The 72,089-nt window shown below is 33.5% G+C and overlaps 2 protein-coding genes across 2 annotated transcripts in view; one reads left to right on the top strand and one right to left on the bottom strand.

Annotated features, from left to right (window-relative positions):
• DSCAM (DS cell adhesion molecule) overlaps positions 1 to 7,915 on the top strand; it is an 818,605-nt gene extending 810,690 nt beyond the window's left edge. The window contains exon 33 of the mRNA XM_051990574.1: positions 6,922 to 7,915. Coding sequence (XP_051846534.1) covers positions 6,922 to 7,265 — 344 coding nt within the window. The 3' untranslated portion in view covers positions 7,266 to 7,915. The remainder of the gene's footprint in view (positions 1 to 6,921) is intronic.
• Positions 7,916 to 32,657: 24,742 nt separating this feature from the next.
• PCP4 (Purkinje cell protein 4) lies at positions 32,658 to 56,398 on the bottom strand. Its single transcript, XM_051991138.1, has 3 exons — positions 56,288 to 56,398; positions 47,551 to 47,602; positions 32,658 to 33,068 (listed from the first exon to the last, which is right to left on the bottom strand). The coding sequence occupies exons 1-3, from the start codon at positions 56,294 to 56,296 to the stop codon at positions 32,941 to 32,943; spliced, it is 189 nt and encodes a 62-aa protein (XP_051847098.1). The 5' UTR covers positions 56,297 to 56,398; the 3' UTR covers positions 32,658 to 32,940.
• Positions 56,399 to 72,089: the final 15,691 nt, after the last annotated feature.

Genomic DNA, 72,089 nt, shown 5'->3' on the forward strand with positions numbered 1-72,089 from the left:
TAGTTTTGGGCCAGTTTTTTATGATATATTTCATATCCTATGTTTTCATTGTTTTCATTTTTTGTTGTTTCTTGGTGGCTTGTAGACTTTATTGCCCAATTCTAACTTTTCAAGAATTTTTTTTTAGTAAGCTTTTATACCGTCTTTCCCATTTGACTAATTCTGCTTCTTAAGATTTTATTCTCTTTAGTGGATTTTATTTTGCCTCTTTTACTATTCTATTCTGTTTTCTAGAGTGTTATTTCCTTCAATATTTATTGTGCCTCTCTTATGAAGCTATTGTTATCTTTTTGTAGTTTTTCTTGCATCATTTTCATTTGCTTACTCAATTTCCCCTTTATATTTTTTATTTGATTTTTTTAACTCTTTCAGGAGTTCTTATTGGGCTTGTATTCAATTTACATTTTTCTTTAAGACTTTTACTGTAGTTTGAAATTAATATTTTCTTGACAGTCTCTTTCTTGACTTTTAACTTCATGATAAACTTGGTCTTTGCTCTCATGGTCCAGTCCATGTACTGTCCTAAGTTTCAGGACTTTCTTGCTGTTTTCAGAGCTACCTATGGGAGTATATTGGTTTGTAGTGAAGAGGATTTGGGGAGAACTCAGATGATTCCTTCTCAATCCACCGTCTAGGGGTTTTACTTCTCGAAGTTCCTTCTTGCCTTTCTTATGTCCTAGACAGCTAACTTTAATGCAGTCATTTCAAGCTATCCTTCTAATTCCAGTCAAGACCTTTTTTTTTTCATTCCTCATAAATTTGTAAAAATTGAAAAAAAGTTTTTTTGGACTTCATTTAACAAATTACCAACTTAACACCTCTGTTACCTGTCTCTTCCTACCTCTTCAAAAGGCAGGGGGAGAGGAAGGAGGAATAATGGCTTAGGTATAGCTGAAGACTTCCCACAAGATATTGATTCATATAGAAAACCTGAAACCACTTCACAAAACAGAATTTCTCTTAAGTATATATATATATGGGGGGTTGTATACATATACACTTAGTTTAAGTCAGTATCACTTTATTTTTTGTAAACCTATGTTTTCCCCCCCAGTGTGGCTTCTACATAAATGAGAAGTTAAAGAAACTCCAAGAATTAATTTTGAGAACCTGTCTACTGGTGAAACAAAAAAAATGTCACTTGTTAGTTTTATGCATAATTGTTTTCCTTCATATGTGTCACAAATAAAGGTTTAAAGTTTTCAGCAAAAGGTGACAAACAATGATGACAGAACAGATGTTAAGACTTCCTTCGAGTTGGAAAGATCATCATGTCTTTGTACTTTAAAAATATATAAATCATCTCATATAACAAGCCAGGAATAGAAATACGATTCTTGTACACAAATCCACCTCTATCAAGTTCTTATTACTTATTTAGGATGTTTTGAAGTTGAAGTTTGAGAGTGAAGAATGAAATAGCAAAAAAGGTTTGTTACTACACTACAACATTAATATTAAATTAGAAAAATGCTAAATCTAATTCCAACTTGAAATTATATACATACTATTAACTAAGCTTTAATAATTAAATTTTAGTGGATTTTGCTTCCTATTTCTGCTTCTCTGTCTGTTTTTCTGTTTCTTTCTTTCTCTTAATATAATGGGAAAATATTTATCTGTTCATATACATAAACATGCATGTTCAGGAAGCCCCATCTGTTTACAGATATCACCTTCATTAGACATGTATATTTTGACCCCCCAAAAAAGTGACTCCCACACACATACCAAGAGTTACAACTATTCATTCCACTGTCTTGTAAAAGCACATGACAAGTGTTCTGATCAAGATTTAACTAAATTTGGTTTGCCTTTGCTATCTGGCAAAAGTAATACTCCAAATGACTTTTTGAACTCACAATTTTTAAAAATGGAAAAAAATGAAACTTCAAAAGAAAAATTCCATAGGAAAAAAGCAGATGGATTTTCTTAAATTAATGTATATTGATGTCTTTTATAGTTTAACTATATATGCAATTTTATGCCCATAGTCCCAGTGGTATTCTAGGGCCAACTTAAACCATCTCTTAAGAGCCTATTATTAAATTGTCACATAAGAAATTGGAAGACATTTTAATTCAGGTCTTAATTTACTATATTACTGATTTCTGGACTTAAAATAGTGATAGAGAAAAAGTCAATAATATAAAATAATCTTAAAGGTCTGTCATATAAAAAAAAATTTTAGAAGAGTCAATTGTTGAATATTTATCTTCACACCATTGCATAATTCCCAATCTCTATAAGAGAGGAAAAGGAGATGGCTTCCTATAATTTCCTTTATGAGACTATTTGCTTATTATAATATTTCAACATTAAGTTTTAATTTTGACCTGTGATTTGATTTATGGTTCTTTCTATTTACATTGTTATATTCATCATGTATATTATTTTCCTGACTTATTGCTTTTAATAATTTTTATCTTAATTCAGGTTTGTTGTTGGGGCAAAATAAGGTACTTTGAAGACATTGAACAATTAACAAAAAGAGATTTATTTTACCCTAACACCAGAATGTTATTCAATAAGGATATAGTGGAAGTCCAACTTCTCTGTAGTTAGAGAAGTTGCCTATCTATGAAAACATGTCTAGTCATCAGGGTAGGCTATAGTAAAAGACAGGATGATTCCCAAGGTCTTCAAGAATCCAGCAAGTCTACTATATTCCACATAGTTGGAACTTTTTGTACTTTAGATGGCCATGAAACTATATCAGAGAAAAACAGTAAAACGGACCCAGAAATTAGTGTAGACAAAAATCTTCTCTGCTTTATCTTTGTCAAATGCCAAACATGTAGCCTGGAGCTAAGTCTATTGGAAGAAACCCTTTTTAGGAAAAAAAAAAAAAGGCCCTCCTGAGAGCACCCCCATTCCCTATAATATACTCTATTATCCAATAAGTACCAATTAAATTAGAAAAAAAAATAGTGGTCCTCAGGAGCCTATTGGCCTCAGGACCCACCCAATGAAGAGGAAAGTTCTAAACTGTGAACTAGGGTCAAGTATCAACTATTTGCACAAGTACTAATTTAACATCAGAGCTACCTAAGAAAGCACAATATTGAATGTACCATTTCCATCTATCAATAGAAGGCAAGACAATGTGACTAACACTTATTAAGCACTTACAACATGTGAGGAGATAGACTATGTGTTAGGGATACAGTGCAAGAGAGAACTTTCTGTCCATCATAATGTGACAATATGAACAAAAACTTAAATTAACCTAGAGAAGGACAAGAAAAGTATATTAGACTCCTTTCTAGGTAGAAACAAACTGTTTCTCATTAATATCAGTTGATAAATAAAGGGCAAGGAGCATTAGAAAGGTTCATAATTCATATTATTCATTTGGGGCCTAAAAGAAGACAAAATTGTCCCTGAGACCTGGTGACCTGGTTTCCTTGATGTATATGCATAGCTAATCTCTCAGGTATCCAAGAAGAGGAAAGATTTCTTCTCTAGTGATGGAGATAAAGGAAAAGGAAACTGAAATATTTCATTATATTAAATCACTTCACAATAACTCCTTACAATAAGATAGATGCCATCTAAATGTGTACAGTGGACTACAAGGACCTTAACAAATCCTATCATCATGTCTACCTCTATAGCTGCTTTGTCTTCTTTTAGGGAAAACTAATCCATATTCAGAGAGGGAAGGAGGAGGAACATGAGTCTGTTCAATGTTGGGAATGGAGAAAAAGAAGTTGAATCAGGGTATCATTTGGAACATATTTGTCCTATCACCAGTTTTGCATCAGTCCATGAATATGTTTCTCTGCTTCCTTGTTTTCATCATGCTCATCTGTTAAAGCAGAATAGCATTGCAATATAGCACACAGCATTAATGTACCATCACTTATTTCATAATTCTTCAAATAATTGGCATTTATTTTGTTCTTTATTATCACAACAAAATATTATTCTAAATATTTTGATATATTTTGAAAGAAGGGAATTTTAAATTTTTTATACTTTATCTCTAGCAACTAGTAATGCCCAGCAACTAGTAAGCATGTAAATATGTTTATTAAAGTGAATGACTATCTTGGGGAGATATGCCAAGCAGTGGAATATTGAGGTCACAAGATATGAACATTTTAGACACTTGGTTTATTTCAAATTGTTTTCTGAGATTGTTGTACCAATTTGTAACTTTACCAACAACATATTACTGTGACTGTCTTTCCACAGTCCCTCTAAAATTAACTATTCTGGAGTAATTAAATGGCACAGTAGATAGAGCACTGGCCCTAGAATCAGGAAGATCTGAATTCAAATCCAGTCGACATTTAACTTTTCCTAGCTGTATGACCCTGGGCAAGTTACTTAACCCAAATTGCCTCAGAAAAAAATAATGATTCCCGTCTTTTATCATCTTTTCCAATATTCTGGTTATGCAATGAAACTTCAGAGTTATTTTAATTTACAATTTCTTTAATAGATAACATTTATATAGTGTTTACTTTGTGCCAAATATTGTGCTAAGCATTTTGCAAATATTTTCTCATTTGATCATCACAATAATTCTGAGAGATAGGTGCTATTACTATTATTTCATTTTGGACTAGCTACTGTGCCACTAGTTGCTAGCAGCAGCAGCAGCAGCAGCAGTAGTAATAGTAGTAGTTGTTGTTGTTGTTGTAGTTATTGTTGTATAGTTGTAGTAGTAATTGTTATTGTAGAAGAAGAAAAAGAAGAAGAAAGAGGAGGAGGAGGAGGAGGAGGAGGAGGAGGAGGAGGAGGAGAAGAAGAAGAAGAAGAAAAAGAAGAAGAAGAAGAAGAAAAAAAGAAGAAGAAGAAGAAGAACAAGAAGAACAAGAAGAACAAGAAGAAGAAATGTGAAACATTTTTTCATGTGGTTCTTGATAGTTTTCTATTATGTGGAATTCTTTTCACAACTGTTTGTTCATATCCCTTTTTCACATATCTCTTGAGAAATGACTTTAAGGTTTATGCATTTCTATTAATTATATATTTTTGTGTATGAGGGGTGATTCTAAAAAATTGAGTAGGAAAAGGTAAAAGAGTAATTATATTATAAAATGGTGTGTGGAAAGAACTAATAGAAGAAGCAGGAGGTGGAAGGCTAGTAACATTGGGATCTTTTTCTCATCCAAATGAAAGAGGAAGCAACGTGTGCTTTTGGAAGAGAGTAGAGGTTTTCTGACTATATGGAGAGGTAAGAAAACTGAATAATAGGGTGGGGGTACTTTTCAAGAGGGTGTGTGAATTGGCATTTTTTCGGGGTAGAAATAGAGGAAAAGGGGAATTTGAGGGAATGTGGGGATATACCACATTTGTAATTTTATTCCATAGAGGGTAGAATTGCCTCCATTTTTATCCTTCCTTTTTCTCTACTCTTCAGTCTTACCCTATCTACTGATTCTTTCCCTGCTATCTATAAACACAACCAAGTTTACCCCATCCTTTTAAAAAAATCCTCATAGTTTCCACCATCCCTACAAATAATTATTCAAAAGGGTTCAGGATCTGTTTTGGCACATACTTTTTATCTAAATCACGCAATCTCTCCCTGCCCCAGGTGTACGTATCTTCATTGGTAGGGAAAATTTCAAAGAACCTAGAGCTGGAAGAGACATTAGAGAACCTTGGGTGCAAATTTCTCATTTTATAAGTGAGGAAAGTGAGTCACAAAGAGTTAAAGTAACTTAAACATTGAGATTGTAAACATCAAAGGGAATGCTTTGATGTAAGAAACTATGGCTAAATTTTGTGAATAGATGGTTTGTTGTGAGGGAGGAGAGAAATTCAAAGAAGGAATAATCAACCCAATTCCTTTCTCCTTCTTTCTCCCTACCTTTAATTACTATTCATGCCCAATTGGTTCTTCTGAAGTCTAAGACAGACAAGTTATCATCATCATCATCATCATTTGTAGTCAGATTCATAGGGGCAATATTTTTATATCACAATTTTTTTATCCATTTACTAATCAGTAAGCATCTATTTTATTTCCAGGGTTTTTGTATTTATTTGGGATTTTTTTCCTGCTACAAAAAGGGATGCCATTAATATTTTGATATGAATGAGATTTATCATTTTTTATTTCCTCTATAGAATGTGCCCAGTGCTAGAATCTGTAATCAGAGATTATGAACACTATCACTGATATTTCTCACATAATTCTAAATTGTTTTCCAGAACAGTTGGAACAAATCATAGCTTAGTGCACTTGCTTTCTACAATCCTATTAGTATTAAGTTCAAGTCCCAAGACCTGGTACTTACTATGTGACCACTGGGTCTCAATCTCCACATCTGAAGAATATGTGTGATATCTGAAATATAGTAGGGTTACTGTGAGACTCAAAATACCTTTTGAGGTATTCACACATGTATACATTCACATATGTATATATTTACATAAATATATACATATGATCCCTTCATAGACATATATATATGACATATATATAAAATCCACTATTGTACCATTTTCGCCATTTCATTATCATTACCCTCAACTTTGTAGTAGAAAATAAAATAGCTGCAAAATGAGACTTTGCCATTCTTCAAGGAAAGTATGAGAAATATGGCTTCTTGTCTATTCATCATTCCCAACCCTGGGTTCCTTTTTTGTTTCACTCAAATTTTAATAGTTTTGATTGTTATATTAGGCAGGTTTTTGAATTTTTAGGGTGAATCCCGTTTTCTTCTCTGCTATGATGGATGACTGCCTCCATTTTCCTGGTTAAATTACAAGACTTGAGAGATTAAACAGTAACAAAAAGGCATCTATTATTAACATGTATAGTGGAGAAATATAGTTCTATCACTTGATCTGTGCAGATGGGATTCATGCCATCCAACTTTGTGAGGAAACTGATATTCTGTCTGGGAACTGTAATTATGCCCTGAGCTAACAGCTTGTTTATTCTGTTTTTGCTTTTAGGTGACCTCATTCATTTGCCTCCTTATCTTCGAATGGATTTTTTGTTAAATCGAGGGGCCCCAGGCATCAGCAGAGACCAGAATTTAGGACAGGCTTGCTTGGAACCTCAGAAAAGTCGAACCTTGAAGTGTTCCACAGTCCTGGAGCCTATTCCAATGGAGGCATCCTCATCCACAAGAGAAGGACAGTCATGGCAAGCTGGTGCTGTGGCCCCATTACCTCAGAGAGAAGGAGTAGAACTGGGACAGGCAGCTAAAATGAGCAGCTCTCAAGAATCACTACTGGACTCTCGAGGCCACTTAAAAGGCAACAACCCCTATGCCAAATCCTACACCTTGGTATAACAAGCAGAGTATGGCTGGACAGTGGCTGTAAATACAATTAAAAACAAATTCAATTAAAGCTACTTTTTTAAGAAAAAACTGGATTCTGATATTTATAATTAAAGAAAATTGTCAAAATATTTTAAAAAAAGGTAAAAAACAAACAAAAAAAAAAGAAACCACAGATACTTCAAAGACTCCCCTGCTTTTTTTCTGTCTGAGTGTGATCTTCATCTGACTGGGCATCTGATGTTTTTGGGTAAAAGAAGTCCGGTTTTCTGATCTTCACAGGATGTTGAATTTTTACTGATTTTTCTACAAAGTGCATGGGGGACAAACAAAACATTCTGGCTGGAAGTCAATCACACAAGATTAAAGAAAAACAGGGGGTAATCACCTTATTTGTGGATTTTAAGGGACATTGATTTTAGGGGAAGGAAAAGTCTTTAATCATGTTTGCACACTTTTTTTTTTCCAATTAGAAAATGGGTCCTCAATTGAGCTTTTTGTTGCTGTTGTTGTTGTTGTTACCGTTAATTAGAATGAGTCTTGTCTGTGAAGGGGGGAGGGGAGTGTTAATTTGTTTTTTTTTTTCCTTTTTGTTTGTTTTTTAGTTTAACCAGAAACTTTGCATTTTGTCTAAATGAAATAAACAAAAAAAGTTGTCTGTTTCTGATGTATTCTGGCATTTCCTAGTTAGACAAATGATTAAGACTAAACCTAGCACCTTATTTAGTGATGCAAAATGAAAAGCACCACTACTTATACTGTCTCTGGGTGCCACTGAGATTTATAAGCAACACAGAAAAAATGAAGTCCCTGACATCAAGTAATTTGCATCAAGCCAAAGGGCCCCATATTAAACTCCTGTCACAATTGAAAATTAGAAGAGCCAAGACAAGACAGTTGGGCACCACGGGTAAAGTACAGATCTGCCCATAAGAGTAACTACAAACTATGCTCCCTCTGAGTATGCACACCAGAGACTTTGAGTATTTTTGTAACAAATGTAAAGTGATTTATCACAAAATGAATCATGCTGTGGTGAGCAGAATATCCCAGAATTAATAAAATGTCTATTTATACAAATATTTTAAATTATCCTTCATTGATCTCTTTTTTTCCCAGTCACAATCCCACATTGCTGTTTAGGCACATGATTGTCTTTGTTACCATTGATTCTAACAATAATGATTAAGTATTATGAAGCCTCAACCTCGGATGCTTACCAATTGTGTGACCCTGGGCAAGTCATTGTTTGCCCCAGCTTCGTAATTTGTAAAATGGACTGAAGAAAGAAATGGAAAACTACTCCATTATCTTTATCTGGAAAACCTTATAATGGGGTCATGAAGGGTCAGACAATTGAAATGCCTGAACAATAACATTTTGATGCCTTATTATTAACTATATTCCTTCCCCTTCTCCTCATGCCCATATTCCAGTCCTAGCCACCAGTTAACGGCTGAGGAATCAATAACATTTAGCTTCCAATAATCTAGCCTATTCTATAATGAAGTCCACATTTACCTCATTTTCTTCAGTAGTAGCCCTAGTAAATAGAACCAGAGTCTCAAATAAACCAAATGCTATTTTTTATTTGTATATTGGGTCAAAATTGGGCCATGTTGTGCCCAGAGAAAAAACTGATCACAATAAATATTGTTTATCTGAAGACTAGGTTTGTTTATATTGTTAATCTTTTCAAACCTAAAAGGGTACACTTATGGTTATTTAAAAATCAATACTTCTTCTTTCTTGGTTCTTTAGTATTTAACATTCAGAGTGCTTTGCAGCAAGCTCCCTAGGTTAGGAACAGAATTAATTGTTTCCTTTCACAAATTTCATTTCATTTCACATTTCACCTATAATCTTTAGAAGCATCACTGAAATCTTTTTGTCTGCAACCAAAATGTAACTACTTAACAAAATTAATATTAGAAACACTGTCAGATTGTTACAGTATCATTATGGAACACTGTCAATGAAGTGAGTTTCTTGTGTAGGCATAGATTTGGGATTTCTCACAAGCCTTATACTTCTTATTTCTCCTAGGATTTCATAATTAGTCAGTAGAGAAATATGACCATTCCAAATGCGCAACCCATTTTATTGACAAAGGCATATAAATGGCACTACTCTGTGTGTGTTTTTTTTTAATTTCCTTTTTTCAGTTCAAGAAAAAGTGTTTTGTCCCAGTTCAGTAAACTAAAGCTGAACAAAACGAGGATGCAAATTTACATGATGCTCTTCAGTCATGTCCAATTCTTTGTAAACTTATTGGGGATTTTCTTGGTAAAGACATTGGAGTCATTTATCATTTTCTTCTCCAGCTCATTTACAGATGAGGAACTTAGGTAAACTGGATTAAGTGACTTGTCCAGGGTCACACAGATGGCAAGTATCTGAGTCTAGATTTGAACTCAGGAAGATTAGTCTTCCAGACTCCAGAGCTGGCACTCTATCCACTGTGATCCTATCTGCCTAACTTGGGACCAAAATGAATTACTTTCAAAAGACTCCTACCTCCAGAAAAGTAGTTCATTAAAATGAGCTCATCATCCAAAATTTCATACAGAATGATACATTTTTCTATTTTTTGAAGGACTAGAAGAAGCTGTAAATAGCTGCAGAGTGCTCTCATCCCTTGAAAAAATAATATAAAGTGAAATATATTTTTAAGGATGATAATCACCAATGACAACAAACATTTATTAAACTGGTTATTCCTTGGCCCATTAAAATAGACATTTGTATGCCTCACCTCATTTGCATCTGGATATTTCATTTCATTTTAATGCTCAAATTTTAAAATGAATGTCTTTTTCCCAAAGGGACACTTAGAGAAATTTTTAATATTCACAGATTATTACAAGGCTAAGAAAATGCATTCCCTCACTTCTTTTTGAATACATACCAATATGAAAAAAAAGTTCTTTACAACATGTGAGTTGTGTATCCAATACATGAATTTTTGCTCAGCTACACAGAAAAAATTTTACTCAATGTAAGTAAAAGAGTAAAAACTCTATGCATGATCCCTTATTCAGATGAATTCATAATCTTATCCAATATTCTAACTTCTCATCCTCTTCCTTGTAGAGATCCCCTCTATACAATACTAAAACTCACATTCACAATGTAAGTTCTCTATGAAACAACTATCTAAGATTCAAGGCACTTTGTGAGTCTGCATTCCTAAAATTGTGTCTCACAAGATCCAACCAGTGTAATTACCTGAATCATGGTCAATCAGGTGGTATATTTAGCTGAAAGCAAAGCATTTACTGAAACAACATAGTCAAGACAGCAACTTCTGTCCTTAAACCTGGGACATATTTTCCCACAGATTTACATGTCATCTTTCAAGGCAACGTGACCAATAAGATAGAATACTAGACATTTTTTCTCATACATACAACCTCTCCAAAATATACAAGAGATAAAACAATTTCTACTGTTTCCACAGTCTAGACCACAAAGGTTAACAAATTAATGAAAAGCAAAGAAGGCTAACTCATAACATATTCACTCAATTCTCTACCCAACTGACCATTATATTCTTTAACTATGCAAATACAACCTTGCAACAGAACTCAATAGGAGCATGATAGTAAAAATTCCAGGGAAAATAAATCGGCAGTTCATCTGGAAAAGAAAAAAAAACACATACTTGAGCTGAATTTCCCCCTTAAAGTGAAGCTTCCTAGAGGAACCAGTCAATAAAAGTCTGCAGACAAACTATACTTCAAATGTGTAAAGTAGCAGATTGAGGGGTACTGTAAGTTTCCTAAATTAGAGAAGTTTCTATGGCATGTTAGACAGTTTTAGGGAAATATGTCAGCAATGCAGTCTGAAGAAGAACTCTGGCTCCTCCATTCTTGCACTACGGAAAACCAAAGCAAGAAAATTATTCAAGTTGGAACAGAATCATGACCATGTTCTTTACTACAACAGCTCTCTGCCAAAGTATTGAGGAAACTACAACAGCTCTCTGCCAAAGTATTGAGGAACAGAGAGAACTTGGGGGGAGGAAGGGGAATATTCATGTCTATGGGACTCTACCAGGCCTAAAGCAAAGGGAACCAGCACTCAGTTAAGGTGAGTTCTATCCCACCAGAAGTCACTTGGAGCAAAAACAGAAACCAGGAAAGAGACAAACGCTGGGAACCATTAATTGTCCAACATTGGAAGAGGCCAAGATATCCTCTTACTTTTTTTAAAATTCTATTTTACTTTATTGTCAGGTTCACTTTCTTTCCCTCCAACCTTCTCCACCCCATACACACATAACACATATATATATTACATATACATGTGTTATATGTATATACACAAATACATACACAATTGCATGCATATATGCAATACACACATACATATAACTAAATCTACATGCCGAATTCATAACGTTTCCATCAGAAGTTGAACAGTATGTTTCATCATGAGTTCTCTAGGATCCAGTTTCTTAAACTATGATTTGCAACCCATATGGGGTTGCGTAACTGAATGTGAGGGGTTGTGAAATTATGATTAATTTAGGTAAATGCTTAATTTGTATCCATATTTTATACACCTATATACCTGGGATCATGTAAAAAAAATTCATGAGTAAAAAGGAGTCACAAGTGGAAAAAGTTTAAGAAACTGATTTAGAATAGTGATTTGTCCTTTATGTTGATCAGAGTTCTTTCAAATTTCTTTAAAATGCTGTTGTTAATGGGGGAAATTTTTGTTCTAATTTTATTTATTTCCCTTTGTAAGAGTTCACATAATTTTTTCTAGGTTTTTCTGAAAACATCCTTTTCATTGCTTTTTTATAACACAATAGTAATTCCATCACTTTCGTATGACAAAGCTTGTTCAGTCATTTTCCAATTGATGAGCATTCCTCAGTTTCCACCACGCAAAAAGAGCTAATTAAACAGATGGGTCCTGTTAATCTTTCTTTAATCTTTTGGGGCATTTTCTGGGTCAAAGAAAATATACAGTTTTGTAGTTTTGGAACATAATTCAAAATTATTTTCCAGAAGAGCTGAACCAATTCACAGTTCTACCATAGAGCATTAATGAGTTGGTTTTCTTTAGCTCCTCTAGTATTTGTTATTTTACTTTTTGTTAACTTTGTCAGTTTGGTGGTTGGTAAAAGGAACTTCAGAACTGTTTTAATTAAACTCTCTAATGCTTCATGATTTAGAGCATTTTTAATATAGCTAATGACAGCTTGGATTTCTTCTCAGAAAATGGCATATTTATATTTTTTAACCATTTACCAAATGGGGAATGGTTTATTTTCACATAAATGTGAAACAATTCCCTATATATCTTAGAAATGAGAACTTGATCAGAGAAATGTATTTCAAAGATTTTTGTAGTTTCCTAGTTTTCTTTAATTTTAACTGCATTGTTTTTGTTTGCTTGCAAACAATTGTAAACAAATAGTGCATTTCACCCCCAGCCACCTCTTTACTTCTTGTCTGGTCACGAATCAAGTCTTCTACTAATAGAATTGACAGGTAATTTCTTCCTCATTCATATAACATGTTTATGATGTCACAATTTTTAAATCATGTATACATTTGGATACAATTTACAGTATATAGTATTAAGTATGCAATGTGAGATGCCAGCTTATACTTATTTCTGCCAGATTGTTCTACGGTTTTCCAGTCATATTTTGTCAAATAATGAATTCATGCCCCAATAGTTAGAATCCTATCAAACACTAGGCTGCTGTTTTGTTTAGAGTATATTTAATATGTTCCACTGATCAGCTACTACATTTCTTATCTAATACCAAATTCATTTGATAATTATGAGGGTTTTGTAGGCTTTGAGATCTAATATTGCTAGAACTCCTTCCTTCCTACTTTTAAAAAAAATTAATTCCCTTGAGATTCTTCAAATTCATTGCTCCAAGTGAATTTGATTGTTTTTCATTCTATAAGATTATACTTTGATAGTTTGATTAGTATGGAATTGAATGTATAAATTAGTTTAGTTAATATTGTCATTTTTACTATATTGATTTATCCTAAGTATAAGCAATAAATATTTCTCCAATTACATATGTTTTTATTGTTAAAAAAAATTTTGTAACTATAGTTCTTACATGTGTCCTGGCAGATAGCCTCCCCAAGTACTTTATACCATCTGTCATTATTTTATGTGGAATCTATTTTTCTGCCTCTTCCTGAGGTATTCAGAAATGTTAATGATTTTAGGTATTACAACTATGCTAAACTTACTATATCAGTCAATTTTTTAGTTGACTCTCCAGAGTTCTCTAAGTAAAACCTCATATCATCAGTCAAAAATAATCATTTGGTTTCCTCTTTTACTCTTCTCGTTCTCACAATTTCTTTTTATTGCTCTAATACTATAGCATTTCTAGAATTCCTACTGTATTAAAATGTACTAGTAATAGGAAACAACCTTGCTTTACTCCTCTTCTTAACAGAAAAGCCCACAGTTTAATAAGAGAGCATTATCTGAAATTGGTATAGTTATATTAAGGAAAGTTCTATTTGTTTTTTATGCTTTCTAATGTTTTTATAAAAATGTATGCTATATTTTGTCCCAAAAAGGCATCTATTTGTAGAATCATATGATTTTGATGTTTCTTATCATTAATATGGTCAATTGTATTTTTAGTGTTCCTGATATTGAAGAGACTCTGCATTCTTGGTATAAATCATGATAAAATGCTTGTAATATGTTGCTGTTGTTTCCTTGCTAATAATTTATTTAAAATTTTTGCATCAATAGTCATTGGTCTATAGTTTCCTTTATTTTGACCTGTTCAGATTTGTATCATAAAATTTGATAGAATCCCTCCTTTTCCTATTTTGTTCCAAACAGTTTATGTCATATTTGAATTAATTGTTCTATAATGTTGGTTAGAATTTGCTTGTAAATTTATCTGGTGCTAAGATTTTAATTTGGGGACATTCATTTATGGCTTCTTCAATTTCTTTTTTTAGAGATAATTGATTTAAATATTTGGCCTCTGGTCCTGTTAATCTGGGTAATTTATATTGTTATATGTTTCATGGTGGTTTTCAGTTTTATTGATATTTTGTTTGGTGGAGATAATACCTAATAATTCACTTCATTTCTTAATCAGAGGTAGTAAAATTTGTCTTTTTCATTTTTAATACCTGTAATATGGTTTCTTTAAATATATATATATACTAATAACATCTATTTTATTGTTTTTTAAAAAGTTGTTAGTTTGCCATATTTTTTCCTATTTTGCCATGTTTTCATTTAGTTAATCTCTCTTTTGGTTTTTAAGAAATTTTAATTTTAATTTTCAATTTTAAGAAATTCTCTTTTGGGAAGCTTTTAATTTATTATTTTCTGAGGGTTTTTTTTTATTCCATGCAGTTCAGTGATTTGTTTTTTTCTTTTTTGTTGATGAAAATATTTAGAGATACAAATTTCCCCCTAAATACTATTTTTGGCTAAATCTTTACTATGTCAGTGTACTGTCTTGTTCCAATTAACTTTTATGAAATTATTGATAGTTTTTATGATTGATTTTTGGCTCATCTATTCATTAGGATTTAGTTTCCCAATTTAATCTTTATTTCAAAAGTTCCATGTTAAATATCATTTTGTAATATTATCATCTATAAAAGATATGTTTACTATATCCCATATGCTATATTTGTTGGAATTTTATGCTCTTATACATGGTTAATTTTTGTGAAAGTGCCATGAACATTTGAGATATATCTCTACTCTTTTCAATATTATTCATGTATATGACACCTAAATTGTTTAAAATTCTATTCCTCTTTCATTTATTTTTTTATTTGCTTGTTTGTTTTCAATTTAGTCTGAGAATGATAAATTGAGGACCTTTTTTCTTATTCCATAATTGTCTACTTTGTAACTCATGTAACTCTTGTAACTTTTCCTTTAAAAACTTATAAAGAATTGATTCAGTATCAATGGTACCTTTCAACAAAATATAATTTTCCTATTTATTTCATTTATCTGATCTTGTGTGTGTGTGTGTGTGTGTGTGTGTGTGTGTGCTGATCTCAGGATCATGATTGTCACTTTTTTGTTGTTTTGATTTCTTTTTCTTACTTCAGCTGAAGAATAAAAGATTTTACTTTAACTCCTTACTTGAAATGTGTCTTTTTCTTTCTCTTTTATTTCAGATGAGGAACAAAAGATTCTGTTCCAGCCAGCCCCTTATTTGAGCTATCTGTATTTGTTTCAATTGTCTTTCTTGTAAACAACATTGCTGAATTCTACTTTCTGATCCAAATTGCTATCCTCTTCCATTTCATGGATGATTTTATTCCATTCACATTAACAATTAGTATTATTATTGTGTGTTTCCCATATTTTATTCTCTTACACTTTTCTTTTTTCCTTCCCATTCTTTAAGAATTAATTTTGACATTTACTAATCCCTTCCTTAATTTGCTTTGTTTTTCCTCCGATTCTATCCACCTTTCTTTTAACTATTTTTTCTCTTGTTAAATAATTAGAGAAAATATATTATTTTCCTCAACTATATGCATATTCTACCCTCCTTTGATTAGTTTAGATAGTAGTAAAGTTCAAATGTTGTCAACTTGTCCCTCAACTCCAAATACTGAAAATCTAGGACCTGTACCAAGCCAGAGAGAAATCTTGCTTCATCCACTGGATGTCTTATGAATATGCTATCGAAACAACTAATTTCACTCCAGATGGAGTCAGACTCCTGACCACATACCAGTAGTATACTTGGCATCCCACTGGATGTATATCCAGGATTCTATTTTTACTTTCATTGCCCGTTTCAGCACATCACACACATCAAGGCAGTCTGGCATTGTCCTTTTAACTTCATGATAAGTTGCTATCCAGCCCCAGTTTTGTACACTTTACTCCTCATGAGCCATGAATGATTGCTTTACTGGTAACTCAGGAAATATGCAATGTCAATATTATGATCCAGATTCTTCTGACAACCTTTAGCTAAATAAGTTTATTTCTCTTTATGCAGAGCAATTATATGAAATAATTTTCATCATCCTTGTCCTTCCTTATTCCAAACACCCACCGTATTTCCCTTCTTTTTTTGTATTTCTCTTCTTTCTTTCCTTTCTTCTTTTAAGTTCATCAAGACATAACAGAATCACTTCTCTCACCTCTGTCTTCTTAGATTCTAGATTTGCTCCTGATGATGATAGGGTCCTGGGGGAATGTGTGTGTCATTACCCCATATTCAAATATAAACAGTTTATCCTCGCTTAGTGCTTTATGAGTATTTGCTTATTTTTCCTTTTTTGTTTCTCTTGATTTTCATGTTTGTCAAATTTTCTATGCATTTCTGGTCTTAAGAACTGTTTTAAAGTTTTCTATATCATTAAAGATTCATCTTTTAATATTATACTCATTTTGACTGGGAATGTTATTTTTAGATATGACTAGATATGCTTTCTGGAATTTAATATTCCAAGCTCTCTGATACTTTATATGTATGTGAGCTGTCTGTAGTTCCTCAATACTTGAATTCTTTTTTTTTCCCTGTAGTATTTTTTGATTAGTCTAGAGTTGGTTAAAATATTCTTAGGAGTCTTCATTCTAGGGTTCCTTTAAGTTTATAATAAACAGAATCTTTCTATTTATATTTTTCCCTCTAGTTCAAAAGAGTTTTACTTTTAAGACTTTTTCCCCCTGAGGAAATCATGGTCAAGTGACTTGCCTAGGTTCACACAGCTAGGAAGGTAAGTATCTGAGGTCACATTTGAACTCAGATCCTCCTGATTTCAGGGCTGGTACTCTATCTACTGCGCCATCTAGCTGCCTCACTTTTAAGATTTTTTAAGAGATAATGTCTAGGCACCCTTTTTTGGCCTTATTTCATTAATGATTCTTAAATTATGTCTCCTGTTGGCTAGATTCATTTTTACTATGGTAATAGCTAAATTTTATATAACATAAGCACAAGAGTATTATGTAACCCCAAAAGGGAATAAATTGATATTTTTGGAAGTACAAAGCATCTCAGCAACTTTAAGAACAACATTGGGCAAATATGTTATATTGACTATTACAAATATCCCAATTAATTATAAAGGACATATGAAGAAAGACACTTTCTGTATTCAAAGAAAGAACTTATAATTATAAGTATGTACAGAATAATTGTATATATGTGTGTGTGTATATACATTATATATATATATATGTATATATATATATATATATATATATATATACATATATATATATATATATATATATATAAAACTATTTGTGTCTAATGGTAGCCATGTCTAGGGCAGAAGGGGGAGGAAAGAACAAAAAAGGAATATGATAAATTTGTTGTTATATTTGAAAGGAATAGCAAATTGTGCATAGTAGATTTGCAGTTTCATGTGAAATCATCTTTTTATTGTACTATTATGAAAATGCTTGTTCTATTCCGTAAATTAAAAGTAATTTTTTTTAAAAGCATCATCAGTTGCAACTAAAGTAGCTGCAAAAAAAAAGCAATTAAGCAATTAGGAAAAATGGTAGATTAAATTAAAAGTTATTTACGGAATAGATAAATTATAGTGACTGAATAACATATTAATATGCTATCAGAAATAATGACAACTATATAAATGATGAATATAGAGAAGTATGAAATAGTGAACTAATTCAGAATAAAATGAACAACCACAAAACAATCAAAAATGAATGTTGCAAAATTACATGGAAAAAAGCATGGCTCTGAAGAATATACTTTATATAATATATATAATACACACAGCAGAGTATTATACGTACTGTCAGACTTTTTGATATGTTGATCAGTTTTGTTGATTTTTCCTCTTTTTAAAAAAATATTATTTGTTATATTATGGACCCTCTAGGAAAGAGAGGGATACAGGGAAAATGTTGACAGTTTTAGAAAGCAAAACAAAAAAAAAAAACTTTCTTTAAAAATTTTTCTCTAGTGTTATGCCTTCCTGGAAATGCTGAACATGTCATCAGAGAAATAATTTATCTAATTTGTCAAAAACCAAATGTAGAAAAGATTCTGGCACATGCGTGAAGTGAAACAGTGTCCTGAATGGCAGCTGGGTGGCACAGTGGACAGTACTAAGCTAGAAATCTTGTTCAATTCTGGCCTCAGACTACTCATGTGACCCTGGGCAAGTTACTTCTCCCTGTTTGCCTCAGTTCCTCTTCTGTAAAATGAACAGCTGAAAGAAACAGCAAACTATGCCTTTATCTTTGCTAAGAAAATATGGTTACAAAGAGACATGCCATGACAGAAATGACTGAACAATGATATGTTTGGCTGATGGATGCAAATTTTCTTGTGAGCAGATATTTTAACCTTTCCAGGTGGAAAATTTGTATAAAAATTTGCATCAGTCAAGCTTACTAAAGAATTCTCCTAATGCTGCAGTCACTGTTACAGAATCATATACTGCCCATAGGAAGATATATATTTTGAGATCACTCTATTAAATTTTGTTTTTTGGCTTTTTAAGCTAAGATTGTTTCCAGGTCTCAATTTGTCCAAGGCAACACCAATTCAGTAATTAAAAGAAAACTTCAAATGCAATCATAAAGATATAATTGAACAACAAGTATATTTAAAGCTAGAGATAATTGAAAAAAAGTTGATTACTTCAGTTATATTTTAATTTGTTCAGTTCACTGGTCTCAAAAGGACAGCATTGAACAGAATCTGATCTTCCACACAGACAATCCTTTCTTCCCCCAAGACAGCTCTGAGGCTTTAACTTCATTGTTGAATGGCTGATTATTGTTTCTAGGTCAGAGAAATAATGATCTAGCATTCATTTCAGTAATCCATTTTCACATGCGTATATTATGATGATATGAGAATATGAAAACGTAAAAGAAAGAAAAAAATCTTATGAACAGTAATCCTTGGTTGAACATAACAAAACCCCACATTTAAGGGAATATTTTCTGTGCTGCATTTAGTTTCCTCATGAAAAAGACCTATTACTATCCTAACTTAAAATATGTAGGTAGGTATGTGAAAGGAAAGTAGGATTCACTTAATTTAATTCCTTTTCTATATCTTACATAACTATTACTCCATTGAGTCCACAAAAGTTTAGGGCACTCTATTCTCCCTGTTCTATATCAAACTATTGTATGGTTTCTTTGGAGTTTTGGTGTATTTTGCTGGATTCCATCATAGTAAAGCCTAACCTCTTATTAAGTGCATTAGGTTCCCCATTTTCAAACTTATAGACTAGTTAACAAACCCTTTCCCCAGACCTCAGGAAATGATGTTAATTTATTTTAATGATTTAATAATTATGTCTTAGAAGTCTAAGAGATTACCTAAGGAGAAAAAAATATATATGCTCACTGTACACTACAAAGAAGGTATAAGACAATTATTTTATACAGACATATTAAACTTAATTGCAGATGCATCATAGCATTTATTAATAGAATTAACAGGAATAACAGAATTAAGTATAAACTTATTTCTAAATTTATAATCAGTTGGGACATAACTGTTCACAGAACTACTAGTTAGTCATTTTACATTCCACCTTGCCTTGGCACTGTCTAATTAAGCAACCAGATTTAGGTCAGTCTTTTTTCCAGTGGCCAACTTCTCTGATACAGAAGCTTTCCTTGCCATCAATTATTATCACTTTAGAGATTCTACAGTCTCTGTTTCACAGGCTTCATGCTCTTTCTGCATCTTTCAAAACTTATAAGATTAACAAAAGCCAGGTCCAACATGGATTACTTGTTGAGATCAGAAAATAAAAAAGAAAAAAAGGCAGTCTTGGGTCCTTTGTGCAAACCCAACTGAGTTTGAGAGTCCATGTGGCAGTGGATGTACCATGTTATCAAGAAAGAGAAAGTATATTCTCCACACATTCACTAGCATAATGATACAATCTGGAGAGTGCCCGGTAAGAACTTATCTTCTATTTTTAACAGATGAAAAATAAAGTGAAATCACAGCAGAGAGAAAACAACAATTATCAGTCTACTATACACAATTCTATGCCAGCAAAATTAAGATTTTTTTTAAAAGAAGTTCATTTCCTCCTGATGGTTCACATTATTCACATGAATAAAAATGTTTATAAGAAATCTGAGGAGTTCAGAGTAGTCTGTCTTTAATTGGAGCTAATCGGTTTAATTAACTGGTCATATAATATTTATTCATAGTTATTTTTTTTCAAGGTTTAAATCAGCCTTTGATGTTCTCTGTTGATTACACAACACAATTGTTGTTTGTTACACAAATTGTAGTTTGGTTTTATATGTAAGCTTTTTTTCTTGAATGTTTGGAGTTTCAGTTGTATTTCCTTTTTCTTGCCTTTGAGCACCCTCCTCACTCTTTAAATCCTTATAGCTGCACAGTGTTGGGGGATATGGAGATAATTGGAGTCTGGCTCTCTGACCTATGTAATCTCTAAGAAAGATGGGCTGATGCCAACTGGTTTTCCATTTTCCTTTCCCTAAGGCCTAATGTTCTTATCTATTCTAACCCTATATTTATCATTATTTTCATTCTCTCTATTTACCCCATTCAATTCTACAATATCTTCTACTCTCAAAGACCTTTGTTTTTCTGAATATAATTGGCACAATGCCATCATTTAACCATTCCAATTATTTGATTCTATCCATTGAATGGCAAAAGCCATGGAAATTGTGTTGTTTGGATCTTCTTTAAGAATTTGACTCGTTCCCTTTTTCCTCTCTGCCCTTGGGAACATCTCAATTTGGTGCCTATATAAGGAACTTTACTTTCCCTTTATAGAGGACATGGAACTAGCATCTGGGGGCAGGCAAGGACTGGGAAAGTTCTACCAATGAAAGTATTTGAGCTGAATTTTTAAGTAGGTCAAGATAGCTAAAACCTATTCAAACAGTCATTTTTCTTTTTTCTTCTTTCTTTTCTTTGGAATTTTTGTTGCTGCCTCCTGCACAATATTGGAAACCTCCATCCATAATTCTTTAGGTGCTCTATGTACCAGATCTAATCATTTAAATCTAATCACTTATATCTATTCATCAGCTTTTGTTCATATTCATAAGGGATGTTATTTAGGTTATATTTACATGGCTTTCCCTATTTTCTTCAATTAATGTTTGAATTTTTCAAGAAGTTCATTATCTAAGCCACAGTCAGTTCCAGGTCTTTTTTTATCTGACTCTGTAGAGCTTCTCCATCTTTGACGTCAATGTATTTAATAAATATAATTTCTATATTGACCATCTGGCAAAGCTCATATATAGAGTAACTTTGGGCATTATTGAAAAAAATGTTAGTTATGCTTAATAAGTTATCTTGACCAAACTCTTTTAGTCTTTGCCCTACTGTAGTATTCTAAGGCCAAACTTCTAATTCTAAATATCTTTTGATTTCCTGCTTTAACATTCCAATCCCCTATGAGGAATGTAACATTTTTTGGTATTATTTCTAGAATATATTGTAGGTCTTCATAGAACTGATTAACTTTGCTCTTTTCAGTATCAGTGGTTAGAGCTTAGATTTTTGCCAATGGTGAACAGTTTGCCTTGTATTCTAACAAATCATTTTTTTAATTTTATCCCAAATCTGCTTTTCCCATCCTTTTTAATTCCAAAGGTTATTGCATTACATACAAAGGATTCTTACCTACAGCAGTAAAGATAAATATGATTCTATCACCTAAAAAAATAAAGAATAAACCAAGAAAAAGAACTACAATCGTACATCATTAATGAATATACAAGGAAATTGTTAAGTAAAATTATAATTATAATTTCTTGGTTTAGTCTTAAATAAATTAATTATTCTCAAATTCTCAAAAGATTTATGGTTTCATTCATTCAGATGTTCATTCTAATCATGTAGAAAATAATTAGCTTTCTTCTCCAACTTTAAAGACTGTAATATGCTATTTCTAGATATTCTTTCTTTATTTCCACTTTTTCAAGGTCTGGCTTTCTCTGAGGCTTAGTTCATGTGACACTAATAATAACAATAACAACAACAACAACAACAACAACAATAATAATAGCTAATTAAGTTAAGCAATGAGGTGGATAGAACACTGGCCTTGGAATCCAGCCTCAGACACTTGGCACTTTATTAACTGTGTATACACTGGGCAAGTCACTTAACTCTGTCTCATAAAGAATTAAATAATAACTAGTGTTTGTGTAGTTTCCACGATGTTCAAAGCACTGTACTAAGTGCTTAACCAATTCTGCAAGGTAGGAGCTATTATTGTCCCTATTTTATTTTTGAGAAAACTGAGGCAAATGGGTTTGTCATTTACCTAGAATGATATAGTTAGTAAGGTATGATTTTGTAATCATAGAATCATTTTTGTATTCATTACAATATCATTGATTCTTAGTTTTTCATAATGATATTTACCATTTTCAACAAAGGTCAATTTATTTTTATGCTGTCAAGTTGGGTTTTTTGAAAGAAAATTGTTTTTTGTCAAAAAAAATTTTCTTCATTTATTGATATGATGATGTGACTTGATGTTTCATTGTAGTAGATACTTTACATTCCTAGTATAAATTCAATTTGATTATAGAGATAAAACTTTTTAATACATCATTGTTTCCTAATATTTTTTCATCAACATTCATTACAAATATACTAGTATAAAGTTTTCTTTCTCCTATTTGATCTAGAAAAAAGTCACAAGAAGCTATCTTTTTTTTAAGTAATTCATGTTTTGTAAGATTTTTGTTCTTTAAATGTTTAATACAATCCATTTATAAATATCTCTGCTTGAATGTTCTGTTTTTCACCTCTGAGAGCTCATTTATGTTGCTCAAATTCTTATTTCATAGATTAAATAGATATACTTGACTTTGTTTTGCCACTGGACTTTTATTTCTCTGGAAGGGATAGTAAGACTTATGACTTTGCACATTTGTCTCTTCAAGCAGAGATGGTAATGCTTCAGAATGCAGTGAGTAACCTTGACATCATTGATGTCATGGCTGTTGGAACAAAGTGTTTTCATTCATCCATTCTTCTGGGGTAAGTCTTCACATATTTGCTTTGTAATTCTTTGTAATTCACTGATTGAATTACAGAAGAAAAGCAGGAAACAGGAAAAATGTTTGCAGCAAACTTCTCTAATAAAAGTCTTATTTCTCAAAGATAGAGAACAGAGTCAATAAGAAAAATATTTATTTACTAATTGATAAATAGTCACAGCTATGAACAGTTAGATTTTTTCCCTCTTTTTATTTTTTTTTGTTAATTTTTAAATTTTTTTATTTTCCCCAGTACACACAGAACCTTTTTTGTTATCTGTGTACAATCAATTATTTTGCATTTTTTCCTTATGAATCATGTTGAGAAAAAAAATCAGAACAAAAGGGAAAAACCACAGGAGGAAAAAAAAACAGAAGAAAAAGGGGGAAAAGGTGAACATAGCATGGGTTGATTTACATTCAGTCTCCATAAGTCTCTATGTATTTCTCTGGCATTTTCCATCCAAAGTTTGATGGGATTATCTTGACTACTGAATCACTGAGAAGAAGCAAGTCCATCACAATTAGTCATCACACAATCTTACTGTTGCTATATATAATGTTTTGCTAATTCTGCTTGTTTCAGTCAGCATTAGTTCATGTAAATCTTTCCAGGCCTTTCTGTGTGTCATTTTTTATAGAACATTAATATTCCATTACTTTCATATATCATAATTTCCCCATTCCTTAACTGATGGGCATCTACTAATTTTCCAATTCTCTCCCACCACAAAGAGAACTGCTACAAATATTTTTGTACACATGGATCCTTTTCCTTCTTTTATGATTTCTGTGGGATACAGACCCAATAGTGGCACTGCTGGATAAAAGGGAATGCATAGTTTGGAGGGGTTTTTGTTGTTGTTTTGTTTTTTGCTGAGGCAATTGGGGTTAAGTGACTTGCCCAGAGTCATACAGCTAGGAAGTGTTAAGTGACTGAGAACAAATTTGAACTCAGGTCCTCCTGACATCAGGGCTCTTGCTCAATCCACTGCACCACCAACCTGCTCCTATGCACAGTTTTATAGTTGTTTAGGCATCATTCCAAATTGCTTTCCAGAAGAGTTGGATCATTTCACAATTCTACCTTAATAAAGCATTAGTGTGCCAATTTTCCCACAACCTCTCCAACATTTATCATTATCTTTTTCTATCATCTTAGCCAATCTTTTATTATACTATGATCCGTTCTGATGGACATGGCTCTCTTCAATAATGAGATGATTCCCAGCCATTCTGGAGAACAATTTGGAACTATGCTCAAAAAGTTATCAAACTGTGCATACCCTTTGATCCAGCAGTGTTTCTACTGGGCTTATACCCCAAAGAGATACTAAAGAAGGGAAAAGGACCTGTATGTGTCAAAATGTTTGTGGCAGGTCTCTTTGTAGTGGCTAGAAGCTGGAAAATGAATGGATGACCATCAATTGGAAAATGGTTGGGTAAATTGTGGTATATGAACGTTATGGAATATTATTGTTCTGTAAGAAATGAGCAGCAGGATGAATACAGAGAGGACTGGCGAGACTTACATGAACTGATGCTAAGTGAAATGAGCAGAACCAGGAGATCATTATATACCTCAACAATGATACTGTTTGAGGATGTATTCTGATGGAAGTGGATCTCTTGGAAAAAGAGAGAAAATACACTCCTTTTAATTTGGGAAAAATTAAAGATTTGAAAAAGGGTTGCACTCTTTATGGGGCTACATCATCTTATGTAAAGATGTTACTGGATAATTTATCTTATGAAATCCTAACCCCGAATGACTGGAAATCCATAACGAAAATTTGTCTAGAACCGGGACAAAATTTATTGTGGCTTTCAGAGTTTCATGAATTATGTAGGATTCAAGCCCAACGCAATAGGCAAACAGGAGCTATTGTACAAGTTGCTTTTGACCAACTAGCTGGTGAAGGTCAGTATGTAGAGAGTTCAGAACAGATTTATTATCCCATAACAGTGTATGAGCAAATTTCTAAGGCTGCAATAAAAGCTTGGAATTCTCTCCTGGACAGAAAGATGGAAATAATGTTTTCACAAAAATAGAGCAAGGTCCCAATGAACCTTTTGCAGATTTTGTGGGATGTTTACAAACAACTGTAATAAGAACCATTGGAGATAATGCTGCCACAGAAATAATGACTAGACATTTGGCTAAGGAAAATGCCAATGAGGTTTGCAAGAGAATTATATGGGGGCTAGACAAAAATGCTTCTTTAGAGGAGATCATTAGATGCTGTGCCACAGTGGGCACAAATGCTTATTATGCCCAGACTATGATGAACATGGAAAGACAAGGTCCTTCTTGGCAGAGGAATTCTAGAGAAACTCGTCGATGTTTTCATTGCGGAAAAGTTGGACATTTGAGAGCCCAATGTAGAAATGGAGATAGAGTGAGAAGACAGGGTGAGAGAAAACCCAAAACCTCATGTCCAAAATGTAACCGAGGCTTTCACTGGGCTTCTAAATGTATATTGACCCAGAAGAATGAGAGGCAAGGCCCAGCTCCAAAGTATCAATCAAAGGACAGGTGGGGCATGATAGCAGCTGAGGTTACACCCAGAGAGACTTTAGAAATTCAGAACTCTGATGTCATCAACCAACAGAAAAGCAATCAGGATTACAGTTGGGAAGAATACAGGCCTTTTAAGACAACAAGACAATATCCAGTGCAAACAGCTCCAATGTAATTTACCAGGTGATGAGGAGAAATCCCAAATTTGGTAAATAGAAGGGAATTAGATTAACTGCTTGGGGAAGAGGATCTGCTTATATTTCCACAGATGGAGAAAGAATCAGATGGCTGTCTAATCATTGGATTTCCTAACACAAGATGAAACTGTTTTACTTCTTGAAAAACCAGCAAGAATCATTGGGTTCCCTGAGATGAAAAATTGTTGATGAGACTTTTGCAATTGGATTCCTGGCACATGAACTAATGGACAATGGAATCCTATTGGACTGTTTCTAGGACATGTGTAAATTTTTAGGATGATTCATGTTATTTGTTACATTACTACTAGCCTGTGTTATATTGCTATGTGCTTATGTAAATTATGTATAATGCCTCCCATATTGATGGATTTATGTATACCATGTATATCTGTTACAAAGTTCTGGCCTATATTGATGGATTTATGTGTACCCCCTCAGAAACCCCCTATGTTTTAAAACAAAAGAAAGGGGGAGATGTTGGAATCCTTACTAACTGCTAACTAATTAGAGTTGATCTAATCTTACAAGAAGATGTTTTGGCCAGAACCTGAAACAAGGTACTAAGTAGAACTAATCAATACAAGGCTTGTGTTCCCACCTTTACTCATTGGAGTCCACACCTTGAAGTCATTGGGCCAGAGAGCACTATAGGAGAAAACCCATAATCCCTCTCTCTGGAAGGAGCATAAATAGGCCAATGGGCCAGTCGAAGTTCGGGAGAGTGAAGACGCTACAAGTCGAGATTTCAGCGGAATGACATGAAGAGTTGGAGCTGGCTGGAGGCTGAAGAAAGTAGAGGCAGAGGCTGAAGGACCAGACCTTTGGATTTAAAGACATTTGGAGAGAGCTCTTGGAACCAAGCAGAGAGATAGGCCTCTAAGCTAACCGGGCTATATTGGAAACAATAAAATATCTGAACTTTTATCACCTGGTTGCGTTTTGAGAAGAAAAAGATTACAACAGAGAACAGAGTCAATAAGAAAAATATTTATTTACTAATTGATAAATAGTCACAGCTATGAACAGTTAGATTTTTTCCCTCTTTTTATTTTTTTTGTTAATTTTTAAATTTTTTTATTTTCCCCAGTACACACAGAACCTTTTTTGTTATATGTGTACAATCAATTATTTTGCATTTTTTCCTTATGAATCATGTTGAGAAAAAAAATCAGAACAAAAAGTAAAAGAAAAAAAAACAGAAGAAAAAGGGGGAAAAGGTGAACATAGCATGGGTTGATTTACATTCAGTCTCCATAAGTCTCTATGTATTTCTCTGGCATTTTCCATCCAAAGTTTGATGGGATTATCTTGACTACTGAATCACTGAGAAGAAGCAAGTCCATCACAATTAGTCATCACACAATCTTACTGTTGCTATATATAATGTTTTGCTAATTCTGCTTGTTTCAGTCAGCATTAGTTCATGTAAATCTTTCCAGGCCTTTCTGTGTGTCATTTTTTATAGAACATTAATATTCCATTACTTTCATATATCATAATTTCCCCATTCCTTAACTGATGGGCATCTACTAATTTTCCAATTCTCTCCCACCACAAAGAGAACTGCTACAAATATTTTTGTACACATGGATCCTTTTCCTTCTTTTATGATTTCTGTGGGATACAGACCCAATAGTGGCACTGCTGGATAAAAGGGAATGCATAGTTTGGAGGGGTTTTTGTTGTTGTTTTGTTTTTTGCTGAGGCAATTGGGGTTAAGTGACTTGCCCAGAGTCATACAGCTAGGAAGTGTTAAGTGACTGAGAACAAATTTGAACTCAGGTCCTCCTGACATCAGGGCTCTTGCTCAATCCACTGCACCACCAACCTGCTCCTATGCACAGTTTTATAGTTCTTTAGGCATCATTCCAAATTGCTTTCCAGAAGAGTTGGATCATTTCACAATTCTACCTTAATAAAGCATTAGTGTGCCAATTTTCCCACAACCTCTCCAACATTTATCATTATCTTTTTCTATCATCTTAGCCAATCATTTATTATACTATGATCCGTTCTGATGGACATGGCTCTCTTCAATAATGAGATGATTCCCAGCCATTCTGGAGAACAATTTGGAACTATGCTCAAAAAGTTATCAAACTGTGCATACCCTTTGATCCAGCAGTGTTTCTACTGGGCTTATACCCCAAAGAGATACGAAAGAAGGGAAAAGGACTTGTATGTGTCAAAATGTTTGTGGCAGGTCTCTTTGTAGTAGCTAGAAGCTGGAAAATGAATGGATGACCATCAATTGGAAAATGGTTGGGCAAATTGTGGTATATGAACGTTATGGAATATTATTGTTCTGTAAGAAATGAGCAGCAGGATGAATACAGAGAGGACTGGCGAGACTTACATGAACTGATGCTAAGTGAAATGAGCAGAACCAGGAGATCATTATATACCTCAACAATGATACTGTTTGAGGATGTATTCTGATGGAAGTGGATCTCTTGGATAAAGAGAGTTAATTCAGTTTCAGTTGATCAAGGTTGGACAGAAGCAGCTACACCCAAATAAAGAACACTGGGAAATGAATATAAACTGCTTACATTTTTGTTTTTCTTCCCGGGTTATTTATACCTTCTGAATCCAATTCTCCCTGTGCAACAAGAGAACTGTTTGGTTCTGCACACATATATTGTATCTAGGATATACTGTAACCTATTTAACATGTAAAGGATTGCTTGCTATCTGGGGGAAGGAGTGGAGGGAGGGAGGGGAAAAATTGGAACAGAAGTGAGTGCAAGGGATAATGTTGTAAAAAATTACCCTGGCATGGGTTCTATCAATAAAAAGTTATTTAAAAATAAAAATATAAATAAATAAAAAGAAATGCAAAATAATAATAATAATGAGATGATTCAAATCTGTTCCATTTGTTCAGTGATGAATAGATAAAAAAACATCTAGAGAGAGGACTGTGAGAACTGAATGTGGTTCACAATATAGCATTTTCACTCTTAATTTTGTTGCTTGCATTATATTTTGCTGCTCTCTTTTTTTTCTTTTCTTTTTTTTTTACTGGTTTGATTTGATTTTTCTTGTGTGATATAATTGTATAAATATATGTGCATATATTAGATTTAACATATATTGCTACTATGTTTAACATATATTGGACTACTTGCCATCTAGGGGAGGGTGTGGGGGAAGGGGGAAATTGGAACACAAGGTTTTGCAAGAGTTAATAAAAAAAAAGATTACATTAGGAAAAAAAAGAAAAGTGTTTTGTAATTGTGTTCATATAGTTCCTGGGTTTGTCTTGCATTGTTTGTGTACAATTATTTTAAATAGAATTTCTCTTTCTATCTTTGCTGTTGGGCTTTGTTAGTAAAATATAGAAATTACATATATGTATCATTCATTCATTCACTTATTTAATATCCTGCTACTTTGCTAAAGCTTAATACTTCCTAGCTATGTGACTCTGGACAAGTCACTTAACTCCAATTGCCTCAGGGGGGAAAAAGGATTTTTTTGTTGTGGTTATTGATGTGGGCTTTAAAAATTGAGGAGATCAAAGAAAAAGGAAATAATCTGTAAGTACAAAAATATTTATAACATATCTTGTGGTGGTAAAGAAATGGAAACTGAAGTTTGTGCTAGCAAATGGAAAATGACTTTACAAGTGATGTTATTTGAATGTGCTGGAATGCTTTTATGTTGAAAGGTATGATTTCAGGAAAACTTAGCAAAACAAAATGAAGAGCAGAACTAAGAAAACAATTTATACAATAAGAGCATTATATAAAGATAATCAACTGTAAAAGTCTTGGTAACTGATCAACAAAATGACCCCCACACTTTCAAAGAATTTCAGATAGAGTACTCAGAGTACAATTTAAAACATAGTTCTTTTATTTTTTTTCCTTTCTCTTTCTCTATCTCTTTGTCCCTGTAACTATATCTTTTATGGAACATGATTAATGAAGAAATTTGTATGATTTCATAATGCAATAATTTTTATATTTCTTACTTTCTTAATCGGTAGATGAGGTAGCAAGAGAGGGAAAGAATCCAGAACTGAAAATAAAATTTTAAAAATCATATTGTAATGCTGAAGAAACTGAGCAAGACAAAGAGATTAGAGACCAATTCAGTAGTTTATTAAATAGAGAAAAATACTGGGACCAATGGATCCATGGTTGATCCCAGGGCTAGAGATTATCATCTCAAAGAGTCTAGCCCCGAGCAGAAAATTTATCATCCTCACTCTCTTATTTACCTTTAATCGCTCTATAATTGCTGTTTCTTGCAAATGTGTCTTTGTCTGCCTATAATTAAAATACAATATTACTTGGGGAACATCTCTGACTTGTGGTACAATTTTAATTTTCTGTAAACTTTTACTAGCTTGCTAAAATGCCTTGTGCCTTCACCCCCACCTTGCTTATGTATTCTGATGAGCTATCATCCTTTACTTTGTTCTTTGCCATAAGGTCATCACTGTAAAAATGGTCCAAGGTTAGAATTTGGGTGGTTATTTACCTATCCTACATCTAGAGATGCCACATACCACTATTGAGATGCTTAAGAGAGACTATCTCCTCTTCACTTCAAGATTAGGGGAAATGCCCCATCCTCACAAGAAGGTGAGAAGGTACATCCCCTATCCTTTGTAAAAAGGGGAGGGAAGAACATCCTTCCTTAATCCAAGGAAATGCTTTAGAGAAACTCCCCTCAAATCTCCACTCAAAAGAAGGTTCTTTTCAACAGTGAAGTGATTCAGACTAGTTCCAATAAATCCATGTGAGTCATCAGTATCCAGAGAGAAAATTGAAGGGACTGAGTGTGGATCACAACAGTCTTTTCACCCTTTTTGTTATTGTTTGCTTGCTTTTTGTTTTCTTTCTCATTTTTTTCTTTTTAATCTAATTTTTCTTATGCAGCATGATAATTGTGAAAATATATATATATAGAAAAATTGCACATGTTTAACATATATTGAATTATTTGATGTCTAAGAGAGGGGTGGGGAGAAGAGAGGGAGAAAAAAAATTTGGAACACAAGGCTTTGAAAGGATGAATGTTGAAAATTATTTATGCATGTATTTTGAAAATAAAAAGCTAAAAAAAGTACATGATAAAAATAAATAAAAGACTAGCTTGCAAAAAAAAGTGCTTGGAATCAGGAGATGGAGTATCTTGTGTAAGGAACAGCAAAGAAGTCAAAGTCATGAGATCACAAAGTACTTGGAGGAGAGTAAAATACTGAGAACTGGAAAAATACAAAGTAACCTAATAATTATAGGCCTTTAAAGACAGAGGATTTTTAAATTTTGATTCTGGCAGTTTAAAAAATTCCTTTTGCATTTAAAGGTCGTATTCTAACTTCATCTTATCTCTCCAGTCTGATTATCTATTAATCCAAAAATACACAGTAAACTCAACCAAAGTATTCTACCTATTGTCTGTGTCTGTGTCTGTCCCTATGCCTAGAATATTCTCCTTCCCTTCAAGGATCAGTTCAGGTGCCACCTTCTTCAAGACAATTATCTCTTCCTTACAACTCCTGGCTATTATCTGCTTATTTTATATAAATTCTGAATTTCCTTATTTATTAAAATAGTTTAACTCCAAATAAAACTTAAGCTTCTTATGGAAGTCTCAATCTTGTTTGTTTATCACTAATGTATTGTCATAATTCCTGGAACATCATAATAGGTACATAATATGTGCTTGTTGATTGATAATAAGAATTATGCATTAAGAGAAATTTCATATATAAGATAGACAAGAAGAGAAAAGGATGAAATCAGAGAAGTTAGGAAGACATTACAGTAACAAAAAAAATGAAAAGTAATGAGAGCTACATGAACCAGAGTGGTAATAATAGAATTACAAAGGATGTAAAAGACAATACAAAGTCAAAATTTAAAAACTTTCAGATGTTTAAGTAAGGGAGAGTAGTTGAAGGTGAGAGGAATAAAATGTATAGTGGTGCTATTAACAGAATCGGGAGGGTGAGGGGAGAGAGAAGGAGAATATGAAGGATGGATAGGCAGATATTGAGCTAAGTTAAGAACAAGTTGAGTTTGAGACAAAGATGGGACATCTGGATTGGTGAAAATTTATAGGCAATTAGAATTTAGGGTCCAGAGCATAATATTGATGGATGAAATCTTAGGAATCATCTGTACAAAGTTGTAAATGAAGTAGTAGAAATTCACCAAGGGAGAGAATATAAAGGTGAGAAAAAAGACTAGTGATGGAATCTTTTAAATCATTGAAATACATGCTTTTAGAATGTAAGAATAAATGGGGTCAATAACTAATACAGAAAGGGAAATAGGCTGGAGTTTTTTTCCTTGCAAAATCGCCACACCATCTGAATTCCCTGAGATCACTCTTTTGTGAGCTAAAGTTCAGGCTATTATCTTCAATGTTGAGAAGATATGAGTTCTTCCTTGTTGCTATCAAACCCTCTTCTCCTAGGAAGAAGTTTACATAAATATTCAAGGCAGTCTGAGATCAACATCCTGTTCTAAAACTATGGAATAACATATATATATGAAAATGGAGCATTAGGCAGACCAATGACACTACCCCTATTCTAAGCATCCCTTTTTGCACCAAAAGAAAAATTTAATAAAGCAAGCCCTTTTATCATAAATATCTGAATTATTGGGGAAAGATCTTGCTGTATTAACATAAAATATCAAATGAAGACAGACACTTATTTTATTTATTTTATTTTAACATCAAGTAAAGTTGTTAGTAACAGAAGAGATAGAACTAGAGCTGAACAAATAGCTTCATTCATTTAAATATTGTCTTACATTTTTCTACAGTCTATAAATATCAACAACTTGTGTGCATGCACTTTGTCTTTGTAATTCAGATGTGTAATGTGTGGCTATTTGAAGAGTTTTGCTGATTATTTGTTCATACATGAATTTTTTGTCAGTTGATTGTAGAATTCTATTCATTATCATTAATTGTGAGGAAACACTTAACACTAAGACTGGGACCCTGCCTTTTTCTTCTGGAATTTTCTAAATTGAGATTGTATTGTCACAGCTGCTCGTTCTGTCTCTGGTGCATCCATGTCGATTTGAAATTCCTCTTGAATTTTCTTTTGTCCATCTGTCTCAAGAAAATAAACAAGAAAATAATTGAATATAAGATGAAAGCAGACCCCAAAGCCAAGACCAATTTGGAAAGTAAGATGAAATTCAGGGGAATACTTTTGATCACAATCAAAAAATAGGCTTCATATAATTAGTATAAAGATGAGAGGATACACTCAAGAAGTAATACCTGAGTATAAAATTATTATATTTCATATTTTCCTCTTTATGTTATTTCATGTATTTCTGTTTTTATAATAGCCATACCTAAATGAAAGTGCTTTTATATTCTGAGAACTTATAAGGATTTAGTTTGTCCTAAATACTTCTATTTGACTAAATATTTTAATCAACAGATAAAAAGAGAAACTCCATTGTTAGAATCCTAATGTTAACTCTATGGAATTGATACCATGCTTATTGGTTCACACCTTAGAGCAAATCCTTACAAGGTGATAAATTGCTAATACTGATAGAAACAATGCTTGTGTTCACACCTTTAGAGAGCTCATATAAGCAAGAAGCTTTTAGGGGCAGAGAGCACTCTGGGAGGAAACCCATAATCCCACTCTCGGAGAAGGAGCATAAATAGAGTTTCAGTAAGCCAGTTAAGTGAGTTCAGCTGAAAATATTGAGAGGGAAGTGAGATCAGCCAGAAGCCCTCTCTCGGAGGCAAGAGAGATTCATTCCATCTTCCCCCTTTATGCTGGCTGGAGGCTGAAGAAAGCAGAGGCAAAGGACGACTGCAAGAGTTCTTGGAACCAAGCAGAAAGATAGGCCTCTAAGAAAAACTAACCGGGCTATTTTGGAGGAAGCAATAAAAGATCTGAACTTTTAACAGCTGGCTGCATTTGGGTGATTATTATTTGAAACTGAAACTAAGACTGCCTCCAGAAAACCTCCCCGAGAAACCTGCTCCCACAGAGAACATTATTATATTTTAAAGAAGAAAAACACCACACTCCATTTAAAATAAATGCAGACGATGTAAAAAACTTGGGAGTCTTCCTGACAAAATAAACTGAAGAACTATATGAACACGATTAAAACATTATTTCCACAAATAAAATAAAATCCAAACAATTGGGGAAATTGTTAATTGCTCATGGGTAAACTGAACCAAAACAACAACAACAACAACAACAAAAATTCTATTAAAATTAATCTTATTAGTGCCAAACTATAAGAAAAATATTTAATAGAGCTAGGGAAAAAAACAATAACAAAATTCATCTGGAAGAACAAAAGGTAAGGAGAAAAAATGTGAAGGAAAGCAGCCTGGCAGTACCTGATTTCAAACTATATTACATAGTGTTAATAATGAAAACAATCAGTACTGGTCAAGAAATAGAGTAGTGGATGCATGGAATGGAATAGGTAGTAATGACCATAGTAATCTAGTATTTGATCAATCCAAAAATCCAAGCTTTTGGAAGAACTTACTTCTTGACAAAAGTCCTGGGAAAACTGGAAAGTAGTTTGGCAGAAACTAGATACAGACCAACATCTCACAATATATACCAAGATAAGATCAAAATGGGTATATGATTTAGACATAAAAAAGTGATATCATAAGCATTGCAAATATTACCTGTCAGATCTATGGATAAAGGATGAATTTATGACTAAACAGAGAATATCATGAGAATTAAAAAATAACTTTGATTACATGAAATTAAAATTTTTTATCCAAACAAACCCAGTGCAACCAAGATTAGAAAGAAGGCAGATAATTGAGTGAGGGCAGAATTAAAAGAACGTTTCTCTACTAAAAGCATCATTCTTTAAACAATTAGGAAACTGAGACAAATTTATAAAAAATGAATTATTCTCCAATTAATAAATGGACAAAGGAAATGAATAGCTATATTCAAAAGAAAAGCTCAAAGCTATCTATAATCATATAAAAAATATTCTAAATCACCATTGATTAGAGAAATGAAAATTAAAACAATTCTGAGGAATCAACATCTGGCAGATTGACTAACATGACAGAAAGGGAAATTACAAATATTAAAGGGGCTGAATTAAATTAAAAGGATTAAATGTAAAAAAATTACAATAAACAAATATTAAAATTAAAATCAAATGAAAATGTTAAAGAAAAATGGGGAAATGAAATTGATAAAAGAATTGGGAAAAGAATCAATTTGGAATACAAGTTATAGAACCTCATTCAGCCACACAAAAGCTGCCTAAAAAACAAACATTCTGAAAATCGCAATGGACTAAATAGGTGTTAATGACTCATTATACAATTTTTAAAAATTTAAATCATAATCAAAATTCTGAAAATAGAAAAGATATGAAGTATCCTTACTGAAAACAAATGATCTTTTAAAAAAAGAGAGAGGAGGGGGGAGGGCAACTAGGTGGTGCAATGGATAGAGCACCAGCCTTGAAGTCAGGAGAACCTAAGTTCAAATCTGGCCTCAGACACTTAACACTTCCTATATGTGTCACCCAGAGCAAGTCACTTAAACCCAATTTCCTCAGGGGAAAAAAAAACAGAGAAAAGAGACAATATTTAACAATTATTAGACTACATGAAAACTATAACCAAAAAGAGAGGGAGCCAGCCTAGACATTAAATTTCAAGGCACTGCTTCCAAAACCTTCCCAAATTTCTTAGAATCAAAAGGCACAGTGAAAATAGAAAGAATGGATTAGTCATTTCATGAAAAAAATCCTAAAATGAAAAGTTCCAGGAATATTATAGCTAACATCAAGAGTTTCCATTAAAAAGAAAAGAATACTGCATGCATCCAGAAAGAAGAAATAAGTGTCAAATATAGACAATCAAAATCACACATGTCTTAACAGCCCCATTATGAAAGAGTGGTGAACTTGGAAAATGATATTTTAGATGATATGTAAGTCTGTGTACATACATATATATATGCATACATACATATATACACATATATATGTGTTTTATGTGTACACACACACACACACACACACACACACAATCAAGAATGGCATACCCATAAAAATTGAGCTTGGGCCCATGACAGAAAAAAAAATGTTTTGTTAATGAAATAGACTTCTAAACATTTCTGGAGAAAAGAATCCCATAGAAAATTTAAAATGCAAATTCAAGAGTCAAGAGAAGCATTGAAAGGTAAATATGAGCAAAAAAAAATCATAAGGGATTAAGCAAGGATAAACTATTTACATTTTAGTATAATGTGTCCCCTTAGAATCCTCTCATCATCAGGGGACATAGAAGTCAGCAGAGACAGAAGTCTTGGGAGTAGTTTGTTATGATTTGATGATGGTAAAAAAAAAAATTGAAAGGGAGATAAAATGGAACACATAAGGGGGAGTGAAAGAAAATAAGAAAGATGAGGGAAATAATATCACATAATTGGAATGCAAAAGTGGAAACAAAGAGGAAGGGTTGAAAGGAGTGGACAAGACTTGAATCTCACTTTCATGTGAGCTTTGTCCTTTTTTCTGGAAGAGGACCATGACATCAGGGAGCTGATGCCATGACATGAAGTGAATTAGAATTAAGTGAGATAAGACTGTACAAATTAAAAGGGAGAGGGGATAAGTGAAAGAGAATAGGTTAAGGAAAAGTAGATTGAGGTAAAAATTAGTGCTAAAGAAAAGCAAGAATGTTGGATCTCAACAAAGAGTTCAAAATAAAAGAAAGAATAAGAACCTTTAATAGGTTATTAATGAAATAAAGAAAAGAGGCACGATGCAAAACATATTTGCAAAAAGTGACATAATATTTACAAATTCAAGGGTAAAGTTAAAGGAGTTACAGGGCTATTTTGTCTTCAGTAAACACACCCAGAAAGTGATATTAAAAGCCTGAGCCTTTAATCCCTAGGACCAATGAAGACTTGAGGATGATTTTAATACAGTTTATAGAAAATCTAGCCTAATGAGAACAAGGAATTAAGCTACTTCTCCTACAAGAATCCACCCCGTGGTATTAAGTAAGGTCCTTAAGTTCTTTTAGAAGAATTTTCACCCCTTAAATGATTTTAAACCCATCACTGGTTAATCTTGATGGCCAGGATTCAAGAAGCATTATACAAGCACTAAAATCTAACAGAAGCATAGGAAAAAGAAACAAAAAAAGAGGAGGGAGTGAATATCCAGAAGAAGTGAGTGATGTAGAAGAAAGATCAGAAATATCTGGATTTTTTTCCTTACATCCACCTTTAAAAAGACTCAGTCTCAATTCCCAATTATCAGATCTACGTGATTTGTTTTACCACATTTGTGCTGTAGATCAGTGTAAAGAGATGGCTATGAGCAATAACAGCATCAGAAAATCAGGATTAAAGTGAAGATGATACATTCTGAGTAATCACTGGTAATCATGGATCATGAAAAATTGCCACTAGTCAGGACCTCCTCATCACTGAAAGCCATATTGAAAAGGGAATATATAATCTTTATTGTATGAGAGGTATTTGAATGACAGTTCCCTTTCTTCTCTGAGGACCAGGTAGATACTTACTGCTCTATCTTTATTGTCAAAAAGCAAGTCACCACAATAATAGCACCTGTAGTAGGATAGAATTTCCCTGAAGTGCCTCCCCTTATCCTGATATAAGTTCCTCTCCACATTTATATAAAGTATAACTTATATAAATGTATATATAGACTTATATATATAACTTATAGAAAGAAACAATGGTGCAACTTTCTGGCCTAGGACCAATAAAAAAAACCAAGCCACATGGGTTCAAGGCCTCTGAAATTATAGTTACTATATCCTAATGATTGACTAATTAGAAACATTTCCAGGAGATAAGGGGGACCATGTCCAGAGAAGCTGCCACTGTATCCTTACTATATATTTTTGTTGCATATTCTTGTTGTGTTAGGACAAAGCAAACCTCTTCCTTTGTTAAGTGTTCAATGACTCATCAGTGCCTCATTTTGTCCCAACATTGAACCTGAACAGAGAGCACTAATTTTAGAGTTGCATCTACAACATTTGGTAGTCAGCAGGTTGTGATAAAATGACACATTTTGAGGGTTTTTCTTTCAATTTTATTTTGTTCTATTTTTTTAATTATAATTTTTATAGGAAAAAAATGGTTTTGTACATGGGCTATAAAAGTGTAAATTCTAGACAACTTATAGATAAAAACATTAATTCCTGCATCATTTGTCTATACAAAAATGTTTATATGGAACAGGCATACAGTCAAAATCAGTAAGTTCTCTTCCTTGAAATGTTATGCAGATTTGTCCAAGTTTTCTAAACTTCATGTTTGTTTTAGAATGTCCTCAGAATGTTTTGTCAAAGATTAAATGACAGTATAAAATTTCCATGGTTCATTCAAAGAACAAGAGTTAAAATAAAGAGGGAGAAGTTATTCAAACTTTGTTTTCTTTATTTCTAAATTGTTGTCTCCTTGGGCTTATTAAAAATTACTCTACAAAGTTTTCTTGATCTCTGCCACCATCAATCCTTTTGCCTCATTTACCACTTTCTTGCCCACCAAATAGCCACTTTCACCATGGTCTCCAAAGTCACTGAATTTGGCCCAAACCAGAGTTATTTGCTTCCATCTATTTCCTGGGTCTTCCATGACTATTTAGCATCTTCTTATGAATTAAAATCCATAAAACTGTACTGTTTAAACAAGTCTCCTGTTGGAATCCTAGTGTTGACTCAACTTGAAACAAGGTAATAACTCAAGGGAGATGTTAGAATCCTGGGGTTAACTCAATGGAATTGATACAGTGCTTATTGGTTCACACCTTTAGAAAGCTCATATAAGCAAGAAGTATTTAAGTACTCATTGGAGTTCACAAGTATGGGAGATTCACAAAGTTAACTTTGTGACTTTGTGAATTCACACCTCCCTTGAAGCTCTTAGGGCTAGAGAGCACTCTGGGAGGAAACCCATAATCCCACTCTCGTTTCCCACAATCCCACTCTCAGAGAAGGAGCATAAATAGAGCTTCAGGGAGCCAGTCAAGTTTTACTTCAGAAACATTGCTAGGGGTTGGAGAGGAGCACTCTGGGAGGAAGCCTACAAGCCCTCTCTCAGAGGCAAGAGAGATTCATTCCAATTTTCACCTTGATGCTGGCTGGAGACTGAAGAAAGCAGAAGCAAAGAACAAAGCTGTAAGAGCTCTCGGAACCAAGGAAAGGTGAGGCAGAAGCAAGGGACAAATTGCAAGAGTTCTTAGAACCAAGAAGAGAGAAAGGCCTCTAAGAAAGCTAACCAGGCTATATTGAAGGACACAATAAAAGATCTGAACTTTTAGCACCTGGCTGCATTTGGGTGCAGCCCAAATGAAACTAAGGCTCCCTCCAGAAAACCTCCCCAAGAAACCTACTCCCAGAGAGAACCTTCATATTATATTTTAAAGAAGAAAAACACCACAGTCTCCCTCTCTGTGACTATCCTGGAACCAATTCAACTATGAAATGAATCTTTCAATTTTTTTTCTGTCATGTCTTCAGACAGACCTTTGGTGAATATTTTGTAGGATTACATCCTTGCAGCTGCATTAGTTGTCAAATGTCCTTTTAACTCTAATTTGATTCCTCTGCCTTCAATTTCTATATTGTTATAAGAATTCAAAGCTTCTTTTGCATCTTCCACAGAGGCAAATTAAATAAATACAAATCCTTTTGGTTGGCATTGGTTGTTTGGCAGATGATTGATGTTGCCTTCTTAAACATTTTTCAGACACTTTCTGTGGCACTGTAGGCAAGGTTATTCAGCAATAGTGTCTTTGAAACTGCCATTTTGTCTCCTGCTCCAGAAATTATTCTTCCCACCTCTTGATTTCTCTTGCCCTTGAATTTTCTCTCCTATGTAGTACAAAATGATGTCCAATCATTAATCTCAGTTCCAAGGCTTTAAATTGCTTCTCTTAAATTCAATGGGGGCAATTCCTTTTCATATCGGTGTAGATCAGTCTACATTCTATATCATCTTCAAATACTTCCTTGAGTTCTTCCTGAGTAAATGTATAAGGCAGATTCTTGATAAAAATTGTCCTTGCAATTTTTTTGCCTTTTCTAGTTTCATTTCAGAGCTAGTCTCTGAAATCATAGTCATTGAATTCCAGAGGTTTTTTTTCATGTCTTCTGTTAATTCAAATTGCACATACACAATCAAAAAAGCAGTAATTCAAACCCTGATTTGTAGTACTTGCTGATTTTTGAAGTGTAATTGCACACACTGAAAATTTAACAATTTATACAAGTTAACTCTAGCTGTGAGTAATCTGATAACTCTCCCAAGAATAACCTTAAGTCTTGGACTCAGTCTTTAATTGGATTTCCCCTAGAAGAATGAACCAATTGAAGCCATGGTGTTGCTAGGCCCATGAGCATTAGTCTCAAAGACTAAACTTTGCCCTATTTATCCAAAGGGAAGGAAGAGTTAAGAATGTCTTCTGGTGTTATATACATGAAGTATTTTGCAAACCTTAAAATATTATGTAAATATAAACTATTATTATTCTCCTTTCCATGACTTCAATAACATCTTCCAGCTGACATTTTCAATATTTTTTTCTATTTGCTTCCTTCATCCCATTCTCTTGTTTACCTCAAGATTTTAGAAGGACTTGTTTTTAAATCTGAATTTGTGATTTCATTTCTATAGAAAACTCCTAATAAGGAAATTCCAACTTCAAAAACAGATCAGCAACTGTTTATCAATTTGTAATCTTAGAGAGTTGTCATCTGCATCCAGAAAGAGGATTATGGGGCTGAATGTAGAACACAACATAGTATTTTCACTTTTTTGTTGTTGTTTGCTTGTTTTTTTCTTTCTCATTTTCTTTCCATTTTAATATGATTTTTCTTGTGCATCATGACAAATGTGGAAATATGTATAAAAGAATTGCACATGCTTGGGGGCAGCTAGGTAGCGCAGTGGATAGAGCACCAGCCCTGAAGTCAGGAGGACCCGAGTTCAAATCTGGTCTCAGACACTGTCTAGCTGTGTGACCCTGGGCAAGTCACTCAACCCCAATTGCCTCAAAAAAAAAAAAGAATTGCACATGCTTAACATATATTGGATTACTCGGTTTCTAAGGAAGGGATAAGGGAAAGGAGGGAGAAAATTTTGGAACAAAAGTTTTGCAAGGGTGAATGTTGAAAACTATCAATGAATATATTTTGAAAATAAAATGCTAAAAAGAGAAAAAATATACTGCTCTCTAAAAGAGTCATCCATAATCTCTTTATTGCTAAATCCAATTGTTTTCCCACCCTCAGGATTCATTCTTCTTGATCTTCCTAAAATTTTGATACTGTTAACTCACCTCTTTTCTTCTATACACTCTCTTCTTCATGGGTTTCTATTCACTACTTTTTTGTAGCATTCTTTCTACTTATAAGACAGATTCATCTATATAAAAAGAACAAAATTCCCATTATCTTAAATCCTTTCCTCTCACACTTCTTCCATCTTCTAGCAATCACAGAAAACTTTCTCCTTCCTGATGACACAGTTTCCCTTGGCACTCTTCACAATACTGGCTACACTCACTCCCTTTAGCTAACTGAGTGAGTCAGGGGAGTTGGAATACTCCTACATTCCCATTGCTATTTCCACATTTTGTCTCTGCCTCCTTCATGCTCCTTGTCATTATTTTTGCACTATTGCAATAACCTATTGGTCATTAGTTATTTCATGTCTGAAATGCTCTCACTTGTCATTTCTGCCTACAGAATTCCCCGGCATCCTTCAAGTTCCAATTAAAATTTTATCTTTTACAGGAAGCCTTTACAAATCCTTCTTAATTGTAGTTCTTCTCTTTGTTAATCATTTCCTATTTATTTTATATATAGCTTATGTGTACATAGTTGTTTTTTCATTGTCTCCCCCCATTAAATTGTCCCTCTCCTTGAAGACAAGGACTATCTTTTGCCTCTTTTTGCATCCCCAGCCCTTAGGACAGTGCTCAATACATAGTAGCCACTTAAAAAATATTGACTGACTGACTGACTAAAAACATTCCTTGCCAGTTCCTCTTCCATGTCCAGGCCAACGGCCCAAATCCCAAGATTTTTGTCTTGATACCTTCTTCTCCTTCTACATTTCTAATTTTTAAGTACTAAGCTTTCATGGATTTAACTTCTTTCCTATACATGATACCCACCTCATGTCTAACTTTCATGTCTTTCTTGAGCTCTATCCTAAATTTCCAATGTACTGCAGAACATCCCTGCTGGAATACACGGGAGAGCTGTTGGAAAAATGGAAGCCACCTGACAGTGGTTGCTGGAGCTCCAACCCAGAATGGATCTCCTCTTGAGAGAGGATAATACAAGGAGATTGAGGGGCAGTTGCTGTTCTCTGACCTCTCTGACTGAAAGACTGTTGCATTGTCTGACCTCTTTCCTCTTCCCTCTGCCTCCAATTTATCTCATTCCCAAACACAATATCTGTGTCAGCAAAGACTGTCTTGCAACTCTTTCAGATGTTATGATCCACATCTGTGGAGGCTTTCGGAGAATTGACCTATCCCTTAACACATTTCCTTGGATATCTGGATATTTCATACTTGGAGATTTCATAGACATTTCAAACTTAACATGTTCATAATAGATCTCATTATATTTCCTCCTAAATTTTCTGTCAAATACACAGAATGCTCCTATCGTGCTTATTTGTTGTTCCCTCCCTCAGAATTCATTTTCCCATCTCTGTGCTTTTGTACAGGCTATATTCCATGAATAAAAGGTGCTCCATTTTAAACTCTGATTCTTAAAACCCCTTCATGATTCAAATCAAATATGACTTCTTTCAAAAACTCCTATTTCCTATTTCCCCAATTATTATCTCTTTACTCTAACATTTACATTTGCTTTTTGCTTATTCTATATTCTCTTTTCATATGTCATTATCTCCCAGTAGACTAGAAGCTCATTGACAGTATGCGCTGCTTCACTTTGGGCTGTGTCTAGCCCAGTTTCTAGGACATTTTTAGTTGGCATGCATACTGTATTTTGTCAAAAGAGCCAGCAACACAAAATTCATTCTGGCTTTAAAAATCAAAGCAAATCAATAGCATTTTTCTTGAACATAGTAGGCATTAGCAAATGCTTAATAAATGAATTTGTAGAATGGTATATTCCTAGAATATGAAAAGTAAGAGAAACATTAAAGAATTTCTAGCCAATCCCTTCATTTTACAGGTGAGAAAAATGATGGTCCAAAATGCTTAACTGCTGAGTCCCACATAAAACAAGGAAAAGTGGCATAACTGGAATTTGAAACTGAATATTCTGATTTTTCTATTACTTTGTTCCATTGGTAAACAAACTCTAGGATTCAGAAAATGAACTGGATTTCTCAATTACATGATGGATTCATATTTCAATCTCACAATATTTTGGTATTGGTATAATTCTAGATTAGTATAACAAATACTTTTACAACAGAGCTAAGCCAGAGAACTTAGGAGAGATCAAACTAAGGAAAGATACATGTATCACTTTATGGAACAGGTTGTCACTCCACTAAAGCTTAGGAAAAAGAGCCCAGTATCCATCAGGGACAAATTCTAAGACTGATGAAATACAAACTGCCCAGTATGGGAAAGATTGAGACTGTTTTCAGGTACAGTCCCCAAGGAAAGTATGATCAAAAGAAAGGAGTTGGAAAGCAAGCAATAGGGAAATATAAGGAAAATAGATTGAAATTACCAAAGCCCTCAGGAGGAAGAAAACTGAATTAAATACCGTAAGCATAAGCAGATAAACCAACAGGGAAAATGCTAATTATAATCCATAAACAAGCATTTGTTAAGAGCTTGCTATATGTCAGGCACTGTAATGTGTTTATGCCATAGCTTTCGGATCAGCTAAGAGATTCCAGCCATTTATGAATAAAGAAAAATGAAATCAGCATCTAAATATATAGAGGATCTCATGGATCCTTGACAAGAGTACCGAAGACATCATGAAACCATGACTTCCTAACTAACTTTAAAAAGAAATAAAAATAGTGAGAGTAGAAATTATGGACTGTTCACCAAAAATAAATGAAAGAATAGGGAAACTTGAATTCACAATGCCAAGTCACATCAAAGAAATAAAACAGAAAATGCTAATGTATGAAAGTAAAGCACAATCTTGAAGAAGAGAAGTAAAAATCAATAAAATTGGAAAAAAGTGATCTCTATATAAGCAAAGTATATTGATCTCAAAAGAAAGAATTCATAAATAACTTAAAAGAATTCTTACACAGATCTCTCAGAAGAACATACAAGTCACCAAACATGAACACCACAATGAAAGAAATAATATGAGAACATGGTTCAAAAACTTTTGAACATTGAAAAAAAAAGTACCAGTTAAAAATATCCACAGATCATCTCTAAGGAACAAAAATAAAACAAAACTCTATGCTGCAAGTTCTACAGGAGGTAGACTAGAGATGAGTATGAACTACATGATCAGGGACGTGGGAAAACTCTTACTTTTATGCAATTCCCTTTTTATCACTTAAATGAACTGATATTTCTAAGCATGAGTCCCAACACACACACACACACACACACACACACACACACACACACACACACACACACACACAAAGGTAGGGAGGGGCATGGAGCAAGATCTCCAAGGTAGAAACTATTTAAAATATGGGAGACAAAATAGGTACCACAAAAATACATGAAAGGTAAATAAGCATAACAATCAAGGATAACAAAATAACAGAAAAATCACTTCAAAATCCCTTTATAAAAATACATAATCAGAGAAGGATAAAAGCAAAATCAAATAGAAATGATAGTGGAAAAGCAAGTCAGAAACTTCATGAATTAAATTTCATAGCACCTCACCTAGAGGTGGGTCAAATTTTAGGGGGGCTAAATTACAGAATGGGAGAACATACAAAAGAAAAGAAAGTAGGAAACACATATGGGATAATATTTGATGAATATAATAAACTCAAAGGTTAACAACAAGGAGAAAATAACCCTGTAGTACTCAGGAAAAAGAGAATCTACAGGAGAATGGGAGAAGAAGCAAACACAGTGATTTATAGATTAGAGAAAGAAAGAAATCTTTCAGTGATGAGAGAAGGTACCACTGATGAAGGTTCCCATAAGGAAAAAAGGAAAGTAGGGAATTTTCAATGGGCCAACCTGCAAATACTGTGTGCTTATAGAGATCACTGATATTGTTACAGGAAAAAGGGAATCAAAGCTTTTGTACTATCATCCAGAACATGAAACCAAAAAGGAAATTTCATGGCAAATATGGGAATGGAGGTGGGGGAATGAGAAATGAACATAAGGAAGTTAAACATTAATAATGAATAACATGATGAAGGACATAGTAAAATTTATATCACGCCACAACAGAAAAATAGAATCCAGGGAGCAAGATCTCTTAATGTAGTAAGTGCTTTGAAGAGGGAACCCAAAATAAGTACATTATAAACTTGAGGAAACAAAGAATAAAGAAGGATTTTAAAAGTATCAGGGTCATTAATCAATGAATAAAAGTCTAGAATCAATAGTAAAATAAGATAAATAATGAAGACAATAAAGAAATGAAAATCTTTTAAGAAAAAAAGCACCAAAAATGAAATCTACAAAGACTAACCAATATGACAAAAGAAGGGGAATTGTACTTGATTATTTAACTGAGAAGAAAAACAAGAAGGAGGAAATTAAATAATAGGGAAAAAGAAGAAATGCCATTAATTTAAGCAAAACTCTAAAACAAGGCAAAGGGGTAAGGTAGTTGAAGGAGAAGAAAAACATATTAAAGTTGCCTTAAAATATATTCAGCTAAAGTGACTGAAAATAGTTGGCACTATAATTATAGAGAAAGAGAGGGAAGCCCCAGTTTAGAAATTAAAAATATTAAAAACTAATCAAGGAAAGTATAAATCTAACTTCCATGATTTTAAATGTAAATGAATTAAAAAATTAAATAAGAAAAAAACTGCTAGCCAAGGCTAAAAGAAAAAAAAAAAAAGAACCCACAATCTGTTGCATATTTTAAAAAAATCAAAGAAAAATGCAGAATAAGAATAAAGGAAAAGAATAAAATTTGCTATGCTATACATAAAGAAGTGTCATTCTATCAAAGTAAAAACAAATAGTCAAAACATAAAAAAGAATAAACAAGATAATTACAATATTCTGGGGGGTGGGGAGTAGAGACAACAAAGCAATATCAATATTAAACCTATATACTCTAAATATCTGAGCCTATTTCCCAAAGGAAAAATTAACTGAACCTCAAGAAAACAATAATTCAATAATTACAAGAAATATCAATGTGACATTCTCAGTTTTGGATAAAGTTAACAAAAAGAAAAACAAAAGAGAAAATATAAAATTGAACAAATTGGTGAAGAAACCAGAACTAAAAGTTTATTGCATCTTTTAAACAGGCTTGCTAAAGAATGTTCATATTTATAAACATAACATTGAACTTTTAAGAAAAAATTGACAATTCATCATGAAACAAAGATAAAGTAAACAAATCTAAAAAAGTATAAATAATAAACATATATTTTATAACACATAATGCATTAAAAACAGTAAACAATTCATGGAGCATAAACAAAAGACACAGACTCAAATAGAAACATAACAATGAAATCCTAAAGTATTCCATGATAATGAGAAATCAAAGATAAACATGAAATAAATTCCAAAAAACAAAGTAACTCAAACTACAAACCCAAACTAAATATTCCAAAAAGCTAAGCTTAATCATCAAATGAAAAGGATGGAAATTTAATAACAGAGAAATGTTTAAGGTATTCCTGGGTAGAAGGGAAGAGAGGTTGGAGAGAAGGGAAAGGAAATAAATTATTTAACTTACAAATATCCTAAACAAAGGGAACCCTCAGAGGTAAAATGTTCTTATATTTATAAATGATTTTCTTACACACACACACACACACACACACACACACACACACACACACTAGGGAGAAGGGAGAGAGACTCAGCAAAGTACATAGAGTAATAGATAGCGAGTTGATCTGGAATTCAGAGATACCCAGCTTCAAGTCTTGCATCTGAGACATACTGATTCTGTGATTTTGGGAAGTGAGGTAAAAGATGTAATTCCCGAGGCACTAAAATTATATGTCAGAGAGAGTTCTGACTTGATATTAATGTACATATAATGTGTGTGTGCATAATATATAATGAATTGTGAATATACATATTAAATATTATATTACATGATTTACATATATATGTTATATTACATTTGATATATATATAAACATATATTCTCAAATGCACAAAGGAATCTGTGTTTTTATCAGTATAAGGAACTTCTTTTATGGGAAATCCTCAAACCAAAATAGATCAAAACTCATCTGTGACATAGTAAATTATTCTTAAGGACTTCATTCCCTAAGATATGTAGGAAGGTTAAATGATAAAGTCACACAGCTAATAAGTGTCAGAGATAATATTTAGATCAATATCTTCCTGTGTTCAATCAACCTAGTGCTCTATATATTGCTGGTATGTGTGGGTGTTTTGTATTGTCTTACCATTCTCACCAGAAGATTTCTCCTTTTCATTGGTTGCCTCAGAACCCTTTTGCTGCAGACATAAAAAGAACAGAAGAAATTTCCATTAGGTAAATCCAAAATTATAATTATATATTATTAAAAATGATCTTATTGCATCATAGATCATATGTTCTCAGGGGAAGAAATGTAGGCTATCCATAGCCACCTGCAAAAAATGTTCCTAACCATTACTAATTACAAAAATGCAAATAAAAACAATTTTCTACGTGTGCATTGCTATCATTGTTTTTTTGTACTGATTCTGACCTATAAATAAATATATACATAGTTGATGGACAATTCACTTCATGTTTATGAGGGAATTTGTGAAATACAGTGTTAGATGTGCATTGCCACCCTAATAATACCCAAGGTAGCCATTCAATCCACCTCATACTTATTTTCCTCACAAAGCACTACTCTCCATCCTCAATATGATCTGCAATATGTTGACAACTCATTTTCTCCTTACCTTGACTCTCTGGTGAACAAATTCAACTCTACCATGACCTCTTCTCTCCCCTCTTTTTATCATTAACTAAACTCGGTCAAGCCTCAGCCTTGATTGCCTCTCCCACCACTCACCAGCTTTACTCCGAAATATATGTTTGCTGAATGAACAAAGAAAAATCACATGATTTTTTCTGACTGGGTCTGCTAAAAATTTGTTTTACATGATCCCAACAGGATCCTCACTGCTGCTAGACAATCCTACTATATTTCTTTATCATTATTTCATTATCCACTATTGGATCTTCCAAACCTTTCCCTCCTCAACCTTTCCATTGTTCCCCTTCCCTTCATTCTATCGGCAGAAGATTTTGAAGAAAATGAGCCTGTGAACTTCCTCTTTTTCTTCTTCCTCATCTTCTATCACTGCCTTTGCTATTGGTGCCTTCTACAACTATTTTCTCCTCTACTTATTTCATATGATGAAGTGACCTTACTCCTTACCAATCCCTTTACTTGTACAAGAAATCTCATGCCATTCTGTCTTTTGCAATAGATTGCCTCTTCCATCATCTCTGCTTTGTCATCTGTCTTCAATCTCTGCCTATCTTTTGTTAAACAATACAGGTCCCACACCAGGCATGTAACAATGACATTATACTTAAGCAATACTAATGAAGCCTTTAACATATTTGGTTTGTATTTATTGTTGATAGGTAGTTTTACTCTTTCCCTCAACCAATTGCTTGCAACTCATTGTCTGTAACAAAATGAAAAAACTGAATCTGATTCCACATTTTGTCATATTTCTCTCTGAGAGAATAAGAGGTTAAAATTATCACTCTTTGTTGATGATATGAGGGTATACTTAGAGAACCCCAGAGACTCTACTAAAAGTTATTAGAAACAATCCACACCTTTAGCAAAGTTGCAGGATACAAAATAAACTCACATAAGGCATCAACATTCTTATATATCACTAACAAAACCCAACAATTAGAGTTACAAAGAGAAATTCCATTTAAAGTAACTACTGATTGTATAAAATATTTAGGAATCTATCTGCCAAGGGAAAAACAGAAACTTTATGAGCAAAACTACCAAACACTTTCCACACAAATTAAGTCTGATCTAACCAACTGGAAAAATATTAAATGCTCTTGGATTGGGCGAGCAAATATCATAAAGATGACAATACTACCTAAACTAATCTATTTATTTAGTGCTATACAATCAGACTCCCAAAAAACTATTTTGATGACCTAGAAAAAATAACAACAAAGTTCATATGGAAAAACAAAAGGTCAAGAATTTCAAGGGAAATAATGAAAAAAAATCAAATGAAGGTGGTCTAGCTATATCAGATCCAGTTAGTAAAACCATCTGGTATTGACTAAGAAATAGACTAGTTGATCAATGGAATAGGTTAGGTTCAAAGGACAAAACAGCCAATAACTTTAATGATCTAGTTGTTTGACAAACCCAAAGATCCCAGTTTTGGGGATAAAAACACATTATTTGACAAAAATTGCTGGGAAAATTGGAAATTAGTATGGCAGAAACTAGGCCTTGACCCACACTTAACACTATACACCAAGATAAGGTCAAAATGGGTTCATGACTTAAGCATAAATAATAAGATTATAAATAAATTGGAAGAGCATAGGATAGTTTACCTCTCAGACCTGTGGAAGAGGGAGGAATTTATGACCAAAGAAGAACTAGAGATCACTATTGACCACAAAATAGAAAATTTTGATTATATCAAATTGAAAAGTTTTTGTACAAACAAAACAAATGTAGACAAGATTAGAAGAAAAACAATAAACTGGGAAAACATTTTTACAGTCAAAGGCCTTATTTCCAAAATATATAGAGAATTGACTCTAATTTATAAGAAATCAAGCCATTCTCCAATTGATAAATGGTCAAAGGATATGAACAGACAACTCTCAAAGAAATTAAAACTATTTATAGACATATGAAAATATGCTCCAAATCATTATTAATCAGAGAAATGCAAATTAAGACAACTCTGAGATACCACTACATACCTGTCAGATTGGCTAGAATGACAGGGAAAGATAATGCGGAATGTTGGAGGGGATGTGGGAAAACAGGGACACTGATACATTGTTGATGGAATTGTGAACACATCCAGCCATTCTGGAGAGCAATTTGGAACTATGCTCAAAAAGTTATCAAACTGTGCATATTCTTTGATCCAGCAGTGTTTCTACTGGGCTTATACCCCAAAGAGATACTAAAGTAGGGAAAGGGACCTGTATGTGACAAAATGTTTGTGGCAGCCCTGTTTGTAGTGGCTAGAAGCTGGAAAATGAATGGATGCCCATCAATTGGAGAATGGTTGAGTAACTTGTGGTATATGAACATAATGGAATATTATTGTTCTGTAAGAAATGACCAGTAGGATGAATACAGAGAGGATTCGCAAAACTTACAGGAACTGATGCTAAGTGAAATGAGCAGAACCAGTAGATCATTGTATACCTCAACAACGATACTGTATGAGGATGTATTCTGATGGAAGTGGATCTCTTCGATAAAGAGATCTAATTCAGTTTCAATTGCTCAAGGATGGACAGAAGCAGCCACATCCAAAGAAAGAAGGAAATGAATATAAACTGCTTGCATTTTGTTTTTCTTCCCATGTTATGTATACCTTCTAAATCTAATTCTTCCTGTGCAACAAGAGAACTGTTCGGTTCTGCACACATATATTGTATCTAGGATATACTGTAACCTATTTAACATATAAAGAACTGCTTGCCATCTGGGGGAGGGAGTAGACAGAGGGAGGGGAAAAATCAGAACAGAAGTGAGTGTAAGGGATAATGTTGTAAAAAATTACCCTGGCATGGGTTCTATCAATAAAAAGTTATTTAAAAAAAACTAAATATGTGTTTAGATTTGTGTTTGTGTGTGCGTGTGTGTTCAATCCTCTGTTACCTGATTCATATGAAAGTAAGATTCATGTTGCTTCTCTCCTGGCCCCATTCTGCTTCTTGATCATCCCTATTATCTTAAGGACCATACCTAAGTGCAGGGGCAGGTCTCAGTCTCTTTGTATCATCATCATCATCATCATCATTTTCCTCCTCTCACATAGAGATCCATTCTACAGGTCCGAGTTAGATCTCCAGCAGCCACTGACAGGTGGCTCCCGTATCACATCACTGGGAGAAAGCAAGTTCCATCTTCATACCTTTTTCTTTCTTCCATATTAGTGTATTCCTTTTCTTTTCTTTTTCTTTTTTCCTCTTAATATTATCAAAACAAAGCAAAACTTATGCCAGGTTTTCTGCCATAATTACTCCTCTCTATCACCTTTGAAAAAATAGTATTAGAGAAGGCACTTACTTCTTTCTTTTTTAGTATATAAATACTTTCTCATCATATGTTGTTGTTGAGTCATTTTTCCTCTGACTCTTCATGATCCTGTTTGGAATTTTCTTGGCAAAAATATTAGCACTATTTGCCATTTTATTCTCAAGCTCACTTTTCAGGTGAGGAAACTGAGAAAAAACAGGGTTAAATGACTCATCCAGCGTCATAGGGTTAGTTAGGTCTGAGAACAGATTTGAACCATCTCAAAGATAAGTGCTTTTGATACTAGACCTGGCATACTATTGCCTATGCTACCTAGTTGCCCATTTTGAAGTACTTTCTAATTACTCTTCTATATTTCTCTTGACTCCTTTGTTTTCATTTCAAATTATATACTGGTTTAGATATATTCTTATATGTATTCATCAGGAGCATTTGGAAATCTATTTAATTAAAGATCCATTTTCTCCTTTGGGACTATACTTAGTTTTGCTAGATAAATTATGTTTGCTTATAAATTATAGCATTAACTTTTGCCTCCTGGATATCATATTCTGAACTCTCTTCTTCTTTACACATGTAAGAGTAGAAGGGAAGAAGGAGAAGATTTGGTTACATCCACCTCTTCTCAATTTATTGAGTTACAGGATTTAATCACAGGTGATAAGATTTTAATGTGTTATCAAGATATCAACACCTGGTTGTTCTTTTAGAAGTGTGAAAACTCTCCTATTGCTTTCCTCCTCGTTCTTTCTTCTCCAGTCTCTCTCACTGTTTTTCAATCTTTCTCTTTCTCATTCTGTCTCTTTCTATTGTTGTCTCTCTGTCTCTGTCTCTCTCTCTCTGTTTTTGTTTCTCTAACTATCTTTCTCTCAAATTGGCCACAATTTTATAAACTAGCCGGATTATACATAACTAATAGCAAGAGGCAAATGATAGTTCAGATGACCTGAAGCAGGAGCAATACTTAGAAAGAAAGTAATTCTTCACCTCTTAGTAGGAGGATGGAGGAATAACTTTTGTCCTTTTTTTCCTCCCCATTGACCATGGTGTCCAGTAGTTGAGCTAATCATCCAGAGAGAGAGAGAGATTCTGCCTAGCAGTTCTAGTCCATAAAAATGTGAGAAATAGTTAAGGGAGTAGGAGCACACACTCACTGGAGAAGGACATGGCAAATCATTACAATGCTATGAAAACCTCTAATGGGGTCACCAAGAGTCAGACACAAGTGAAAAAAACAAGTACACTCTCAGATACAGAAAAGGCATCAAAAGAATACAACAAGGGCAGCTAGGTGGTACAATGGATAAAGCACTGAGGTCAGGAGGACCTGAGTTCAAATCTGTCAGATACTTAACACTTCCTAGTTAATCCTGGGCTGCCTCAGGGGGAAAAAAAAGTATATAACAAAGTAATCTAGGAATTACATTAAGAAACATGATCTCTGGCAACAGAGGAAAAAAACAGTCCATGTTTTTGAGATCCAGTTTAGGATCTAACTTAGCAGGCTTTACAGGACAGAATGGATTTAATGGCCCAGTAATACTGAAGGAGTCACAGTTCCAGTCATGGAAGAACAATCATGGTCACAAGGGAACAAGGACCCTACTAGTGTGAAAATCAGCAGAGGATCCCAAGAGCAATGAACAGACCTATTCTAATTTCATACCACTTTGGAAGCAATGAAAAGCAATGAAAGGCCCCATACCAAGCTATGGAAGCAACAAAAAACATAAAAGACAGAAATTGAAGTCCATCACATCACATTTACAAAAGAAATACACACACAACAGAAGTTAAGAGACTAGATCTAACATATTCCAAAGTCAAGAATTAGGTTGGAAAAATGAGTAAACAAAGCAAAAATGATATGACCATCAAAAGCTACTACATTAACAGAGAAGCTCAAGATACAATCTTAGATGAAGACAGTGACTTGAAAATATCTACAAGCAATGTCTTCTTTAAAAATGAAGACTGGATGAAAGCATAACAATCAATCTCTAGAAGACTTAGGAAGATATAGAAAGTTTTTTTTTAATTATTCGATGAGAGTAATAGATGAAAAACTGAGGAAAGAAATGAAATCTATGGTACAAACTTATGAAAAGAATTGTTTGGTTTAAAAAAAAGGCAAAAAAATGTTTAAAGAATACCTTTCTTTAAAGTAAGTCACAAGTGACCAATTGGGAAAAATAAATCTTCACTGAAGGAAATAACTCCTAAAAAGTTAGAAATGGTCCATTGGAAACTAATACCACAAGACAGTGAAATGAAGTCAAACATTTGAAAAATAATTTGAAAATGTGAAATATAGGAAAGATAGATCTAGAACTAGAAGATAGATCAAGGAGAACTAATTTAAGAAGTATTGTTCTAATTAAAACTATTTCTAGCCATATGAAAAGATGCTCCAAGTCATTATTAATCAGAGAAATGCAAATTAAGACAACTCTGAGATACCACTACACACCTGTCAGACTGGCTAGAATGACAGCAACATATCAAGTGATCATATTCTATTTTGATCTTGATTTATACTAAGAATGCAAGGAAGGTTCAATACAAGCTATAAACAGAATATACATGTGTATATTCTTAGAAAAACTTAGAGTCAACTAAAAACCTAGTCTTAACAATTAACAACTTTAACAAAGTTGCAGAATATAAAATAAGCCTAAACAAAGCATTCACATTTCTATAAATTACCACCAAATCCAAGCAATAAGTGATAAAAAGAGAAAACTTGTTTAAAATAACTGCAAAGAGTATAACATTCCTGGGAACTGACCTGCTAATACACAGACAGTCACAAAACACATTTCAAATAAACAGAAATGGATCTAAGTAATTAGAGAAATATAGACTGTTTTATTAATAGGCCAAGCCACCATAAGAAAATGCCAATGTAAATTAAACAAATTTACTTATTCAATGCTACCAATTTAACCAATCAGACTACCAAAAATTACTTTATGGAGCAAGAAAATAATAAAATTCATTTGAAAAAACAAAAGGTCAAGAATATTGAGAGAATCAATGAAAATAAAATATAACAGATTTCAATTATATTGCAAACTTGTAAACATTAAAACAACTTGGTGTTCAGTAAAAAATAGAAAACTTAATCAAAGTAGCAGATTATTTAAAATTATACAAAAGCAAACACACTCAATAATCTAATGTTTGATAAACTCAAAAATTCCAGCTTTGGGACAAGAATTCATTACTTGACAAGAACTTCTGGGAAAAATAGAAAGAAATGTGATATAAAGTAGGCATATCTGTCAAGACAAACTCAATGTGAGTCCATAATTTAAGTAAAGGGAGATATCATAAACTAATAAGCATGAGGAAAAAACCATCAGATCTATAACTAAGGGAAGAGATCATGATCAAAAAAAATCAGTAGAGAGGTTCACAGGAAGTAAAATATTCATTTTGATTATATAATATTTTAACATTGACACAAACAAAACCAATACAGCCAAAATGAAAAGAAAAGCAAGGGGGAGGAGGGGATTACAAGAAGTTTCTCTAATAAAAGTCTCATTTCTCAAATCTATATGAAACAGACTAAAAAAAATTTTTTTTTTTAATGAGCCACTTCTCAATTGATAAATGATCAAAGGATATGAACAGGAAGTTTTCGGAGGAAGAATTCAAAGTTATCAACAGTCATGTGAAAATGTTCTAAATCACTAATAATTACAGAAATGCATAAAACAGTTATGTGCTGCCACCAACACTCATCATAATAGTTAAGGTGACCAAAAAAGAAGATGACAAAGAGGATGTGAAAAATAGACATAATATTGCGCTGTTAGTGAAGTTGTACATTGGTCCAATGATTCTACAGAAAAAATTTGGAACTACATTAAAGAACCCATTCAATTTGAATGCCCTTTAAGCCAACAATATTTCTACTTATAGCCCTAAGAAATCAAAAGAAAAGGAAAAAGACCAATATGTACAAAAATGTTTATAGCAACTATTTTTTATGATATTAAAATATTGAAAACTGAGGAGGTATCAACCACCTAGGAAATGGGTGAGCAAGTAATTGTATATTAATGTAATAGAATAATATTGTGGTATAAGAACTGATAGTTGGAGATTACTAAGCTACAAATTCAAACAACTAATCAATGAAATAAATATATGTGACACTTTAAAGAAATTTCTTAAATACTGTGAATATATGATTCTTTTTCTAATTTCCCAGAAATTGCTACTATACAAATTTCAGTTAAAAAGTACTTAATAAAAGTTATTTTTAATGTAGAGATCTTCTTTTCCTTCTCTCAACTACTACTCACACAGAAAGATCTTCATAACAGTTTTTTTTTTTTGTTTTTTTTTTTTGGTATCAGACACTATTTACATTTACATTCCTTGTACAACACTGAAGCATAGGTATCTTTTGGATAATAAAATTCTCCATATTTATCCATATCAATGAATCCCTGCTGAATTTTCATGTGTTCTTTAATGGCTTTTTTATATACAGGAGAAACTGCCTATTTATTGAAATTCTTAAGGCATTAAGAATAAAAACATGGAATAGTCTTGATAGCAGCACAAATATGCATTGGGGAGGAGGAAATCTTTGGGCATTATTTAGATTTCTAAAACCTAGAGTTATTTCAAAATTTTCAAATTTATAGCAAAAAAAAAAAAAACCCTCAAGGATTATTCCTATTCTCTTCAAGAAAATTCAAAGGTTGAGCATTTAGCTATGATTATATTTTAAGTATAAATAATGTCAATTTGTTAAATTAAATAATCAAAAATGTTTTTTAGTCTATCAGTCCTAAGCTTTGGATATCTGTTTAAACTGTTTGCTTCAGGGTTCTGTTCATAATTGTTTCTTCTCCCTAAGTTCACTATCCCCAAACTAAATAGAGAAATTACTTACCTCACTCATTGTACTTTTAAATATCAGGTCCTAGACTTCTATTTCCTCAGGACAGAAAAAAAATTGTATGAGGTTTATTGCAGTTCCTAGCTTTTGTCTTTAAAAGGGTTGCTGTCTGACTATCATATACCACCAGTAAACCAATAAGATTCATTCATCTGCTCTAAATAGTTAGCAAATATTTGATAGTACAAGAGGCCACCTAGTGTACAAAGAGAAAAGATTAGCCAAAGTTGCTGACTGAAGCCCATATTAGAAAAATAAAATACATAATTGAGAAGTAGAAGTCATAAGTGCAAAAATAATGATGTCATTTCAGCAGATTATATAATTTAAACACAAAAAGCAAATGTTTTAAAAGGTTTTTCAATGAAATATTTCTGCTTTTTTTAATGAGACCATGAAGCAATTATATCTCTAGTATTGAACTCTCTGAGGACAGCATTCCTGTCTTAATTATTTTTGTATGGCAAACATTATAGCCAAATTTATTAATACATTTAATAATAACAACAAATAAATAAGTGGTAGATATAGGAATAACTCAATCATTCATTTCAATATTTTTTTTTAGGAATAATTATTTCCTAACTTCTCCCTAGAAGTAGATTTTTTTTATTTCTAAGCCACTCCCAGTTTGGTTTATTTAAACACAAGAACACTGGTGGCTAGAGCTGGAAGATGATCAAATCTTGCCATTCTATAGATTTTCATTTTCATTTTTCCCTGCTGTTTCTCATGCATGGAATGCTTCTTTATCTCTTCCTACCCCCCACGTCAGAGACTTCCTTCAAGTCTAAGCTAAAATCCAACCTTCTACAGGAAGTCCTATTTAACCTGTATTTATTCCTATTTAACCTGTATGCAATTTGCTCATATGTAGTTGTTTGCATGTTGTTTCCCCCCATAAACGATGAGTTCCTTGAGGGCAGATACAATGCTTCAGCACATAGTAATGCCTAATAAATATATATCAATTTACATATAAGAAAAAAGAGATTCAGGGCAAAAGTGAACTACCATAGTTTACCAAGGAAATTGGGGGAAAAGCTAGGACCAGCTATCTGAGAAGCTTGTAAGTTTTAGACCTAAAAGAACTTTAGGCATTATTCAGTGTCATCTCTTTAAAGACAAGAGAACTGAAACTCAAATAGCAAATGACACATAAGAGTGGAATTCAAACCCAGTTCTCTACCTCTAAATCCACACCTCTTTACACCATATTTTTCTTGTTATGTCATAGAAAGAGAATACACAAAAGGAATTTGTAAAGGAAATAGCACAGGTTCTATAGTTAAAAGATGTGAGTTTAAATCCTATCTCTGAAATTGTCTGTGTGACCTTTGACAAATCTTTTAACATCCCTGGGCCACAGTTTCCTGGGCCAAAATAAAGAAGTTGGATTAGATGGCTTCTGAAATGCTTTCAAGTTTTAAATCTATGCTCCTCTTACTATGAAGTGATTCCTTTATAAAAGAATAAAGATAGACTTACTCAGAATAGTTAATAAGGTGAAGCAAAACGAGAACTGTCTTCAAATACTTGAAAGGTTGCCATGTAAAAGATGGATAGTTCAGCTGCTCCCCAGATGATAAGGATCAGAACAAAGAGTGGAAACTGCTAAGAGATTTTGGCTTGGTATAAGAAAAATCTTCCTTAAAAGTGGAGCTGTCCTATAGAAGGGAACCCTACACTTAGGGTAATATTTAAAGTCAATGAAATTACAAAGACTTCTGGGAAGAATACAAGTAAGTTCAGTATTATTGGTTTAAAATATCTCTTAGTTAAGTTTATTCATTCACATTTTGAAACTTGTGCATACAACTTCTGCATACAACAAAGATTATTGATTATACTACAAGAAGTATCAAAGATCAAAGTTCCTAATTCCTTGTAATGGGGGAAAGTAACCTAAGTAGAAAATCCCAAAAGGCATAGTAGCATTAAGAGGAAGGCTTTAACTTGGTAGTTACAGTAAGATAAGGAGATTGAAGTAGATCAGATGTATGCATTTATCTTTTCACAAAATCCTTAAAGTTTTGATGATGGTTCAAAGAGTTCTCACTAAAGATTCTTACCTTACATGGTAATTAACTGCCAATTATATAATACAAATACAATTTCCACTCTTACACTTCTCTTATCAAAGCTTCTCTTAAGTTCTCCCCTCATTATTATTGCCTTCAAACTCTCCACCCTTCCTTGGTCATTTAGTTAGTTTTTGGTCCAGATAAGAAAAGGGTTTTAATGCCCTAGCCCCACCTGGATCTGAGCCAACTTGGGACTACACCCACAGGCCCTTCTAGCTAAATCTCCCATTATAAAAGGCTCATGCTGGGACCCCCTCTTTGCAGAGGTTCCAAATATGCTAGCCTTATGTCTGGCATTCCAGGACCCTCTGTTCACTGGAATCCTGTGTCTGGTGCCCCTCTTATTTCTACCTTCACCTGTTTCCTTAACTAGACTTTAACCTTACTTCCAAACCCCATAATAAACCTCTTTTATCAATCTAGCTTTTCGGGCCAATAAATTCTTTTATTGGGGACTCTCGCGCCACTCCTAGACTTTATTTAACTCAGTATCCTTGTGCCGAATCCAAAGGGGTTGCAGGGGAACTCTATTTAACTCCCTGTACCCCAAAACTGCTACTAGACCTCAATCAAATCCTATTTTCATTTAGGTACCCCATATTTAGACCTCATCCGGGCCTCTGACTCAGTGGCTGCACTGTCAATTTCCAGGCTTCTCAGCCCACAGACACTAAAGATAACTTGTAAATTCATCAGGAAAAATTTATCTCACTAGAGTAAAAAGGCCTTAGGAAACCAACAAACCAGGAGCAGGTCTTGGTTGTCAAGGAATCAATCCTCTGCTTGGCAGAGGCAGCAGTGGCAATAGCAGCAGCAGCAGTAGCAGCAGCAGCAGTAGCAGCAGCAGCAGTAGCAGCAGCAGCAGTAGCAGCAGCAGCAGTGATGGTGATGGTGGCTTCTGGAAGTCTCAGCTCACAAATGTTGGAGGGATTAAGCAGTTAGTCAGAAGGAAATCTCTTTATGAATACTAAGGAAGGACTACTTTGCCCATACCAGATCCCAGGGCAAGGGGGAGCACTAGCACATTAAAATAGAGAGAGTGGATTAGAAACCCTCCTCACAACTCCAGGGCAGAGAGGAGTGCTTGTGGTCACTCACAGATCAAAGCATAAGCCAAGAAAGTAGTAAACACATTTCTCTTTGGATCATGGCATCTTTAGAGAACTGAAAATTTATGGGCAGCTACAAATGTTGAACTTGAAAGGATTCCCCACAAGTTTGGGATTTCAGGTATCACAAAGTGTCTCAAAAGAATTTACAGGCTTGAAAATACGGATTTTTTTGGAAAATTTTAAAATTTTTGGAAAATGCAAAAATTTTGCAGACTTTGCAGGGGCAAACTTTATTATAATTATAGTGCCAATTGAAGCAGACTAAGTTGTTGGAATCTTTACAAACTGCTAACTCATTAGAGTTGATGTTTTGGGCCAGAACCTGAAACAGGGTACTAAGTAGAACTAATTGATACAATGCTTGTGTTCACACCTTTACTCATTGGAGTTCACAAGTATGGGAGATTCACAAAGTAAACTTTGTAACTTTGTGAATTCACACCTCCCTTGAAGCTCTGAGGGCCAAAGAGCACTCTGGGAAGAAACCCATAATTCCTCTCTCTCGTATCCCACAATTCCTCTCTCTCGTATAAAAGAAACAGACAGAGGTTCTCGGACAGATATCAGTGGAATTATATGAAGAGAAGAGCATCAAGTCAGAAGAAGCCACAAGTCGGAACTGAACTGAAGATTGAGAAGGCTCTCTCTCAGAGGCACAACCAGATTCATGTTCATCTCACACCACTGTGGTGGCTGGGCTCCTGCACTTCCCCCACTGAGACCAAGCTGGTCTGAAAGACTCTCCAGAAAGCTAGCCGACCCCCAAGTGAAGGAGACAAGAGGTTCACTCCATCTCTGTGCTGGCTGGAGGCTGAAGAAAGCAGAGGCCAAAGGCTGAAGGGCAAAACCTTTGGATTTGGAGACATTCGGAGGGAGATCCCGGAACCAAGCAGAGAGATAGGCCTCTAAGAGTCTAGCTATCCGGGCCCAAGGAAAGAGACAAGACTTGGAAGGAGAAATAAACATTTGTATTTTTACCAGCTGGCTGCATTTGGGGTAATTGTTGATCTGAACTGAAACTAAGGCTGCCTCCAGAAAACCTCCCCCAGAAACCTGCTCTTTCTCCTAGAGAGAACTATCTTATTGTAGTATTAAAGAAGAAAAAGAACACCACACTAAGTTCCAAAATTTAGCGGAGAATCAGGAGCAAGAAGTTAAATTTATAGGAAAAAGTTAGAGACTAGGAGCTTCATTTAAGTTATTTGCTAATTTTATGGCTTACAGGTAGATTTGAGGGATGGTCTGTTCACTATTGTCTCAGGTCAGGGGGCTTCAGAGTTATTGCTATATCTTCTCTAAAAGCTAAGATAAGAAATATATAGCTATATTACTATAATATTCCTAAGACCAAGAGACTTTAGGATTATTAACAAGCAGACTGTTAGAACAAAAGCATTCCTAAGGCCAGGGGACTTCAGGATTATAAGGACATGTTCCCAAGAAGTTCCCTATCAGAAGGATCTCTAAAAACAGCTGTACAAAACCTCTGAAGCATGAAATAGTGCACCCTCTACCCCGAAAATAGAGCCCCAGTTTAACAAAATTAAAAACAAGTAAGAAATAGGAAAATAAGCAAACAACAACAACAAAAAAAAATTCTGCCATAAAAAATTACTATGATGACAGAGAAGATCAAAACACACATTCAGAAGAAAATAACAAACTCAAAGTTTCTACACCCAAATCTTCAAGAAAAAAATAAGAATTAGTTCAAGCCATTGAACTCACCTCAAAAGGAATTTTTAAAATCAAGAAAAACAGGTAGAAGAAAAATCAGGGAAAGAAATGGGAGTGGTGCAAACAGAAGTACAAAAAACTGTGGAGAAGAATGGCTTACTAAAAAGCAAAATTGACCAAATGTAAAAGGAGGTACAAAAGTTCATTGAGGAAAATAATTCCTTAAAAATTAGATTTGAGTAAATGACAGCTAATGATTTTATGAGAAATCAAAATACAATAAAACAAAACCAAAAGAATTTTTTTTAAAACAATGGGAAATATCTCATTAGAAAAATACTAATACAAAAAATAGATCCAGAAAAAATAATTTTAAAATTTTTGGTCTATCTGAAAGCCATGATCAAAAAAAAAAAAAAAAAAGACATCATCTTGTAAAAAAAATTTATAAAGGAAAACTGCCTTGCTCTCATAGAACTAGAAGATAAAATACAAAATGAAAGAATCCACAATAACCTCCTGAAATGGAGCCTAAGATGGAAATTCCTAGAAATATTATAGCCAAATTCTGGAACTCCCAGATCAAGGAGAAAATATAGCAGAATCAAAGTCAGAATAACACAAGATTTAGCAAGTTTTACATTAAAGATCAGAAGGCTTAGCATATGATATCCCAGAGAACAAAGATGCTAGGATTACAACCAAGAATCCCCTATGCAGCAAAATGGAGTATAATTCTTCAGGAGAAAAGGTAGATATTGAATAAAATAGAGTACTTTCAAGCATTCATCATGAAAAGACTAGAACTAAATAGAAAATTTTACTTTCAAATACAGGTCTCAGGAGAAGAATAAGGGGGTAATAAGGAAAGTGAAATGAAAATTGACTTAATAAGATTAATCTGTTTTTATTACTACATGGAAAGATGATATTTGTAACTCATAAGATCTTTCTCATTATTAGGACAGCTAGAAGGAGTATATAGAGAGAGGTGTGAGTTGAGTATGAAGGGATAATATCTTTAAAAAATAAAACAATGGGTGAGAGAGGAATGTAGTGGCTAAAAGGAAAAAGGAGAGGTGAAATGGTATAAATATCCTTCTATAAAAGAGGCAAGAAAAAGCTTTTGCAGTAGGGATGCCAGGGAAAGGGGACTGAGTGAACCTTACTATCATCAGAATTGGCTCAAAGAGGAAATAAATACACACTAAACATGAGAATATAAATTTATCTTATTTTGTGGGAAATTAGGAGCAGAAGGGGATAAGAGGAGAGGAATAATGATATAAGAGATGACATATTGAGGGAGGGAGATGGTCAGAAGCAAAACATTTTTGAGGAGGGACAGGATGAAAGAACAAATAGAATAAAATAAACGGAGGACAAAACTTAGCAATAGTTGCCATTGCTATTGCTAAATAGGTATTACTAATAGCTATTGCTAAATAGCAATAATAGTTGAAAAGAATTTTGAAGCAAGTTTCTCTGATGAGGGCTTCGTTTCTCAAACACATAGGGAACTGAGTCAAATTAAAAAAAAAATTTAAGAGCCATTCCCCAGCTGATAAATGATCAGAAGATATGAACAATTTTCAGATGAACTAATCAAGCTATTTATAGCCATATGAAAAAAAAAATTCTAACTCACTATTGATTGAAGAAATACAAATTGAAACAATTCTGAGGTATAACCACATACTTATTATATAGGTTAATAGGCCAGAGGGGGAAAATGTCAGAGGAAATGTGAAAAAATTAGACATTAATGCATTATTGGTAGAAGTGTGAACTTAATCAACCGTTCTGTAGAAAAGTTTGAAATTATGCCAAAAAGGCTGTAAAATTATGCATATCCTTTGACCTAACAATACCACTGCTAGGCACATATCCCAAGAGAGATATTTTTAAAAGAAAAAGAACCTATGTATGCAAAAATATATGGCAACTCTTTTGTCAGGGAAAAGATTTGAAAACTGATAGGATGATCATCAATTGGGAAATGATTAAACAAGTTGTGATAATATGAGGTGAATGGATTACTATTATGGTATAAGAAATAATAAGCCAGATTTCAGAAATACCTGGAAAGATTTACATGAACTTAGGCTCAATGAAGTGAGAAGAACCAGGAGAACATTGTACACAATAACAGCAACATTATGTGATGATCAACTATGATTGACTTCATAGAGGACTGCAGATTTTGGAGAACTCTGAGAAAAGTATACTTAAAGCAAAGATACTTACAGTACGGTGTTTACTCAGTATGACTGATGAAATAATGGTTCTCTAGTTCACATATACTTAGTACTTAGTGTGATGTAATAGTTCTACAGTTGGCACATGCTCAGTGTGTTGTAGTGATATAATTGTACTAAGGTATTTAAGGGCTGAGAGGACTTGAAATAAGCATACTCCAGTGAGTGTGAGCTCGATCTCAGACTCCAGACTCCAGGCTCTATACTTGACCATCCTTGTGGTGACTCTCCTGTTAAGAACAAGATTCATCCAGAGACCTTCAAAAAAGCTAGCCCAGACATTACAGACTTATCTCTTCTCAGTTATACAATGATTCAAGACAATTCCAAAGAACTCATGACGGAAAATACTATCCTCATCCAGAGTGAGAAATTTGGAGTCTGAATGAATATTGAAACATACTGTTTTCATTTGTTTTGTTGTTTTTCTTGTTTATTTCTTGTGTTTTTTCCCCTTTTGTTCTGATTCTTCTTTTACAGTATGACTAATGTAATGATTGTACATGTGTAACATATAAAAGCTATCTTGAGGAAAGGGAAATGGATGAAGAGGAAGGAAGGAAGAAAAATTTGGAACTCAAAATCTTATAAAAGTGAAAGTTGAGCACTTTCTTTACGTGTAATTTTTTTAAAATGCTATTAAGTGGAAAAAATAAAACTAACTTTAAAAAATACTAGAAAACAGAACTAAATGGACTTTCCTTTAATGTGGTAAGTAGTATCAATCTAAAATAAAGATTATGCATTATTTTTAATGGGGATAAATTATAGACCTCTCTAGGAAAATCCATAGTTAAAGAAAGATAACCTATTTTAAACAAGATTAGAAATTAAAACCATAGTGAGAAGGAAAGGGGAAGCAAAGAAGAAACAAAATTATTACTTTAAAAATATATGATAGTTAATTCAGAGAACCCTAGAATCAACTAAATTATTTATAATATTTAATAACTTTAGCAATAACACAGGATTTTAAAAAATGATAAATGTTACCAATATGTTACCGATAAAATCCACCAGAATGATATAAAGATGAATAAATATATTATACTCTGTCAACTTCAATGCATACAGGAATCATGTGAACACAACCACAAGACATTCCTTATACAAATAAAGATGCAGTTAAATAATTAGAGAAATATTGATTACCCATGGGTAAAAAGCCAATATCATAAAAATGACAATACCACTTAAATCAATATTTTAATTGTTCAATGTCATACTGATCAAACTATCAAATTATAATTGTATAGAACCTGAAAAATGAGAGTAAAATTCTTCTGGAAAAAACCCCAAAACATTGATAATTCCAAGATAAATAATGAAGAAAGGCACTCTAACAATCACAATCTCAAAATATACCACAAAACAATGGTCAAATCTAGTTGGTAGTTAAGAAATAAAGAAGTAGCAGCTAAGCGGTGCAGTGGATAGAGCACCAGCCCTAAAGTCAGGAGGACATAAATTCAAATCTGATCTCAGACACTTACCACTTCCTGGCAGTGTGACTGTGGGCAAGTCAGTTAACCCCAATTGACTCAGCAAAAAAAAAAAAAAAAAAAGTATATCAGTGGAAGGGGACATTTTATAGATAGATAGATCCCTCATTTATCTTCTACCCCACTCCTGTTAATCTAAACACCCTTCTGTACCCTACCTTATCCTATGCACTCTTTTCCCCCCTTTCTCTTTTCCATTAATCTATACTGACATAAATCTACACATGCTTCTATACTTCACTTTTCCCATTAATCTATATACCTTGTCTCACTGACATGAAACTACAAATCTTTCTATATCCTACTATATCCTACTCCCTTCCCCCTTATTTCTCTATAGACTTTGGAGGGTGCTAGACTCTTCATGATATATACCTACACAAACACACACACATACATACACACACACACACACACACACACACACACACTGTTTTCTATTTAATCCATTCCAGATGTGAGTAGGTTTTCAGAATATTACCCCTCTTCTCCCCTCTAATGATTCTATGTTGGTTTTTCCTCTGCACCTTATTCATATAACATAATTACTTTTTTTACTTTTTCCTAACTAGTTTTGCTTTTTTAGAGTCAAATCATACTCAGCTCTACCTCAATCTTTTGAGCTATTCAGTTACTGATATTAATCTTAAATATATGGCCATCATTTCCATTTTAAAAACATGAACAATTTGTCCATGTTGAGTTCCTCAAAATTAATCTTTGATATTGGCTTATATATGTTAAATTTTCTATTAAATTCAGGTTTAGTTGAGACAAAATCCTGAAAATCTGCAAGTTCATTTAATATCCTTTTTTTTTCATTCAGTATTATAGTTAGTTTTTTGATTGTCAATATGTGTGTGTGTGTGTGTATGTATGTATGTGTGTGTGTGTGTGTATATATATATATATATATATATATATATATATATATATATATATATATATATATATATATAAAATTCCAGGACCTGCTGTCTTTTATTATAACTGCTGGCTTTCAAAATTTGGCAATGATGTTCCTACATGTTTTCCACAAAGAATTTCTTTGTCGTGGTGATCAGTGGATTTTTACTATTTCTACTTTCCCTTCACAGTCTATCACTCCAAGACAATTGTCTTTGATTCTTTTTTTTTTGTCAAGGTTCTTTTTTTGATCACAGCTTTCAGATAGTCCAGTTATTCTTATATTTTCTCTTCTTGATTTGTTCTCCAGATCTGTTTTTCTTATAAGATGTTTCACATTCTGTTCTATTTTTTTTTCATTCTTTACATTTTATTTTGCTATTTCTTGGTCTTTCACAGCTTCACTGGCTTCGCCTTGGCCAATTCTGATTTTCCAAAATCATTTTTTTCTTTAAGACTGTATCTCTTTTTCTAGTTGGTTAATATTTTTTCATAATCTTCTTGTTATTGTAGAATTTTTTTTAGTTTTTCCTCAATCTCTCTCATTTGATTTTTGAAATCTTTTTAGAGTTGTATAGATTCTTTCTAGGCAAGTAGACATTTAATATTACTCTTTGGGATAAAAGAGGATTCTTTTACTAAGTTCCTATGATTGGGTTCTTTCTTCTTTGTTCATTTTTTAAATGATAACTCTAATTTTTGGGGGAGGAGGGGAATAATGCCTCTAGCGTCATTTCAACTCTCCACTCTGACCTGCTATCCCAAACAAAAAGTTCTACCCTTCTTCAGATACCCACAGTCATCAGCATCCTCTCCACCCCACTTCTGCTTCTGCACTCACCCAGTGTTGGTTCCTTCTTACCCAGGGAAATATCTCTATAGCACAGCTGGGCCTGGAATTCCTAATCAGCAGAGGTTCCCAGACTCAGACCACGTACACCTCTTCTCTCCATCCTGGTAAGTAAATGTTCCTGTGGTGTGAGTTGAGGCTCCAGCAAACCCAGCTAGCACCAGAGCTCCCTGCCTGTTTTTTCTACAAAGATAGCCTGGAAGTATTTACGTCTCACACTGATTAAACTTTTGTTCTGGGGTCTTTCCTTGGGTTTTCTCTAGTTATCTTGTTTTTCATTATACAGATAGTTCAGTTGTTATGTTTGTGGGGGGAACCTAAAGAGCTTGAAATTTTCTGACCTATTATACCATCTTCCCAAAATCATCAAAAGAAATGATTTAAATTTATGAGTCAAAGACTTTCTTTGGTATATAGATGGTAAGAAAGACTTAAAGAGGCAATTTTCTTTCTTTTTTTTTTAACTGGGGAAATTGGGGTTGATAACTTGCCCTGAGTCACACAGTTAGGAAGTGTTAAATGTCTGAGACCAGATTTGAACTCAGGTCCTCCTGACTTCAGGGTAAAGAGGCAATTTTCAAAGAAAGAAATTCAAGCTATCAACATATGTGAAAAAGTTTTGAATGAATAATATTTAAAGAAACACAAATCAAAGCAATTTTTAGGTGCCACCTCACATCCTTGACATTGGCAATTTAAGGGGGGGGGGAGAAAAAAGATGGAATGTTTACAGGAGCTACAAAGAAATAGATAAATTTGACTCATTATTGGTGGAGCTAAAATTGGTCCTAGCATTATAAAAAGCAATGTTCAGCTATATTCAAAAAGTCATTATGTTGTACCTACTTATTGGCTCAGTGATACCAGTAGCAGAATTCTTTCTTGACCTTAGATCAATGACCTGATGTAGAGATTTATCAAAACTATCAGTGGTCCTGTAATGGGCTGAGGCTTGAGCTGATGCGCTGAGTTCCCAAGCACATGAGGCTAAATAGTAATTGGACCATACTCTATTAATATATATGCTTGAAGAAAGAATGGCCACACCCACTTGGGTGGAGGCAGGGGAGTGGAAAGGGAAGTGGAAAGAGAGACTGTTAACTGGTGTCTTGACACAGCTGCTCACATTGCTATCGCGACGGCCCTTCACCTCCAATCTCCTTTTCACCTGCAATCCCCCTTTATCTCTGCTAGCTGGCTTCCTGTCGCAGCTGCCCATATTGCTATCACAATCCTTCTTCACCTCTACTGAGAATAAAGATTGAAGATTTTTCCCTTAACCTGAATTCCTGACTCCCGCTGATTTTAAATACACGGTCATCACGTGGTCCCACCAACAGAGTTTCAGTCAGTGGCAGCAATAGAAGAGATCAGGGAATACGCCATGCAGCAGCCCTGAGGATCATAAAGACAACTTGTTTGATCCACTCCACCCAAGGAGATAGCTCTGTGAGCAAAGAAGGAAAATGTCCACTGCCTACAATAAACCTAAATGTAAATTTGATGAGTATTCCTTGAAAGGAGGCAAGAAGTTTTATGTCCAGGAAGTACTTCCTCAGGTTGGGAGCACTGGAGGAGGATGTTTTATAGAAATCACTTTAAATTTGAATCCACTCTCCCCAGAGATTATGTGGGTCTGTAAGGAAAGAAGAAAAGCTTTGGTTTGGGAGTATATTGCTTTACTTCAGACTTTGTCATATCATTTCAGTAAATATTCCTTTATGAAGATAACTGATATTAATCAGTTGATATTGGAACCATATTATCTGATTAAATGATATTGAGAGAACATACTGTCTAGAAGCTTCTAAACTATAGTGTAGGAAGACAGAGCCTCAAAATTAATCCTGGAACCCTTGAAGGGAGAAATAGCATTCATCTTCTGAGGAACCTACCTACTAGTCTCAGTGTGAGTTGATGGAGTGAACCCAGAACCGCTTTACCCTAGATTGATTTGTTTGTAAAAAAGGCCACTCCTTCCCCTTTGCTTATTCAGGACAGAACACTATTTGGGACATAGAAGCTACAGGAATATAAAGTCCAGTGTGTGGAGTTTAGAGAGTTCTTGCAAGCATCTTAAGGATGGGTGACTATATTCTCATCTACCAGAAACCTTCTTCATATATCCTTTCCACACATTCCAGGATGGGCACACTTCTTCATTCCCTCTGAATTTTCAGCACTTTAGTACCTGGAGATGTCCAGAGACTTGCTTCTTCTTTATTCAACAAGCTGCATTTCAAGTAAGCCTTTCTTCAATTCCTTTCTCAGGTTTTATAATGTGATCCTCAATGCCTGGAAGTCATTCAGATCAGTCTGCAATCCTTCATGGACATCATATATGATGTGACATGTTTTGAAATATATGAAGATGTATCTGGATAGTTTTCACAGAGTAGCATAAGCCCTTAATATTTCTTTGCTCTAATATAGTTAAATTATACATTGGGGAATTCTCTGTGAATAGGAGCTATGGTTCTCTTCTTAAATCTTGAAATAAAACCTCAACAAATTGTTGAAGTATGAATTATATGTGACACTACCTATCTATTGCATATCCAAAAACATTCCTTTTCAAAATATGTGGGCCAGATAATACCCTCATTCTGAAACTTAATGCTAGAAGTGCTAGAAATGCTATGTAAACCGAAAAGGAGGTGATCATGAACCCCCTGACTTCTCAGGAAGGGAGGTGAAAGCACCTTAAAGAAGACCTAGCTTCATTACCAGGTCCTATGGGTATCAGCCCAGATTCCAAATCCTTTACTTAAAATTCTGCTAAAACTGTTTCTTTGCTCTACACATAAAATAAAGTAAATATTCTCCTGATATTTTGCATTTAGCATTTTAAATAATGTAACTAATCTACAATATAAAATGAATATTATGAATATGAGTTTTTGTGTATAATATGTAAAGTTTTATGATACAAATAAAATTCATTTTTAAAGTGACAGTTTATTATTAGAAAGTGTCATGGGGGACTGATCACAAAAGACCCTGATCAATTTCATGAATTTTTCTCCAATCAACTTGAGATCAGAGGGTGCTGATCTTGTTCCAACTTGTTAGTCTAACTTTAGGCTGTTGTACACCTTTCCCATAACTTTTTACTAAATACTTGTATGTCTTGTTGTGAATGTCCTTAAACTTCCAATCTTATTTTGTCTCTTGGAGATTGCTGAATGCATCTTAAGAAAGGAAAGAAACTAGATTATAAAATTTATCTGTTACCATAGTATTGATAGTTGGAAAAGTATTTGCACCCCACAAATTTCTTTTAGCTGCTAGCTTTGTGTAATATTTATTGAACATTTTGACAAATATTTATTTTTGTAAGCATAAAAGTGATTCTTAGAAAATTTAAAGAAATTTAACCCCCCCCAAAAAAGTACAAAAACACTGCAATTTGATTTTTAATGTCACCATATGCATAAAATTATGTACTTCAGCATAGTGTGAGCTTTCATATTAAACTCTTAAGTTAAATTAAGCAGACTCAGCATTGGCAGTGTTGCCTTAACTGATATTAGAAAGTTGCCTTTCTAATATCAATAAAACAAAATTGGCAACCTGGAATTAAAATATGTCAAAGTTTTGATGCACTTGTCTTAAGGTATTAATTAAACTAATGTAAACTTTCCGGATTATCAAATATTTGTATTGTATGAGTTTTGTTTAGTTGAGTATCTATTTTTCCCTATGACTGTTTGGCATATTATAATTTTCAAATGTGATTATCTTTGCTGCATTGGCATAATCAGTGACTTGTACATTCAATGACTACATTTTACCAAGTTTTATCAGCCATCAATATTTTTAGTTCATAAATATGGATTAAAAAATCATATGCAAGAATGGATTTAAATTTGCTGAAAATTGAATTTCAAGTCACAGTAGGTTTAATAATGGGTTGTATTAATTTAGATACTAGCACTGTATTACTGTGCATATTTTGATTTTATTAAAATAAAAAGTTGAATTGTGAAATCTAAACACACACACACACATACACACACACACACACACACACACACACACACACACACACACACACACACACTGTACTGATTGGACTTCAGAGCCTGAGGCTCCCTTCAGTTGATTTGTGAACTGAAGCTCAGAAGTATGAATTCTTTCTAAATGACACTTTACCTATGGGATTTACCAAAAAAAAAAAAAAAAAAAAAAAAAAAACCACTGTAAATTAACACCCTTTTTTTCCCCTTTATGTTTTCTCTTTTTTAGACATTCAGACAAGAATGCAAAAGAATTAGGAAAAATCCCTTCCCCATCAAGATTTGCATGCCCATGTAAGGATGATTTGTCAGCAAAGTTCATGGGATGCAAATCATGCCCAGAAATAGAGAATAGTTTTTGAATCTCTGGCTGTTTTCTTCTCTAAACACAAATCAGAGGTGAAAGGGAAAAAAATAAATAATCAATGTCTTGAATGCTTGACTCTTTACTGCCTTGCTAATCTTTTATCAGCTATAACCATTAGGATAAGAAATGATTGTGATTTATAATAAAAACGTAATCCTGGAAAAAAAAATACTTGTATGTAACCAAATTATGATGTAGTTCCAGGGAAATTTCTGTGCTAATTCATCTTAACAGTGTAAGTAAATCATTAGTGTATCTTAACTATGTGATAAAAATAATTTGTATGTTAATTAAATTAATGCATTAATATGCTATAATATATTATGATATTAATGATAAATTTAATTAATTAAAATTTAATCTTTATGTTAAAATGATAAATGAAATAAAATTAAAGTCCAGAGATATCATGTAAAGTACAAGGTTAAAACATCATAAAATTAGTATATAATGACTTGCAAAATGTAATCTTGCATCAATCAACATCTAAAGACTTGGTTGCATCTCACATGAATCAAAAGACCTATAAATAACAGTGAAATTTTTATTTCAGTCTCAGACAATACTGAGTCAACTACATATCCCACCTTTATTTGTCTTAATAAAGGTTGGTTTCTTTACCCATAAAGGCTTCCCAGTTTCTTTTATACAAAAGCCATCCAGACTAAGAATGAACATTTTCCAGTTTTTTTTGTGGGGGAAGAAGAGTGCCTCATGCATTATCTTGAGTTCAAGAGACAGACCTTAGCTTCCTAGATAGAGATTTCCTTAAAGAATCTTGCTTGAAAAGAGTTTCATAGACTATTAGTCTATCTAAATGAGTACTGAACCTTACTTATGCTCTAGTACTGCTTTGTATTGCTCAGATAGGAGAGAGCTGAGGTAAATAGAGACTAAATATTAAGCAGTCTCACCAAGAGTCACTTTCTGGAAGAAATTTAATGAGTATAATAAGCTACTTGAATACTTTATATTTCTTGCATAGAAGCTTCTCCTTGCACTCTACATACTTTGAATTTTC

The sequence above is a fragment of the Antechinus flavipes genome, chromosome 3, assembly GCF_016432865.1.
Source record: "Antechinus flavipes isolate AdamAnt ecotype Samford, QLD, Australia chromosome 3, AdamAnt_v2, whole genome shotgun sequence".
NCBI lineage: Eukaryota > Metazoa > Chordata > Mammalia > Dasyuromorphia > Dasyuridae > Antechinus > Antechinus flavipes.

What these genes read in the sequence shown, in the direction of transcription:
- PCP4 (XM_051991138.1), bottom strand. An exon ending in GAAATCTTCTGGTGAGAATG is followed by an intron (nt 33,069 to 47,550) that starts GTAAGACAATAC and finishes TTCTTGAGACAG; the next exon opens with ATGGACAAAAGAAAATTCAA.